The sequence below is a fragment of the Notolepis coatsorum genome, assembly GCF_963971535.1.
Source record: "Notolepis coatsorum genome assembly, chromosome: 15".
In the NCBI taxonomy this organism is placed as follows: Eukaryota; Metazoa; Chordata; class Actinopteri; order Aulopiformes; family Paralepididae; genus Notolepis; species Notolepis coatsorum.
In genome coordinates, this window is record NC_140179.1 from 11,386,074 (window position 1) to 11,458,162 (window position 72,089).

At 44.5% G+C, this 72,089-nt stretch overlaps 2 protein-coding genes across 2 annotated transcripts in view; both read left to right on the forward strand.

Annotated features, from left to right (window-relative positions):
* Positions 1-24,360: 24,360 nt before the first annotated feature.
* LOC311241531 (adhesion G-protein coupled receptor G5-like) lies at positions 24,361-49,709 on the forward strand. Its single transcript, XM_084330379.1, has 12 exons — positions 24,361-24,477; positions 26,397-26,451; positions 26,724-26,814; positions 32,192-32,326; positions 33,726-33,866; positions 37,653-37,704; positions 39,702-39,793; positions 40,966-41,084; positions 44,017-44,291; positions 44,656-44,767; positions 48,423-48,775; positions 49,382-49,709. Exons 1-12 carry the CDS (start codon positions 24,414-24,416, stop codon positions 49,510-49,512), a joined length of 1,620 nt encoding a protein of 539 aa, XP_084186505.1. The 5' UTR covers positions 24,361-24,413; the 3' UTR covers positions 49,513-49,709.
* A 15,822-nt stretch (positions 49,710-65,531) lies between these two features.
* Positions 65,532-72,089, forward strand: part of slc7a6os (solute carrier family 7 member 6 opposite strand) — a 19,823-nt gene continuing 13,265 nt past the window's right edge. The window contains exons 1-2 of the mRNA XM_084330470.1: positions 65,532-65,750; positions 72,009-72,089. The exon at positions 72,009-72,089 is cut by the window's right edge and continues 264 nt beyond it. Coding sequence (XP_084186596.1) covers positions 65,541-65,750; positions 72,009-72,089 — 291 coding nt within the window. The 5' untranslated portion in view covers positions 65,532-65,540. The remainder of the gene's footprint in view (positions 65,751-72,008) is intronic.

Genomic DNA, 72,089 nt, shown 5'->3' on the forward strand with positions numbered 1-72,089 from the left:
TGACTCCTTTTGTATCACAAACAGTACTGTATTTGCAAATCTGGTATGTCATAAATGTATAGATGTAGCAGTACTGACTATCTGTATGTCATGTATGTCATATGTCCTGATGAATTGAAAATGGGGGACCCTGATGTAAACAAGACGAAAGTCTTTCTCTGGTCTGCATCCCCTTAACAATTGTGTGTATTGAGCTGTACTGTATTGTACCCATTCTGCAATCTGTTAATAAAGTTTTCAATCAATCAATCAAAACCGGACGGTATCCCCGGCCGCGTCCTAAAAGTCTGTGCCGGCCAACTGGCCCCGGTATTCACTGACATATTTAACCTGTCCCTAGAACAGTTTGTCATCCCCACCTGTCTAAAAAAGTCCACCATTATCCCTGTACCCAAAAAATTCAAGCCTGCTTGCCTCAACGACTATCGCCCTGTAGCTCTCACCTCCATAGCCATGAAGTGCTTTGAGAAGCTTGTGAAGGGCTACATCTGTTCCTCCCTCTCCAACACCCTGGACCCCCTGCAATTTGCATATCGCCCCAACAGGTCCACGGAGGACGCCATATCCCATGTGCTGCACACAGCAGCATCACACCTGGACAAGAGGCAGGGGAACTATGTGAGAATGCTATTCATCGACTACAGCTCAGCATTCAATACCATAGTCCCCTCCAAACTCATAGCCAAGCTCAGGGACCTGGGCTTGAACTATGACCTCTGCCAGTGGGTCTTGGACTTCCTGACAAGAAGACCCCAGGTAGTGAGAGCAGGCAACTGCACCTCCTCATCCATCACTCTCAACATAGTCCCCTCCTCTACTCCCTGTACACACATGACTGTGTGGCACAGCGGAACAACATCACAATCATCAAATTTGCTGACGACACAGTAGTGGAGGGCCTGATCTCTGCAAACTGGTTACTCCCAAATGTGTGGTGTAGCAGATGACGTTGTGTGTGTATTTAATATATATATATGTAAATGAAGTCTTACCGTGTTGTTATATGTAGTGGAACAAGGTTGCCTCAGCAACGCCAGGAAATAATATCGGAATACCACCGAGGGAATAACACGCGAGGGACTTGGCGAGGTAGGGGGAGAAAAGAACCACGGGAGAGAAACGAGTGAACTGGAACTTGAACGCGACGTGCGCGGCGCGGCTACGAGGGGCGACGTCTTCCAAACAGAACTAGGCACAAGAGAGAAAGAACACGAGGTTAGTAAACCAGCCAACATCTACCCAAGCTAGAAGGGAGAGAAGTTTAGGATTAACAAGGCAGATAACACGTGCAACCAACAACGAAAGTCAAACACTAGAATATATAGAATGTAATCACAATGACTCGGAAAAGGGCAAAATAGTCAGAGGAAATATTAAGACGCAACCTACTGTTCCAACAGAAAGAACTCGCGCCATCCACATGTGGGCTGGATCACAAACTTATAGTCCGAGGGGAAGCGACAGCCGACGCTGATTGAAGCGTAGGATCAGCTGTGAGGAGCAAGTGTCTAGGACGGCCCATACGTCGGGGCTGAGGGGGCTGAGTAACAGCGCCACGCGTCCTCCTCAGGGGGGAGCCAACGGGCTGCGGTACCTGCTCAGGTGTAGTACAACATCTATCCCCAGGCCATCAGGATGCTCAATGACAATGACACTATGTAACAACCCATCATCTACACTCAAGGCACAAAACATCCACATGTACACACTCACTTTAAACAAACACTCACCGTAACACCCACTTTACTCACTTTAGACACTTTAACACTAAATTATATTTATCTATTATTAAAGAGATAAGATTAAGATACCCTAAGTTCTGTACTTTATTTCTGCATTTTACCTCACTGTTACCCATTTTACTCTGTATTGTATATGTATATATGTATATTGAACATTCCTTTACTTACTTTTTACCTACTTCTTAATTTTGTACTTACTTTAAAAATTGTTTACTGTATGAAGCACACTCTCAGGGGCTCATACAGAAACAAGCATTTCATCATAAAGTATTCTGTATTTTATTGTGAGAAATAATAAACAAACTTGAAACTAGGCTACAGTGGCACACCTACTTCCAGTGAATGACGCTAAGCTAGGCTAACGGTGGAGCTGTTCTCTAAGCCATGCACAGAGAAGAAAAGGGTATCTGCTTGTCTAACTCCGGGGGAGATGGTAAATAAGATAATTTCCTTAAAGGCCTTAAGGTGCATTAGTGGAAGCAAATATTAAATATAAAAAGTAATAAAAGAGAAAGATAAAATAGCAAGGCAGAGAGATGACATGAACTAAAATAATAATAAAATGTATATGCAATTTAGTAAGATGCTATATCCATACATAATACATTTGAGCAAATAATAGGCAAATCTTTAAGAATGAATAACATTTGTCTGCAGTTCTTTTTGGTGACACCAGGTGGGGCTCTGCCACTGGACACACCTGTAATCACTGAAGACCTCCTTGTTCTCTGTTGAGACAAGTACTTGATTCCCTCTCACTCCTGTCATGAAGAGTCACTCCAGCACATTTAATGTAGTTGAACCCTTGCACTGCCACACCACAGAAGGTTAACCCTTTACTATCACACAACCGACGGTCGCTGTTGCGTGGCAGTGAAAGGGTTAACCGTCTGTGAATTGTCGCAGTGAAAGGGTTAACCGTTTTGCTAGTGCGGCAGTGAAAGGGTTAAGTTCAATGAAGGTCAGTCGGTCACTAATTCACAGAGACACATGTGCTCTATAGACCTGTTCGCTGAGTTAACTTGAGTTAAAGTAAAAAAGTTTCTACTTTTAAATGTACTTAAGTACTAAAAAGTTTAAACCTTTTTTTTATTCCGGGGCAATGAAATGTTCCGTTTCGTCCTCTTCGTTTGTGGCCATCTTCTGTGGCTTGTCACTCTGACTGTATTCTTCTGATAGCAGGTGTTTAATCAAAGATCCCCGCTTTCTAGTCTTGCACAAGGACCAATCAGCATGGGTATGGGCGGGTTCATTTTCCATTGATGGGGATTTGATTGGCTGTTTTTAAATAAAGGGCGGCCGCAGGATTAATAACGTTAACGTTAGTTCGGCCAGAGAAACAAATATATTAATTAAAATTGTTGGACCTGCGAGATTTGTACTTTGTACTTTGTAAGTCTGCATTTGAAATGCAAGGAGTAAAAAGTATGTTTTTTTCTCTGAAATGTAATTGAGTAAAAGTACAAGTATACAAACCTAATAATACTCGAGTAAAGTACCAATCCCCAAAAATAGTACTTAAGTATTGTAACAAAGTACAATTACTCAAGTACTTTACACCCCTGGATTTGAACAAACACTGCAACAGGAAGTGAGCCTGGGTCCATTTAGAATGTTGGTTGGGTTGAAAGTACAGTATAGTAACAGTAGTAACAGTCTATAGTAACAGTAGTAACAGTCTATAGTAACAGTCTATAGTAACAGTAGTAACAGTCTATATAGTAACAGTCTATACACAGAAGAGGAAGGAACCCCTAGGTCACAGGCCTCAACAACAAGGTCCAGCTGAATTAATGACATACTAGCATCCTCTAGTGGTGAGGCCAGAGGCATGCGACCACGAACACAGTGGCACCAAATAGAATAGAATAGAATAGAATAGAATAGAATAGAATAGAATAGAATAGAATAGAATAGAATAGAATAAAATAGAATAGAAGTACTTTATTGATCCAGAGGGAAATTCAGCAACACAGATCGCTCACAATAAACATTTAGGTAGTCAAAAATCACAAATCACAAATAAAAATACAGTCAGGGATATACATTCTAAAATATGTATATACATTCTAAAATATACAGCCAAAAATATAGAGTAATATACAGTCAAATATACAGTAATATACAGTAAAATGTACAGTAATAAGTGTAAAAAGACATTTTTAATATCGACGTAAAGGTAAAAAGTCCAGGAAGATATGCCAGAGTTTGTACTGTTACTCTGTGCTCAGTGAGGCAGTGAGGCGTTACATAGTCTGCTGGCTGTTGGAATGAAGGACTTCCTGTGTCGTTCAGTGTTGCATCTTGGGAGTCTGAGTCTAGGAGACTACAGGTGGTCCAGAACAGGGCCGCACGGTTGGCTTTGGCATGCTGGTCTCTCCGGGCTGCGTCTATGCCAAATACAACGCAGTTCGGTTTCCGGTTCCTGTGATTGGCCACTAAGCCCACGTGACCGCGCCAGCACGCCCCCCTTATCGCCCGCTGCCGCGCTGTGAAGCGGAAGAGCCAGCGAGGCGACGCGAGGTGGTGGTTTCAGCAGCAGCGGCCGTCTTCTTCCGAGGCGGCTCGTTCTTATTAATCCCTAATGTCATGTATGTTGTGTATGTCATAAATGTCGATATGAATTGAAAATGGGGGACCCTGATGTAAACAAGACAAACGTCTTTCTCTGGTCTGCATCCCCTTAACAATTGTGTGTAATGCGCCGTACTGTATTGTACCCATTCTGCAATCTGTTAAATAAAGTTTTCATTCATTCATTCATTAATTTCTCCCCCACTACTCCCAAAAGTAACACTAAATAGATAAAGTACAACAACGCCAGACTCAAGAAACTGTGTTCCCTTTGGATGTGTTCTCATAAACAATGTTTGTTTACACTGCACATGACACTCGAGGCTGCATGGGTGTAATCTCTCCTCTAGCTATATCAAAGAGGTTGCGTTCAGGAATCGACGTTGTGATGTCCTTTCTTGCGGTGAATTCCTGCCTGAACATTCAAGACATGCTGTATTGCGTGGGGCTTTTAGAGAGGAAGATCCGTAGGACATCACAACGTCGATTCCTGAACGCAACCTCTTTGATATAGCTAGAGGAGAGATTACACCCATGCAGCCTCGAGTGTCGTGTGCAGTGTAAACAAACATTGTTTACATTGTTTACAGGCGCTGGCCACCGTAACAAACAAACAGTTGATTGGAAGCCCTGAGATCCCGCGTGCGACTAAGGTAAACCTTCAGTGCACGGACAGGACACGACAGGTGAAGGCTCGCCTCCAACCCACTAGCGTGAGGAGGAGGGCGAAACGCCTGAAGCACAATATCCCTGGAGCGACAAGAGCTCCGGATATTCTTTGGCACGAAGGCCGAATCAGGCCACAGAGTCGCCTGCTATCGGCCCGGATAGACAGGTACTCTGACCGCACCGAGAGAGCACACGGCTCACCCACGCATTTAGTGGAGGTGATGGCCCAAAAAAGGAACGTGGTCGTAAGACAGAGGATCCAATGGCGCCTGCTCAAGAGGCTCAAACAGGGCCCCCCAAAGCCTTTCCAGAACAGTTGGAGGTCCCGACTCGGAGACAGAGAACGTTCCACAGGCTTGAGACGCCGTGCGCCAAGCAAGAAACGTCCCACGAGAGAGTGGCTGAACAGTGTTCTGCCCTCAAAGCCCACATGACAAAAAGATATAGCTGCGGCATATACCTTCACTGTCGAGGCCGACCGCCCATCCAGGATAGACTGGAGAAGGACAGAACCGAGTCCAGCTGCGCTGACATAGTGTCAAGTCAAGTCAAGTCAAGAGTTTTAATTGTCACGGCATACAGGTATACAATGAAATGCGGCTGGTCTTGCCCGCGACGATGTGCAATACAGTGGTACAACATATAATAGAATCCAATAAAATACAGTGGTACAACATATTAATAGAATCCAATAAAACAGTGCAATAAACAGGTACATGGTGTGCCATCTCGGTATCTGTACATTAGTATTTACAGAGCATATAGGACATGCTAGGTAGCTTTAGTAGTGCAATACACTGTTCCTGATGCTATACTACTTTAAGTGGCCTTTCCTCTGGCCATAAGTGTGCGTGTGTGCGGCATGAGTGTTAAAGTGGCTGCTAGTGTGTGAGCGTGCTCAGCGTGCGTGTCGTGTATGTGCTTGTGTGTGGATAGTTCAGTTTCTGTGTCTCTCCATGTTCATTGTTCAAGGCTCTGATGGCCTGGGGGAAGAAGCTTAGCCTAAGCCTCTCCGTCCTAGTAGCTGGAGTTCGCAGGCGTCTGCCTGACCTCAGCAGCTGGAACAGGCTGTTATTGGGGTGGTGGGGGTCTTTCATTATCCTGCAGGCTCTGGATTTGCACCTCTTGTTGTATAGAGCCTGCAGGGGAGGTAGCGCAATACCCGTGGTACGCTCGGCTGAGCGCACCACACTCTGTAGGGCCTTCTTGTCCTGTGCCGTGCTGTTCCCATACCAGGCAGTGATGTTTCCGGTCAAGATGCTCTCTACAGCTCCTGAGTAGAAGGACTGGAGTATCTTCCCCGATACTCTGAACTTCCTTAACTGTCTCAGGTGGTAGAGGCGCTGCTTCGCTTTCTTTACTACTGTGTTTATGTGTGTTGACCATGTCAGGTCCTCTGAGATGTGGACCCCCAGGTACTTGAAGCTGCTCACCCTGTCCACGGTAGCCCCGTTAATCGTCAGTGGTGTGTGTGTCTCCTGCTGTCCTCTCCTATAATCCACGATCAGCTCCTTGGTTTTACCAATGTTCAGGAGCAGGCTGTTGTCCTGGCACCAACGTTCCAGTACCTCAACCTCCTCTCGGTAGGCCTTCTCGTCGTTGTCCGAGATCAGCCCCACCACCACCGTGTCGTCGGCGAACTTCACAATGGAGTTGGAGCTGAACTTGGCCGCACAGTCGTGTGTGTAGAGTGAGTACAGCAGGGGGCTTAGAACACAGCCCTGGGGGGACCCGATGCTCAGGGTGATGGTGTTGGAGGTCTGACCCCCCACCCTGACCGCCTGGGGTCTTTCACTCAGAAAGTCCAGTACCCAGGCGCTCAGGGCGGAGCTCAGGCCTAGCTCGATCAGCTTGTCCACCAGTCTGGTGGGGACTATGGTGTTGAACGCTGAGCTGTAGTCAATGAACAACAGTCTCACATAGCCCCCCTTCTGACGGTCAAGGTGGGAGAGAGTGCTGTGCAGTACCTGGGAGACCGCGTCATCAGTGGACCTGTTTGTCCTGTATGCAAATTGCATAGGGTCCATATCACTGGGGAGAGAGGCACAAATGTGGTCCTTGACCAGCCTCTCGAAACATTTCATGACCACAGAGGTGAGTGCCACCGGTCTGTAATCATTTGGACATGTTGGGGAGGGTTTCTTCGGTACAGGGATGATGGTAGACATCTTGAAGCAGGCAGGGACTACTGACTCCGCCAGGGATTGATTAAATATGGCGGTGAACACCGGGGCAAGCTGGTTTGCACAGGACTTAAGTATGCGTCCTGTTATACCATCTGGGCCTGCAGCCTTCCTGGTGTTCACCTGCATAAATGCTCTTCTCACACTGTGTTCCGACAACGAGAGAGCGCCCCCGCCCCCCCGCGGTTGCCCCCCCCCCTCCACAACAGCCGGTGCGCCAGTGACGTCACTAGCCAGAGGGCTAGCGGCGACACTGTCTACACCGAACCGAGCGTAGAAGGAGTTGAGTTAGTCCGCTAGAGAGGCGTCGTCGCTCCCCATTGAGGGGGCGCTGACTTTGTAGTCAGTTATTGTCTTCAGTCCCCTCCACAAGCCTCTTGTGTCGTTTTGTGCCATTTGTGTCTCCAGTTTCTCAGCATATGTCCTCTTAGCAAGTTTAACAGCCTTGCGCAGAGTGTAGACTGAAGCCTTGTACTCTTCCATATTTCCTGACTCTCTGCCCAGGTTATAAGCCGTGGTGCGTGAGTTTAGGGCTGTTCTTATAGTGCTGTCCACCCAAGGTTTCTGGTTTGGGAAAACCCGCGCCTTCTTTGTGAGGACAATGCCGTCTACCACTGTTGCTATGTAACAAACAACGGTATCAGCGTACTCGCTGACGTCACTGGCGCTTCCTTTAAACATGTCCCAGTCTGTATCCGCGAACGCGTCACAGAGATCGGTCTCTGATTCGTCAGACCACTTTTTTGTCTCACGTGACACGACGACGTCACGCGATCTTTGTTTGTATGCTGGAATTTAAAAAATGGAGTCGTGATCGCTCGCGCTTGTAGAGCCCATCAGTGGCGGAGCCGCTACAGCCTTGTAGGCAGCTCTGAACGGGGTGTAGCAGTGGTCGAGTGTGTTCCCCCCTCTTGTGGAGCAGGCGATGTGCTGAAAAAAGGTCGGCATCACTTTTCTCAGGTTTGCCTGATTGAAGTCACCAGTCACTATCGTCGCGGCTTCTGGGTGCTTGATCTGCTGTTTGTTGATGTAGTCGTGTAATTCCCCCAGTGTTATGAAGCAAGAGCCTGGACATGGACAATGTAATGCGTATTGTTATCCAAACAGTTGATTTTATTAGAGCCAAAGGACTTAACCATCTGCAATTTGACGCACTTTTATCAGAACGCAATATTAGTCATGGCCTGCCCTACCACACTGAGGTCACGGCCTGCCCTACCACACTGAGGTCACGGCCTGCCCTACCACACTGAGGTCACGGCCTGCCCTACCACACTGAGGTCACGGCCTGCCCTACCACACTGAGGTCACGGCCTGCCCTACCACACTGAGGTCACGGCCTGCCCTACCACACTGAGGTCACGGCCTGCCCTACCACACTGAGGTCACGGCCTGCCCTACCACACTGAGGTCACGGCCTGCCCTACCACACTGAGGTCACGGCCTGCCCTACCACACTGAGGTCACGGCCTGCCCTAACACACTGAGGTCACGGCCTGCCCTACCACACTGAGGTCACGGCCTGCCCTACCACACTGAGGTCACGGCCTGCCCTACCACACTGAGGTCACGGCCTGCCCTACCACACTGAGGTCACGGCCTGCCCTACCACACTGAGGTCACGGCCTGCCCTAACACACTGAGGTCACGGCCTGCCCTACCACACTGAGGTCACGGCCTGCCCTACCACACTGAGGTCACGGCCTGCCCTAACACACTGAGGTCACGGCCTGCCCTACCACACTGAGGTCACGGCCTGCCCTACCACACTGAGGTCACGGCCTGCCCTACCACACTGAGGTCACGGCCTGCCCTACCACACTGAGGTCACGGCCTGCCCTACCACACTGAGGTCACGGCCTGCCCTACCACACTGAGGTCACGGCCTGCCCTAACACACTGAGGTCACGGCCTGCCCTACCACACTGAGGTCACGGCCTGCCCTACCACACTGAGGTCACGGCCTGCCCTAACACACTGAGGTCACGGCCTGCCCTACCACACTGAGGTCACGGCCTGCCCTACCACACTGAGGACCCTAACCCTACCACACTGAGGACCCTAACCCTACCACACTGAGGACCCTAACCCTACCACACTGAGGACCCTAACCCTACCACACTGAGGACCCTAACCCTACCACACTGAGGACCCTAACCCTACCACACTGAGGACTCTAACCCTACCACACGGAGGACCCTAACCCTACCACACGGAGGACCCTAACCCTACCACACTGAGGACCCTAACCCTACCACACTGAGGACCCTAACCCTACCAGTACCACACGGAGGTCCCTGACCCTACCACACTGAGGACCCTAACCCTACCACACTGAGGACTCTAACCCTACCACACGGAGGACCCTAACCCTACCACACGGAGGACCCTAACCCTACCACACGGAGGTCCTGCCCTACCACACAGAGGACCCTAACCCTACCACACGGAGGTCCCTAACCCTACCACACGGAGGTCCTGCCCTACCACACAGAGGACCCTAACCCTACCACACGGAGGTCCTGCCCTACCACACGGAGGACCCTAACCCTACCACACGGAGGTCCTGCCCTACCACACGGAGGACCCTAACCCTACCACACGGAGGACCCTAACCCTACCACACGGAGGACCCTAACCCTACCATACGGAGGACCCTAACCCTACCACACAGAGGACCCTAACCCTACCACACAGAGGACCCTAACCCTACCACACTGAGGACTCTAACCCTACCACACTGAGGACTCTAACCCTACCACACTGAGGTCACGGCCTGCCCTACCACATGGAGGACCCTAACCCTACCACACGGAGGACCCTAACCCTACCACACGGAGGTCCTGCCCTACCACACGGAGGACCCTAACCCTACCACATGGAGGTCCTGCCCTACCACACAGAGGACCCTAACCCTACCACACGGAGGTCCTGCCCTACCACACGGAGGACCCTAACCCTACCACACGGAGGTCTCTAACCCTACCACACGGAGGTCTCTAACCCTACCACACGGAGGTCTCTAACCCTACCACACGGAGGACCCTAACCCTACCACACGGAGGACCCTAACCCTACCACACAGAGGTCCGCTGGTTGAGCCGAGGAGCAGTGCTCAAACACTTGATGACGCACGGAGATCTTCATGGAGCAGAAAGGAAAGCCAGTGACTGAGTTGGATGATCCAGACTGGCTTAGGGATCTTGCCTTTTTAGTGGACATTACAGAATACTTAAATGTGTTGAATGTTAGCATGCAGGGCCGCAACAAACTCGTCACAGAGATAGCGTTTGTGCTTTTCAAATGAAATTGGCTCTGTGGGAGACGCAGCTATCCCAGCGCAACGCAGTCCACTTCCCCTGTCTAAAATATCTACTTGTCAATCACGAGAGTATGGACACATACAAGAACATGCTGCTCAGGCGTATCTGCCAGTTTGACAATCGATTCACTGTCTTCACTCAACTGGAGAAGGACTTTGCACGTTTTCGCTGTCCGTCCACGAACAACGCATGTGACGTGCCAGAGGAACTCCAAACGGAGCTGATTGAACTGCAGTGTAGCGCCCCGCTGAACGATACATTTGCATCTGTTGTTTTTTTGGAATCCTTCTATCGATGCCAGACACCGAATTACACACAGATCACATCGTTTGCGTCAAAGATGCTTTGTATGTTTGGGACAGCATATCTATGCGGGCAGGCTTTCTCTGTGATGAACATTAACAAGTCCAAACTGCGCAATCGTCTGACACACGGACATCTAAAAACGACATAATGAAAATTGTCGACAGGCTGGTAAAAGCCAAAAAGTGTCAGGTGTCGACCAGCAAGTGACAATGGAAGTAGCCTCTTCCTTTTCCACACACAATTAGAATAGAATAGAAATACTTTAATCATCCCGAGGGAAATTTGGCACTACAAATCACTCACAGTAAACATTTAGGTAGACAGAACAAAGTCACGAATAAGAATAACAAAAAGATTGCTTAAGAATAAAGAATAAAATAAGCCTAAGAATAAGATAATAATAGTAAAGTACGGTCTGGGATTCACATTTCGTACACTTATGTATATACATTCTAGTATAAGATATACAGTCAAATATACAGAAGTCTACAGTAAGTGTACAACAAGTGACCTCAAAGCAGCCCTGTAGTGCCTCTTGGGCCTCCTCCTCTGCTGCTAGTGAGGCGCGGGAGGAAGGCGGGGGAGGGGTGGCAGGCGATATGGATCTAGTGGTATTGAAGAGGCAGGGTACATGTTCACACTCCTACACACAGCTCTACACCTGTACGTCACAGTGAAATCATCCAATCATCTGCCCCGGAGCAAGAGTATGTGGTTGGAGAGGCGGGCTCTTCAGTCTAATAGCATACTCTACTCTTCAGTCTAATAGCAGACTAACTCTACTCTTCAGTCTAATAGCATACTCTACTCTTCAGTCTAATAGCAGACTCTACTCTTCAGTCTAATAGCATACTCTACTCTTCAGTCTAATAGCAGACTCTACTCTTCAGTCTAATAGCAGACTCTACTCTTCAGTCTAATAGCATACTCTACTCTTCAGTCTAATAGCATACTCTACTCTTCAGTCTAATAGCATACTCTACTCTTCAGTCTAATAGCATACTCTACTCTTCAGTCTAATAGCAGACTCTACTCTTCAGTCTAATAGCATACTCTACTCTTCAGTCTAATAGCAGACTCTACTCTTCAGTCTAATAGCAGACTCTACTCTTCAGTCTAATAGCATACTCTACTCTTCAGTCTAATAGCAGACTCTACTCTTCAGTCTAATAGCAGACTCTACTCTTCAGTCTAATAGCATACTCTACTCTTCAGTCTAATAGCAGACTCTACTCTTCAGTCTAATAGCATACTCTACTCTTCAGTCTAATAGCATACTCTACTCTTCAGTCTAATAGCAGACTCTACTCTTGCATTTGACTGAGCGTTCATTTCCAAGGTGGAGAGGAATCCCAACCTGAGCATGACATAAGAGCAAAATGGCCACTGTGTGAATAATGGTCAATTGTGTAAGCCTGATGGTTTTAAACCGCCGCTACTGGAGGGCTTACTATAACAATAAAGAATAAGCACATAACACTATACTGGCCAACGTGGGGCTTTCTTTGTCTTTTTAAGAATTTATTTTATGGCCAGTTTACTTATTTACAAGGCGCTAAACGGTTTAACATCATTTGTTGTTGTGCTTCCAAAGACTTGTAACACCACTTCATACTCACCAAGCTCAGCCTGTAAACAGTTAAACAAGTGCAAATTTGCAATAGCTGTGAGCGTTTTGTGATAGGCCTCTCGTGTTGCCACGCCTCCTCATGTTGCCACGCCCCCTTTTAGTCAAGTAGCATGAACACATATAAGCACACTTGACCTCCATGCTAGAGGGGGGAGGTGTTTGTGGACCAACCGACGACAGAGTGCTGGTCGCAGCTATAAACAAATTTAAATTAAAAAAAACGAACCATAACCCTTTCATTGATCTTATTCTGCTCCTTATTTGAGCTGTTTTGGTTGTTTCTATTTCCTGTTTTCTATGTATTGTTGTACAGCACTTTGAGCTGTGTGTCCTATTTGAAAGGTGCTACTGTATATAAATTATGTTTATTATCAACGTAAACTTGTTTGCCACAAAGCACTGGAGGTTCATAGTGTTGTAGTGTAGTATATTTCTACAGAATCCTACAATAATCTAAGGTTATTGTACAGTACAATGGGATTGCTTATCTGGAAGGAGGAGAAAGGGATCATACATGATAGAATTGTTGATCTCCTCATCTGACTTAAGCAGATGAAGAATAAACGTGTATGCCAGACAACCAGAACTGTAGTTCAACTCAACTGATTTATTTGAGCCAGGGCCAAGAGTGAATAAAAGGTTGCCTTTCACATACAAAGGATTTATCAGAAAACATTAACATGGCTGCTGTGTACAGGAATCAACAAGGTTTGCATCTCAAACCCCAACATGTACATAAAACAGTCACTCGTTAACATAATTTGAACATACATTGACAATACTGTAAGCCCTTTTTGTATATAAGTAAGCCTGGTTTCTAAGCTATAGTTACATTCTATTCTAACCAAACATCGTGGTTCCATCCGGCTTACTTACATAAAAACAGCTCAGTCGTATCTCTGGTCGGGGAGGGGTTGGAGCCGCAGACCCCTTGGGTTGGTTTGGTCTGGGCTCCTGAATAACACTATGTTCGCCCTTATATACTATAATTTCTGGCCAATAATAGCACATTTTACTAATATAGTTGGTCCAATCCGGCGTCTTCTGTGGGAGGTTGGTTCTTGTCTCCGGGTGGGGTGGGGTCGTCTTCCCTCAGTGATCAGAAGGGGGGTCTTTATGGCCCCCCCTTCCTTGATGTGGTCTTTTACTGAGTACAGAGGGGTTTTGCTGATGGCCCCCCCTCCTTGGTGTGGCCAAATCTCCTCTAAATGAATCTCTATGTCTATAGATGTCTAATATCATCCAAGTACAGTCAGTGCTTTCTCAGACTGATACAAGACATCTTATGAACCACACAACCTTTATTCACCAGACTGACACTCTGTCTATCTGTCATAGATATACCAGGCTTCCATAACAAGAGTGTAATACCGCTTGTTCCTCTGCTATTTCAAGTGAGCCTGTTTGTTGGGGGGTGTGACTTCCCCTGTGGCCTTTTATGACCGGCAACTGTCGTTCTCTCCACTCCAGTCTAGAAGGGGGGTTTGTTTGGACTGCACCTTTGGCTAAGCCCTGTTTTTACATTATGGATTCATTTCTTTTATTCACCCATATTAGTTATGGAATTCAAGCTCAATATTTACCACAGTAGCACAGACCAAAAATGGCTAGAACAGAAAAACAACCACAAGTAGTCCAATTCATCAGATAGATAGGTACTTTATTGATCCCCTTGGGGAAATTCCAGTGACATACACATACAGCTCATCGTCTCATTAACAACATCATATCACAATCATTACATTTTTACAGTAACAACGGCACAACATAAATTCAAACAGGCATGCACATTTGTTGACACATGTCGACTACAGAATGCCTGAGACACCGAATGCGATTGTCGGCTGCAGCAACACCGGGGTGTCGTTGCGCCAGGCGGGAGGGAGATATAAACGGGTATCTGACTGGCATAGGACATGCATGTTGCATACAATAAGATAATAATAGTAAAGTACGGTCTGGGATTCACATTTCGTACACTTATGTATATACATTCTAGTATAAGATATACAGTAAAATATACAGAAGTCTACAGTAAGTGTACAACAAGTGACCTCAAAGCAGCCCTGTAGTGCCTCTTGGGCCTCCTCCTCTGCTGCTAGTGAGGCGCGGGAGGAAGGCGGGGGAGGGGTGGCAGGCGATATGGATCTAGTGGTATTGAAGAGGCAGGGTACATGTTCACACTCCTACACACAGCTCTACGCCTGTACGTCACAGTGAAATCATCCAATCATCTGCCCCGGAGCAAGAGTATGTGGTTGGAGAGGCGGGCTCTTCAGTCTAATAGCATACTCTACTCTTCAGTCTAATAGCAGACTAACTCTACTCTTCAGTCTAATAGCATACTCTACTCATCAGTCTAATAGCATACTCTACTCTTCAGTCTAATAGCATACTCTACTCTTCAGTCTAATAGCAGACTAACTCTACTCTTCAGTCTAATAGCATACTCTACTCATCAGTCTAATAGCATACTCTACTCTTCAGTCTAATAGCATACTCTACTCTTCAGTCTAATAGCATACTCTACTCTTCAGTCTAATAGCATACTCTACTCTTCAGTCTAATAGCATACTCTACTCTTCAGTCTAATAGCAGACTCTACTCTTCAGTCTAATAGCATACTCTACTCTTCAGTCTAATAGCATACTCTACTCTTCAGTCTAATAGCATACTCTACTCTTCAGTCTAATAGCAGACTCTACTCTTCAGTCTAATAGCATACTCTACTCTTCAGTCTAATAGCATACTCTACTCTTCAGTCTAATAGCATACTCTACTCTTCAGTCTAATAGCAGACTCTACTCTTCATTATACAACGGCATGCAAATTTCTCGATTCTGATTGGCCATTAACACGTCTTTATTGGCAACAATCCACGCTGCTGGCCCAGGACCCGCCCACAACCGACCCACATCACATCACTCCGCCGGATCACAAGAAGGTGGCCAATAATCTTTACAAATGGATATGTTAATGGCGACTAAACGACTAAATATCAAGCGATTCTGTCACAGCGAATGTCTTAGTCGTTTAAACAATGTTGGATGATGTAATTGATGGGTCTTGAATCATTCTGTAACAAAAGAAAAATCGCGGATTGATTGATGGATTAATTTGCGATTTTTTTTTCAATTTCTTTTTCCTTTCGACTGTCAGCGCTCGCTCTAGTCTCCACCCACCGCCACACACCCCCCCCCCCACACACATACACACACACACACACACACACGCACACACACACACGCACGCACACGCACGCACACACACACACACACTCTGCCTGCAACGCGGGGGATAGTCAGAGAGCTGGGTGCTGCGCTGTTCTAAGTGAGCATGGCCTATTGAGTTGATTGATTGATTGATTGCTAATTGTATTACTGTACGCTTGGTTTCCAACTGGTTAAGTTTAGGCCCTCTACAGTAGGTTTAAAAAAATAAATAAAAGAATAGGGCGAAGAAAACGTTTTTTTCCTATAGGGCAAAGAAGACTTTTTAATTGGTTTTACCTACTTTATATAGAAGCATCTAAGAATGAAGTTCTATGGAAAGTAGGTCTGCATTCCCTTAACAATTGTGTGTATTGAGCCGTACTGTATTGTACCCATTCTGCATCTGGTAATAAAATTTTCAATCAATCATTCCAATAATACACAGTTGGATGTGTTAGTTGGTTGGATGCACTTCAAGCTGCTTCCACATGAGGCAACTTCTCTCAATCATTCCAATAATACACAGTTGGATGTGTTAGTTTGGTTGGATGCACTTCAAGCTGCTTCCACATGGAGGCAACTTGTCTTTTTTGTAGTTGTGGGAACTACTTTTTCTGGCGGATGGTTTTTTCAATAAATCTTCGATTAATGTGTGTTTATTGTATAGAAATAAGGTTGGATGAATCTGGCAGTTGTATAAAAGCTTTACATCACTTGCAGTCGTGATTTGTGACCAATAAACCATGCCTAGGGGGGTCTAACGACCCTCGGCTGCGCCTCGGGCCTAACGACCACCCCTAAGCATGGTTTATTGGTCACAAACCACTCCTGCGCGTGATGTAATGCTTAAGTCTAATATCATACTCTACTCTTCAGTCTAATAGCAGACTCTACTCTTCAGTCTAATAGCATACTCTACTCTTCAGTCTAATAGCAGACTCTACTCTTCAGTCTAATAGCATACTCTACTCTTCAGTCTAATAGCATACTCTACTCTTCAGTCTAATAGCAGACTCTACTCTTGCATTTGACTGAGCGTTCATTTCCAAGGTGGAGAGGAATCCCAACCTGAGCATGACATAAGAGCAAAATGGCCACTGTGTGAATAATGGTCAATTGTGTAAGCCTGATGGTTTTAAACCGCCGCTACTGGAGGGCTTACTATAACAATAAAGAATAAGCACATAACACTATACTGGCCAACCTGGGGCTTTCTTTGTATTTTTAAGAATTTATTTTATGGCCAGTTTACTTATTTACAAGGCACTAAACGGTTTAACATCATTTGTTGTTGTGCTTCCAAAGACTTGTAACACCACTTCATACTCACCAAGCTCAGCCTGTAAACAGTTAAACAAGTGCAAATTTGCAATAGCTGTGAGCGTTTTGTGATGGGCCTCTCGTGTTGCCACGCCTCCTCATGTTGCCACGCCCCCTTTTAGTCAAGTAGCATGAACACACATATAAGCACACTTGACCTCAATGCTAGAGGGGGGAGGTGTTTGTGGACCAACCGATGACAGAGTGCTGGTCGCAGCTATAAACAAATTTAAATTAGAACCATAACCCTTTCATTGATCTTATTCTGCTCCTTATTTGAGCTGTTTTGGTTGTTTCTATTTCCTGTTTTCTATGTATTGTTGTACAGCACTTTGAGCTGTGTGTCCTATTTGAAAGGTGCTACTGTATATAAATTATGTTTATTATCAACGTAAACTTGTTTGCCACAAAGCACTGGAGGTTCATAGTGTTGTAGCACAGACCAAAAATGGCTAGAACAGAAAAACAACCACAAGTAGTCCAATTCATCACTTAGATAGATAGATAGATAGGTACTTTATTGATCCCCTTGGGGAAATTCCAGTGACATACACATACAGCTCATCGTCTCATTAACAACATCATATCACAATCATTAAATTTTTACAGTAACAACGGCACAACATAAATTCAAACAGGCATGTACATTTGTTGACACATGTCGACTACAGAATGCCTGAGACACCGTATGCGATTGTCGGCTGCAGCAACACCGGGGTGTCGTTGCGCCAGGCGGGAGGGAGATACTTAAACGGGTATCTGACTGGCATAGGACATGCATGTTGCATACACAGGACACACTAAATCCAAACCTTAACACTAGCACAGCCATGGAGAAAATGCCCCTAATTCCCGCCAGGAACGGGTCAGTCGGTGATCTATCTAGGTCGTCCTCGGACGGGCCCTCCATCGGTGCTTCCAGTCATCCCGATCCTCCATGCATCTGGCTAGCTCGTTGGTGCTTTCTGTTCCCGCATCTCTCCTGAGTACGTCCACGTCTCAGGGAACTGCTCCCTGAGAGAGAGAACTGTGCCCTGAGAGAGGGAACTGCACCCTGAGAGAGGGAACTGTGCCCTGAGAGAGAGAACTGTGCCCTGAGAGAGAGAACTGTGCCTTGAGAGAGAGAACTGCACCCTGAGAGAGGGAACTGCACCCTGAGAGAGAGAACTGCACCCTGAGAGAGAGAACTGCTCCCTGAGAGAGAGAACTGCTCCCTGAGAGGGAGGTTTGCCCTGACTGCCACTTTATCGCTCACCTTTAGCACCCCCCCATACAAGTTTGCATTAGTGACATGCTCATCCCTGTTGATGTTGAGCACCACACGCATCATTCCGGTGTAGCACCCATCCAAGGACTTCTGCAGGGTGGGCTTCAAGGTCCAGCATTCACTGCCATACAAAAGGACATACTCAACTGTTGCATGAAAGAAGTTGAGCTTGATTTGACAAGGGAGGTTGGATTTCCACACACTGGTCACGCAATCGGTGACATGGTTTTTAACTGCATGATAAACTACAAGTGATTCACTTCACACAAAACCCTCCCTTCACACCCAAAAGAAAACACACACAGGCTATTAATTCATCGCACAAACCAATTATTTTGTAGCACATGCAACATGTCGCACTGTACAGAGAGTAGAGTACATTACTTGTAGCGGAATTAGAATTTGTTTTCTGGGGGCGTTTGTTGTCTGGAGGGACAAGGGACTCACGACCCTTGGAGACTTGTACATAGACAAACTGTTTGCATCATTCGACCAACCGAAAACAAAATTTAACATCCCTAACTCCCACTTTTTTCGATATCTCCAAATCAGACACTATGTCAAAGAATAAATTCCACATTTTGAAACCATGCCAGAGAATTGCCCATTCCACGATCTCCTGAAGCTCCCTCCAGACTCCAGACACCTGATATCTCGCTTTATGTCCCTGTTTTCCACCTCTGTGTCCACTGACCATCTGAGAGATGCCTGGTCCACTGAGTTGAATCTAGAGGTGTCTGAGAACATATGGAATGAAGGTTTGACTAGAATCCAAACTTGCTCGATCAATGCTAGGTACAAATTGATTCAATTTAAAGTCATCCATAGACTCCACTATTCAAAGACCAAACTACACAGAATGTATCCATCTCTTTCTCCATTATGTGACAGGTGTAAAGTTGCAGAGGGCTCTTTAACACATCTCTTTTGGCTCTGTCCTCATTTACAAAAATTCTGGGGTGAAATATTCCAGTGGTTTTCCAGGGTCTATGGAAAGGACATTCCCCCTGATCCAGAGTTGGCACTCTTTGGGTGTTCAGAGACTGCCTTAAGGTACACGAGGGAGGAACAACAGACACTAATGCTCGGCATGGTAGCTGCAAAAAAAATTATTCTAACCGATTGGAAATCACCTACACCCCCGTGTTTCCAGAAATGGCTCAATGAAATGATCACAATCATACAGATGGAGAGGATCCGCTATTACAGATCCAAAGAGCACAACAGGTTTTCGGACATATGGAGCCCATTCATTGACTATCTGAAGGACAAATAACTGCACTCTGCAGAGACTCACCCCTGTATATCATGTTTGACCTGCACCTTGTAACACCTGGCTATACAACACACTTTAATGCTTTGAGTTAAGTCACACTGTTATTTTTTTTTCTTGTCTGGCAGTCTTTTTCGTTTTTTTTTTCGTTTTGTTATGTCTGTTTATTTTTGTTCTGTCTCCTTCTTTTTGTTTGTCTGTTCTTGTCTAGTAAACTGAGAAATAAAGTATTTAAAAAAAAGAATTTGTTTTCTGAATGAATACAGTAAACAGATTACAGGTGGACAGAAAGAAACGCAGTACTGCACCTGGGCCTAGCCTAGCATTTAGAAACTCAATCAACAACCTGGAGTAACCAAAGTGTTCATGATGGATCTGGCTGGCACCCCGACATTCACTACATGAAGTGGTTCAGCCAGCCAGCATTAGATGGCTGGAACTGCGCCCTGAGAGGGAGGTTTGCCCTGAGAGAGGGAACTGCACCCTGAGAGAGGGAACTGCACCCTGAGAGAGAGAACTGCCCCCTGAGAGAGGGAACTGCCCCCTGAAAGAGAGAACTGTGCCCTGAGAGAGGGAACTGTGCCCTGAGAGAGGGAACTGCCCCCTGAAAGAGAGAACTGTGCCCTGAGAGAGAGAACTGTGCCCTGAGAGAGGGAACTGCACCCTGAGAGAGGGAACTGCCCCCTGAAAGAGAGAACTGTGCCCTGAGAGAGGGAACTGTGCCCTGAGAGAGATAACTGTGCCCTGAGAGAGGGAACTGCCCCCTGAGAGAGGGAACTGTGCCCTGAGAGAGGGAACTGTGCCCTGAGAGAGGGAACTGCCCCCTGAGAGAGGGAACTGCCCCCTGAGAGAGGGAACTGCCCCCTGAGAGAGGGAACTGTGCCCTGAGAGAGAGAACTGCCCCCTGAGAGAGGGAACTGTGCCCTGAGAGAGGGAACTGTGCCCTGAGAGAGGGAACTGTGCCCTGAGAGAGAGAACTGTCCCCTGAGAGAGAGAACTGTGCCCTGAGAGAGAGAACTGCCCCCTGAGAGAGAGAACTGTGCCCTGAGAGAGAGAACTGCACCCTGAGAGAGGGAACTGCGCCCTGAGAGAGGGAACTGCCCCCTGAGAGAGAGAACTGTGCCCTGAGAGGGAACTGCACCCTGAGAGAGGGAACTGTGCCCTGAGAGAGGGAACTGTGCCCTGAGAGAGAGAACTGCCCCCTGAGAGAGAGAACTGTGCCCTGAGAGAGGGAACTGTGCCCTGAGAGAGAGAACTGTGCCCTGAGAGAGAGAACTGTGCCCTGAGAGAGGGAACTGTGCCCTGAGAGAGAGAACTGTGCCCTGAGAGGGAACTGTGCCCTGAGAGAAAGAACTGCCCCCTGAGAGAGAGAACTGCCCCCTGAGAGAGAGAACTGAGAGAGGGAACTGCACCCTGAGAGAGGGAACTGTGCCCTGAGAGAGAGAACTGCGCCCTGAGAGAGGGAACTGCACCCTGAGAGAGGGAACTGCCCCTTGAGAGAGGGAACTGCACCCTGAGAGAGGGAACTGCGCCCTGAGAGAGGGAACTGCACCCTGAGAGAAGGAACTGCCCCTTGAGAGAGAGAACTGTGCCCTGAGAGAGGGAACTGCACCCTGAGAGAGAGAACTGAGAGAGGGAACTGCACCCTGAGAGAGGGAACTGTGCCCTGAGAGAGAGAACTGCGCCCTGAGAGAGGGAACTGCGCCCTGAGAGAGGGAACTGCACCCTGAGAGAGGGAACTGCCCCTTGAGAGAGGGAACTGCACCCTGAGAGAGGGAACTGCGCCCTGAGAGAGGGAACTGCACCCTGAGAGAAGGAACTGCCCCTTGAGAGAGAGAACTGTGCCCTGAGAGAGGGAACTGCACCCTGAGAGAGAGAACTGAGAGAGGGAACTGCACCCTGAGAGAGGGAACTGTGCCCTGAGAGAGAGAACTGTGCCCTGAGAGAGGGAACTGTGCCCTGAGAGAGGGAACTGTGCCCTGAGAGAGGGAACTGCACCCTGAGAGAGGGAACTGCCCCTTGAGAGAGGGAACTGCACCCTGAGAGAGGGAACTGCACCCTGAGAGAGGGAACTGCGCCCTGAGAGAGGGAACTGCACCCTGAGAGAAGGAACTGCCCCTTGAGAGAGGGAACTGCGCCCTGAGAGAGGGAACTGCACCCTGAGAGAGGGAACTGCACCCTGAGAGAGAGAACTGCACCCTGAGAGAGAGGTTTGCCCTGAGAGAGGGAACTGTGCCCTGAGCAAGGGCGTCCTTTGTTTTCAATGGTGGGGGGGACACATTTGGGGGCGTGGTCAGTGGCGTCGTTTCAGTAAAAGCCAAGGTATGGCAAGGAGGGAGGGTGGCTGTTGCGGCCGGTGCCGTATAGTTCTAAGGTTGCGGGGTGGGGGGAGGGGGGGAAGGGTCGTCAGAGACCTGAGCTCAGAGATGGAACAAGCAGCCGTTTTCCGTGTGGTCCTAGTGCCGTGTTGCGTTACTGTTTATTATCGTGTAACATTGTTTCGGAAAGTAAAAAAGTGCGGGGGACAATAACTGCCTTCTGAAACCATGCAGGGGACATGTCCCCCGTGTCCCCCCATAATTACGCCCCTGGCCCTGAGACTGTCAGGGTTTAAACTGTGGATATCAAACTGGGAAGGTAAAGACAGTTTTAAACTGTTAAACTGTCATTCAGAACTATTTTATTGCACTGCACTATTGCATTATTTTACTCTGTCTATTCTATTTGACTCTTTTTATCATTGTCTATTTTACTGACATTGAATCAATCCTAATGTGAAAAACTATGTGATTTTAAATGTCTGCACTTTGTGCTCATTTTGTCTTTTTTACTGCTGTGAAGCACTTTGAGCTGCAATTCTTGTATGAAATGTGCTATACAAATAACGTTTATTATTATTATTAATAATTAAATTAGGCCCAAAACATCCCACATCTTTTCCCAAACCAGTGTGTTTTCTTGCCTATAACACACAATTATCGGTTGTTTTCTAGACCTAACTCAACCAAATCAAACCTAACCTAATCGTAATAACCGTTCCCTTGACCTCAAACCTACCTACAGAGCTACTATTCTCATGCTTGCTTGGACCTAATCATGTCTTTTAAATTGTGAGTGTGTAAAACAGTTTGGAAAGCATGACTGGATGCGTTCTCCTCTGTAGTTTCACTTCCTCAGCAGATGGGATATATCCAACCTGATTTCCCTGCTTCACACAGAGATTGTGACACTTCCACTTTTGTTTTGCATGCTGTCTAGTGTGGCAGGGTTAGGGTTAGTGACCTAATGTCACCGTAGAAATGTCACAGCTATGACTCTATCAGATGTGCAAAAAGTCCCTGTTTGGCATTATTCAAATCACTTAAAAGTGACATTATTCAAATCACTTAAAAGTGACATTATTCAAATTGCTTAAAAGTGACATTATTCAAATCGCTTAAAAGTGACATTATTCAAATAACTTAAAAGTGACATTATTCAAATCACTTAAAAGTGACATTATTCAGGGGCGGCTACGTGGTGTAGTGGGCAAGGCGCTCGCCACGAATGACAGAGACGCTGGGCTTGCCTGTTCGAGCCCAGCGCTCCACATTGCTTTCAGTTTAGCTGGTCGTTCATACTAATACACATTGGCCGTATTAGGGGGTGGGAAACTGATGGGTGGGGATCGGGCGTTGTGGACAGCGACTCCTACAGGTCGGTTGGTGCGCCTGCACAGTAGAATCAGGAAGTGTCGGGGGCAGCGTGAGCCTCCCACGCGTTACTCCTCGCCACTGAGAGATCGAGCTGCGCAGGTGAAAAGATGCGACTGCTGTTACCTCAAGTACCGGAGGGGACTTGTGCTATGTATGACTTAGTTCACATTGCAGCCGGCTTGTGGGAGGCAAGAAACAGCGTTCGTGACAGGGGAGGGTTGAATTGGATGATACAAAAAATTGGGATGGGAGAAAATATAGAAATGGGAGAAAAAGTGGATAAAAAATAATTACATTATTCAAATTGCTTAAAAGTGACATCATTCAAATTGCTTAAAAGGGACATTATTCAAATAACTTAAAAGTGACATCATTCAAATCACTTAAAAGTGACATTATTCAAATTGCTTAAAAGTCACATCATTCAAATTGCTTAAAAGGGACATTATTCAAACCACTTAAAAGTGACATTATGTGACAACAATGTGATGCTATCATTTGCTGTCTTTTAGTAAACAAAATCTTGATTCCCAGTCTAGGATAAATTGTGGTTCAATCGAAACTACAGACAAATGTCCCAGATCCAAATGTCCATGCCATATTTTGTTTCTCATGTGAATTAATATTTTATTCATTGTACTAGTTTCCATAAGAGCAAAATGGCCACCGTGTGAATATGGAAATATGTTTACCTTCTAGCTTTTAACAATGAAAATAATAATAAACGACTCTCAAAGAAATGTGGTTTGTCAAATTAACACTACGTAGAAAAGGGAGTAATTTGTAGAATGTCTTGTAATTTGCAGAATGTCTTGGTAGTTTGTAACTAGCTACCTAAACGACATGACCCAAAGCGGTTAACTACTGAAAAACCTACTGAGATGTGAATAATAAACCACCCAACTAATGCAAATAATGTAATTAAACTAGTAACTGAACTACGTGTGCTGCTCATGATCACTCTGAGTGACGAACAGGAGAGACGTACATATCCTGTGTCTCTCTCTCCGCCTCTAAACCACAAACATGTGATGGTTGTTGTAGACTAGAGAGTTCAAACTCAATGGAAGTTCCTCCTCAATGAGGAAACACAGCATTTAGCTTCGACAGAGTAACAGGGCGTGTGGAACCTTACTACCATACACCCATATATAGATGAGATTAACTTGACTACCATATACCAAAATATAGATTAGATAGTAAACTGAAATGGTCTCAGATGATGATGTGGATCACTGGTTTTCTCTTCACGTTGCTGTGCTTTCCTGGACTCCAGGCTACAGGTCAGTCCTTGGTTAACTGGATGTGTTTATGCTGTGTGTGCGTTCTGTATGTGTGTTTACAAGTGTTAGGCCATAAGGTGAAGCCTGAAACGTGGCATAGACAATACCACCATGGACATTTGGTTAAAAGTTCTCCGCAAGATATCCTGCAGAATTTTGTCAGGGGCCATAAATGTATATGTATGGAAATGACAAAAAAAAATGACAAATTTTAAATTAGTTGGGAAGACAAAATCTCTCTGAAATTGACATTTACACATGTACCTAAACATCTGAGTCAAATATTGGTGCATTAGTATACTTGAATGTGAAATTATACCATGATATGCAGCAGATTTGTATCAATAACGCTTTACCTTGTGATTCCCAACCTGCAATAGATGCTGGTACACTTTTCTAAAGATTGAGGTTGTACACATAAAACAGTTCAGTGGATAGTATAATGAGAAAGATAGTAGACCCACACACTTTCGATCAAGATGGTTAAATAGTAGACCCACACACTTTTGATCAAGATGGTTAATCAATCAAAACACTACACCATCCCCTTAATTAGGAATAATGGCAAAAAATTGTACTCATTAACACACAAATAGATCTTTCACCCAGAGTTTCGTAGTTCCCCAGGGTGGGGACGGGGTGAAGCGATAACGGGGTTCACCTCATGGCCGATGTATGTTAGGCTTGCCGTGCTGGTCTGTGACACCGGCGTCAATGGTGTTTTTATATATACACTTTTTATATAGAAATAAAACCCATTTAGTTCATTTTCGCATATCAGATCCACGTTCAAATAAAAAAATAACTAATTTGTCAAATACTGTGACGATCATGTATACATTTATTATGTATTATGTATTTTTTATGTTTAATTATCAACATTATCTGGCTCAATAATGTTATTATCTCAATAAATACTATCAAACTCCTCTGACCTCATGTTGTCTTTCCAAAGACCCAAGAGATGGAACAGTAATATGTATAGGCCTATTACACACACACACACACACACACACACACACACACACACACACACACACACACACACACACACACACACACACACACACACACACACACACACACACACACACACACACACACACACACACACACACACACACACACACACACACACACACACACACACACACACACTCCTGAATTTCCCCAAGGGGATCAATAAAGAAATATCTGATCTTATCTTACACACACACACACAGAAAGGGAGAATGGCTTATAGCAAACTTAATGATTTTAGAATATTTCAGCGAATGAAGTTGAAAGGTATGAATGAAAGGTCGTTTGTTTTTATAGTGTAACGTTTGGCTACTTAAAATCATTGAACGTAGAGAGAGATTTTGTAGCCCTGTCCAGCATTAGTGGTAATCAAACAAGTAAGTTATGTCTCACTAAAAAGAGAGATAGAGAGATAGAGAGAGAAGAGAGAGCCTCTCATAGGTTAACCGTCTGTAGTGTGGTAGTGAAAGGTTAACCGTCTGACAACAACAACAGACAGCAGATAAAAACAGTGAAACCAAATAAAATAATAGAATAAAAGAATTTAAATAAAATCATCAGTCACTAATAAAAAATTATAGGAACAGTGAGGACAAAAAGGGTGCGTATGTATGACCAAAGGCCTGTCTAAACATATGTGTTTTTAGCTGTTTTTTAAAAGAGTTTTCTGAGGGGGCAGTTTGCAATCAATCAACTAACCAAATGACTGACAAACCATACCAATCAATCAACTAACCAATTAACCAACAAATCATTTAATGAAACAATCAACCAACCAATCGAGCAACATACCAGGCAACATGTTGTGCACTGGGCTGGACCACAGCTGGACAAGCAATGTTTCAAAACGGTCCAAGTTATGACAACTAACCATGTTTTCTGTCTGATCTCTTCCACAGACCTCTGCAGGAATCTTGAATCAAGCTGTACTGAAGATAATGTCTTCCGGCCCGGGTAATACATAATACACACTTATTATTATATTATACATTACACTACTAATTTGATCTGGGACCCTCAACTATTTGGGCACTGCATACAGTTCCACAGACCGACAGTGATAAAGAGCCACAGACCTTTGGCCACAGAAGTCATATTCATTCCAATATAATCATGAATCAAGCTATGAAATAAAAGATCAAGTTATATGGTTGCAATGTGAAATCAGCTTGTATATTGTGTATTGTAAATTGTGCATTGTATATTGATGTGTTGCATATGGGCAGGTGTTATGAAGATAAAATTGCAACGTGTACAACACCGAAATCTAGGATGCCGCCAGACTTCATACGTATGAGAGTCAACTCTTCAGACAAGGTGAGGCTGTATGACGGGTGTCGGCTGGTTGTTTTCTGGGATATTGATACAATCTCACAGTAATAATACAATAATCACTGTACATTTTTGTCTGAGACATCCCTAAACATAACACTAAGCTCAGACAATGTTTTTTTTGTATCCAAGTTTGACTGAGAACAGGTTATTTTGCAGCCACACTTTTGCTTCACACCCAGCGACACACAGATCTGAGATCTGCCCAGTTTGTACTTCTGTGGTGCGTCTTCTACTGTTGGCCACAAAGCATCTTCACTGCAGCAGCAGGAAGAGGTTAAATGCCTTGCTCAAGTAGTTACTGAAGTAGGGGAGAGCATTTCTCATTCACTTACAGTACACTCCCCCAATTTTCTTAAACAGTTCATAGTTTTGAACCAGTAACCAGTAAGTAAGCCCACTTCTCTAGCTTTTAGGCCATTCATTCTCAAAGTGGAGTCCCCCAGGGCTCCTTCAAGGGGTTCCAGGGAGTGGAGTGGGGTCCCCCAGGGCTCCTTCAGGGGGTCAAGGAGTGGGGTCCCCCAGGGCTCCTTCAGGTGGTTCCAGGGAGTGGGGTGGGGTCCCCCAGGGCTCCTTCAGGGGGTTCCAGGGAGTGGAGTGGGGTCCCCCAGGGCTCCTTCAGGGGGTCAGGGAGTGGAGTGGGGTCCCCCATGGCTCCTTCAGGGGGTCAGGGAGTGGAGTGGGGTCCCCCAGGGCTCCTTCAGGGGGTCAGGGAGTGGAGTGGGGTCCCCCAGGGCTCCTTCAGGGGGTCAGGGAGTGGAGTGGAGTGCTCAGGCAAAAATGGAAATAGTTTAATTTCACTCATATTTTATTCACTAGAAGTGAGCGCAGTGAGAGAATGTATAAGAATGACTGTGCTGATCATACAGTGGGGTTTGCTCTCTCTCTCTTCTCCTATTTCCCCGCCTACAGTATAGACAGTTATGGATATCTGGGCTGAATAATATCTAACAACAAACATCTTCACAGATGAGGGTCCACCCCACAAAAAACTGTGGAAGTTGGCAATGCTGTTTGGGCGCCATTATGGGCCACGTAATACAGTTGTAGTGTATAATTCCATAGTGTAAGTATTTATAGGCATGTTAGACTTTATCTTGGCAATGGGAGGAGGTTTCTCCATTGAGCGCTTATTCTTATCATTAGGGCACAAGTATCTTGTGTTTTACTATTTTACTTTATTAGCTTCACACAGAAGAAATTACAATTACAGTCCTGGACATGTAAAATATTCTGTGGTTTTACATGTTAACCCCCCCCCCCCCCCTCCCCCGGTGGCCTCATTCACACACACACCAGGACAGGGAGGGGGGGGGGGAGAATAAATAAATAAGGATAGAAAAAAGTTAAACAAATTAAAAGTAAAACAATATATATATATATATATATATATATATATATATATATATATATATTGTGACGAGCCTGGTGGTGTTCAGACTCGTCACGGTTAAAAAATAAATAAATTCAAATGTCCACACAAGTGCAATATCAATCAATACGAATATTTATTGATTTCAGGCAGAATATAGTTCCATGGGCAATTAGAATGGTCGTAATACAGTCCGATGGTCAAAACACAAAACAGGCTCTCGTACAAAAAAAGGGATTGTTCAATACTCAGAGTAGTCGTCCGGTCCAGGGTCAGTACACAAGGGGGTTTCTCAGCCAGTCCAGGGTCCAGTACACAATGAACACCTTCTCGCCTTCACCTCACCTCTCACTACCTCTCACCTCACAAAACTCAGAATATAACAATCTCTCTCTCTATGCAACAACTCCAACCTCACCTCCACGCAACTCACCTCTCACTAACCTAGTGTATTTGTAGTGTGTGCGTGTGGGATGTGGGTGAACTGATGATGCACAGGTGTGTTCTATCAGTACTAATCAGCTACCTAATTGTTTCCACTCCTTACGTGGCAGTAATATCTCCCGTCCTTCACATATCCATGAGAGGGGGGGTGATATCTGCCACAATATATAAATAAATACAAAATATATAGTGTTTTATTATAAAAAATTAAATAGCCTGTTACTTAGTAATGTGGAGGTATTTCACATGAAAACCTTTGGGAACCACTGCTCCAGGCTATTGCAGCCCTATAGGCTGCGGGCTCAAAATGTACTATGTTACTATTGTGGTAAATTCCCACAGAACTTCTACAATAATTTGAGGTTATTGTAGTACAATACAATGAGATTGATTATCTGGAAGGAGGAGGAAGGGATCATACTTGATAGAATTGTTGATCTCCTCATCTGACTTAAGCAGATGAGGAATAAACGTGTACGCCAGACAAACCAGAACTGTAGTTCAACTCAACTGATTTATTTGAGCCAGGGCCAAGAGTGAATAGAAGGTTGCCTTTCACATACAAAAGATTTATCAGAGAACATTAACAGGGCTATTTGTGTACAGAAATTACAATCAGGTTTGCATCTTCAAACCCCAACATGTACATAAAACAGTCACTCGTTAACATAATTTGAACATACATAGTTTACTGTAGGCCCCTTTTTTATATGAGTAAGCCTGGTTTCTAAGATAAGTATCTTTACATTCTATTTTAACCAACCAAGGGTCCATGAGTTACTCACATAAAAAGCAGCACAGTCTCTCTCGTGGAAGGAGCGGTGGAGCCCCACAGACCCCTGGGGTTGTGTCTGGTCTGAGGGCTCCCGAACTACCAATTTGTCTCCTCCTATATACTCTAATTTCTAGCCAATAATAGCTTTACATAATACAGTTGGTCCGTGGGCGTCTTCTGTGGGGGCTGGCAGCCCCCCCCCCCCCTTGGGTTGTGGCGACGTGATGGGACAGAGACAGAGGGGTTCTGCTGGGGGCCCCTGTCCGTGTGGTCGCTGTGTTGGGTCTTGTCTCACGAGGGGGGGCGGGCATGATGTCCTCTGGTGGGGGGGTGTGAATACGCTTTGACCCTTTGGGCCTTATTACCATACAGTACTAATCTGGTCACATTAGGTGTGACCTTTTTCTATCCAACTGTCGCTGCGTCTCATTCCTCATTTAGCCCTGCACCCACTTCTGCTAACCAGTATACAAGGTTATTTATGAAATTCAACTCAATATTTACCACACTATGTTACTACGGTATGTACTATGTTACTACGGTATGTACTATGTACTATGTTACTATCTTATGTTACTATGTACCATGTTACTACGGTATGTACTATGTACTATGTTACTATGTACTATGTTACTACGGTATGTACTATGTACTATGTTACTATGTACTATGTACTATGCTACTATGTTATGTTACTATGTACTATGTTACTATGTACTATGTTACTATGTACTATGCTACTATGTACTATGTACTATGTTACTATCTTATGTTACTATGTACCATGTTACTACGGTATGTACTATGTACTATGTTACTATGTACTATGTTACTACGGTATGTACTATGTACTATGTTACTATGTACTATGTACTATGCTACTATGTTATGTTACTATGTACTATGTTACTATGTACTATGTTACTATGTACTATGTACTATGCTACTATGTACTATGTACTATGTTACTATGTACTATGTACTATGCTACTATGTTATGTTACTATGTACTATGTTGGTATGTACTATGTACTATGTTACTATGTTATGTTACTATGTACTATGTACTATGTACTATGTTACTATGTACTATGTACTATGCTACTATGTACTATGTTACTATGTACTATGTTACTATGTACTATGTACTATGTTACTATGTACTATGTACTATGTACTATGTTACTATGTACTATGTACTATGTACTATGTACTATGTTACTATGTACTATGTACTATGTACTATGTACTATGTTACTATGTACTATGTACTATGTTACTACGGTATGTACTATGTACTATGTTACTATGTACTATGTTACTACGGTATGTACTATGTACTATGTACTATGTTACTATGTACTATGTACTATGTTACTATGTACTATGTACTATGTTACTATGTTACTATGTACTATGTCTATAACATTTACCTCCAGAACATTTACAACAAGCGGTGCAGGGGGAAGGCTAAGACAATTATTAAGGACTCGAGCCACCCGAACAACTGCCTCTTTGAACTGCTGCGGTCAGGCAAGCGATACCGGAGTCTTAAGGCGAGCACAGAAAGACTCAGAAGAAGCTTCTATCCCCAGGCCATCAGGCTGCTAAACGAACAATAAACACTATGCAACAACCATCAAATGCACACAGCACACACACACACACGCACACACTCACTTAAACAAACAACACACTGCAGCACCCACTCTCCACACTTTAGATCACACAAACACACTTTATATTTATTGATAAAGGATTTGCACTACAACTCGTACACCTACTGTAAATTGTACCTAAATTGCACCTCATCCCATTTCTGCCTTGCACTATATAGTATTGTATATTAGTACACCGCATAGTATTGTATATTATATGGTAACTCAGTTACGTCTATTCTGCATCGAACATTGTACATATGCCTATACCGAACACTGTGACCTAATTTTTTTACTTCTAATTTACATGCTATACTATGTTATTCTATTTCATACTTATCTTGTTTAGCACAGTCTCTGGAGCGTAACAGTAAGAAGCATTTTGTATAAAAGTATTCTGTACTTCTGTATGACAACTATTAAAGAAACTTGAAACTTGAAACTAAAACTATACTACTATGCACTCAGAGTGTAGCACTGCAAGTTCGGCACTGCTAGACGAACAACCACAGACTCTTAGCCAGAGGTGTGTACCTTCCTGCTGACTTGTTGTTGTGCACCATCTTTAACCATTTCACTGCCACACGACAGCCGGTTAACCCTTTCACTGTGACAATACAGAAGGTTAGCCCTTTACTATCACACAACCGACGGCGATGCTCCATCATTAGCATCATTAGCTCCGCGCACCGCCATCGGTTGTGTGATAGTAAAGGGTTAACCTTCTGTGGTGTGGCAGTGAAAGGGTTAAGTCACATTGGATCATTTGTACACAAGTACTTTCCAAAAGAAACAACAGACATACCGCACTGAATTGTCGTCAGGACTTCTTTGTGTGTGTTTGTGGGGCGACAGTGGCTCGGGAGGTAGAGCAGTCGTCTGGTGATCCAGAGGTTCCCGCTCCTCCCGGGCAGCGTGTCGAGGTGTCCTTGAGCAAGACACTTAACCCCTAACTGCTCCCGATGAGCGGGTTGGCACCTTGCGTGGTCGCCTCCGCCGTCGGTGTGTGAACGTGTGAGTGAACGGGTAAAAATGTGAGGAACAATATTGTAAAGCGCTTCGGATAAAAGCTGTTATATGAATGCATCATTTGCCATTTCTTTGTGTATGAAGTTACCGACCCGCGTGGTGGTTCCAGCGGGAGTGAACGAGCACACGGTCCAGATCCCGGCCTCAGCGCTCTCTGCCAGCGGCTCGGAGGAGGACGTGCTGCTGGTGGTCAGTGTGCTGAACAGCACTCTCTTCATGGTGAGGATCTCTCTGATAACTGACTCAGCTCAGTGCTGCTTTTGTGAATATGAACAAGCCCAACACCAGAGAGACCAGACTAGTGATGATGTTATCTAGGCTGTTGTTTTATACATACAGTATGTTGTCTACTTGACCCTCAAAGTGCACCAGATTGATGCATTTAAAATTCTAAATGTTCAACATTTTCACCGGACCACACCCATTAAAACACAGTGCAACTAGGTATGAAATCACCAACGCACCACTGACCACGCCCCCAAATGTGTCCCCTCCACCATTGAAAACAAAATTACGCCCTCGCTCCGTGATCAATCTCGCTCTCAGTGAAGTTTCAACAGAGGTCATCTATTCTAACCACAATAAATTGAAGCTAGAAAGCATTTCGTTGTGACCAATCTTATTTGGAAACATGACACACAAAATAATAGTATTTCCCTTTTTAATTTAAACAATATTTAATCGCGTTTGGAGGTGGGTGTTCTGCTGCCGAGAGTGGAGAGGACTTGAATGTGCATGGGGGTGGAATTTGTGCGTTTTGTTCCACGCTCCAATTTGGGTCCCAAATTGCGGTACAAATCAAGGAGAATGTGTCTCGGGTAGCGGACTCTAGTTAATATTATTTTCTCTCGGCAAATAGACTGCCCTATCTCTGAAAACAGCTCCCCATGGAGCGCAGTCGCCGCACCCCGTAGTATTCCGATAACGCTATATAGATAAACCATGCTGCATTCATTCGGAAATAAAGACCTATTCCAAATGCTATTTATAGGGTTTGACAATAATTACACTTCTGTCGCTATTTTACAATTAAATAATGAATTACGGGTCATACAGAACACGTGTCAGTGTTGAAACTAATGCATGAAACTGATGAAAGCGTATTCCGTCCGTCTGCAGTCTTCATATTCTACCGCTTGGTGACATGTACGCACGGTCTGAGCTGTGCGTAGATATATGCACAATCTCAAGCACACGATCATTTTGATAAATCCCACACTTTGCTTATCTGCACATATCTGTGCAGCGCAGCATTGATAAAAATGAGGGCCCTGGTTTGTTATTTGAAGGCAAGACATTAGAAGACAATGTTAACACATTTGAGTATGTGCTGTTCTGTATCATGGTAGTTTGATCGTCATTTCAGCTTCACCATTGGAGGTCATTGTATACAGTATATACCAAATCGCTGAATTGCTAAATACTGGAGGTTAAATGCTAAATTTTTACTTAAATGGAAGAGATTTTGTGGACTAATTCAAAATCAAATAAATTGTATGATGAATGATGAATGACTAAGATGTTTTTGTGACCAAGACTAAAATAAAATCTAAAACACACACCTCTAGTGAATGTGGTTCCCACAGACTGATCTGCTCTGCCCCTTCCCTCTCTCCAGCGAAAGCCACCAAGGAACCAGTCGTCCGCCCACAGACAGGGAACTGTTTTGGGCCAGTCAGTCTTGCTAGTGAGGGTAGGGAACCAGCCGCTTAGTAACCTGGCCCAACCCATCGTAATGACCTTCAAACACAATAACCAGGTGAGTTCTCATCATAATGACCTTCAAACACAATAGTTCCATCATAATGACCTTCAAACACAATAACCAGGTGAGTTCTCATCATAATGACCTTCAAACATGAGGGACCCTGATGTAAACAAGACAAACGTCTTTCTCTGGTCTGCATCCCCTTAACAATTGTGTGTATTGAGCTGTACTATACTGTACCCATTCTGCAATCTGTTAAATAAAGTTTTCATTCATTCATTCATTCATTCATTCATTCATTCATTCATTCATTCATTCATTCATTCATTCATTCATTCATTCATTCATTCATTCATTCATTCATTCATTCATTCAAACACAATAACCAGGTGAGTTCTCAGTCTTATTTGCAGTAAGTTCTATGAACACAATACACAACAGACTTTAGAGTATATTTGAAATTGCTTGTGTTCCATGTATTTTGCACTTGAGTGGATTAAGGCGAGACAGTACCCCCAAAAATCGCCTTTTTTGCTTTTTTTCAACGATATTAAGATTTTGTTATATTTTGCTTCCTTAACTCATTGACCGCCGGAGGTCACTGTGGGCGTTTGTCCGTTTGTCCCAGCGCTGTAATGCAATGGGGGTACATGCCGGTGTGACAGAGTGGCTCCGTCACTGACTCCGAGCAGCACGCACACATACACACACAAAACATTCATCATTGGACTAAAATCAGATTGGAGACTGGATCAGATTGGACTGAGAACTGCAACCCCCCCCTCATCATTCATTTCATATTATCATATACACCTTCATATACATTATTATACATACATACATTCATCTTATCATACATACATACATTCATCTTATCATACATACATACATTCATCTTATCATACATACATCCATTCACTCATCATATATACATTCATATGTATAATCAAACATGTGTTCATGAGGGCTGTGTGGCACCTGTGGAGGGGGAGGAGTCCATGTGTTCATGAGGGCTGTGTGGCACCTGTGGAGGGGGAGGAGTCCAGGTGTTCATGAGGGCTGCGTGGCACCTGTGGAGGGGGAGGAGTCCAGGTGTTCATGAGGGCTGCGTGGCACCTGTGGAGGGGGAGGAGTCCATGTGTTCATGAGGGCTGTGTGGCACCTGTGGAGGGGGAGGAGTCCAGGTGTTCATGAGGGCTGCGTGGCACCTGTGGAGGGGGAGGAGTCCAGGTGTTCATGAGGGCTGCGTGGCACCTGTGGAGGGGGAGGAGTCCAGGTGTTCATGAGGGCTGCGTGGCACCTGTGGAGGGGGAGGAGTCCAGGTGTTCATGAGGGCTGCGTGGCACCTGTGGAGGGGGAGGAGTCCAGGTGTTCACGAGGGCTGCATGGCACCTGTGGAGGGGGAGGAGTCCATGTGTTCATGAGGGCTGCGTGGCACCTGTGGAGGGGGAGGAGTCCAGGTGTTCATGAGGGCTGCGTGGCACCTGTGGAGGGGGAGGAGTCCAGGTGTTCATGAGGGCTGCGTGGCACCTGTGGAGGGGGAGGAGTCCAGGTGTTCATGAGGGCTGCGTGGCACCTGTGGAGGGGGAGGAGTCCAGGTGTTCATGAGGGCTGCGTGGCACCTGTGGAGGGGGAGGAGTCCAGGTGTTCATGAGGGCTGTGTGGCACCTGTGGAGGGGGAGGAGTCCAGGTGTTCATGAGGGCTGCGTGGCCCAAGGAAGTGGGTTCTTGCCCTGCATCAGTTACACTGGAGGTGACTGAGGGAAGCGCTGTGAGTGTTTGTTAGTCTGTTTGTCTCTGTGTCGGGCTTCACCAGATAAAAGGTAACTGAGGGAAACACCTCACAGTAAGTGTTGGAATGTCATTGTGATGTTATTGTGGAACACACGTGATATTCGAGGTAGTATAGTATTTTTGTTATTTTGATTATGTCACTGTTTTTGAAATGTCACCACTGCACCGTGGATGGCCGGCAATAAAGCAACACCAACATGTTTTATTCCGACTACGCCATCATTTGTGTGAGTTTGGAGGGGAGAGAAAAAGGACCCCGTCACAGCCGGTGTTTGTAGTGCTGAAACTATATTAAATATTATAGCTATGGATCTAATGACATAGTCGATTGTCATTGAGTTTCTTCCGGACAAGTTGCAATACATTCCCGTTTTATACCGTGGTCAATATGAGTATAGTTTTAGGGTAGTTCTGTCTAATCCCGGGAAATGCTGCTAAACAGCGTTTTAGTGCAATTCACTAAACACGTTGCCATTCCTCGCTTGGATCAACAATCAATCTGAAATCAACGCTAGATTATCGGTATTATGTGCTTTTTCCGTGCTTTGATCGCTACCAACGGGATATGTTACACACACACCACACACACAAGCCCCGATCGTGGGGAAAGAATTATCGGATCAATGCAAGATTGATAACATATAGTCCTTACCTTGTATCTGGTGTACTGCAAAAAGAATAATCCAATTCCAAATACTGGTCGCGATCGTGTATCCAACGTTATCCAGCATTGAACATGAACCCGGGGGGGGCGGGGACCCTCGTCGATGCCATCCCTATAAGCGCTTGTCTTGCCGGAGTAGTTAGACCCCGCCCGCACGCCGCAGCTCGGCCCAGAAAACAAACCACATCATTTCAAATGGAGTGCAATAGCGGCCGCAAGGCGTTAGGTGGCGGTATCGGACCGTTGCGATCTCAGACAGAGTGCCACACATTTCCACATCATAGCAGGATGAATTCTGAATGGAAATAGCGAATAAAATAAATAACGATCCAATAACGAGTATACTCGTTGTTGGCAGAATTTGATTGGCGGGCTATGGCTAGCCCTATCACTGAAACTAGTGGCAATAAAATATCAAAAACAGACAATTAGTTGTTTATTTTACTTGATTTTGTCAGATTTTGTCCATAGATCACAATTACAATACAGAACTTTGAGGGTGTTTTCACAAAAACTAGTTTTTCTGCATTTTACTTACACACAAAGACATGGAACTCCATTTCCCTAGTACCTACACACACCAAACTTTCCACATTTCTTCCCATATCCTGCTTATAATTACATAAGGGTTTGTTGATATATCATTCATAGCCGGGTTTATAGTACATTTTATACCAAAACTAGGCGAGAATTGATTTATTTTATGACAGTAGACAGTATTTCCTGATGTATGTGCTGATAAGAGGACATAGCCACAATCCCTTCTGTAAAAAGTTTTGAATGTATCAACTAAATGAAACCAAGTTTTGCATATATAAACATAGAATTCAGAAAACTTGCAATATATTTTTTCTTAGTTTATATGTACATAACAAACTGGGAAAGTTTCATAGTTATATCTATTCAAATATTGTTTTGCCTATTGTATTGTCTCGCCTTAAATGTTGTTTACTGAAAGATATCATACAGCCTTCCTATGTAAAGTATAGGAGCTTTTGAACCAGGGGGTGCGGCCAAATTCTACTGTCTATATATATTTTATATCTAAATGGGTAAATTTATATAACAGCATTTATCCAAAGCGCTTGACAAATTTTCTTCCTCACATTCACCCGTTCACTCACACATTCACACACCGATGGTGGAGGCAACATGCAAGGTGCCAACCTGCACATCGGGAGCAATTAGGGGTTAAAGTGTCTTGCTCGACAAGAACACATCGACATGCTGCCCGGCCGGGAGGAGCGGGAATCGAACCGGGAACCTTCCGACTACCAGACGACCGCTGTACCTCCTGAGCCACTTTAGTCCCAGCTGCTTCCTAGTAACACGTAAAACATTCCAACATGGTCTATAAACTGTTCTGTTGTGTGTTTCAGACGGGGGATGGGATCTGCGTGTTCTGGCAGTACTCTCCGGGTGATGGAAGAGGTGGGTATAGTGTTCTGGCAGTACTCTCAGGGTGATGGAAGAGGTGGGTATAGTGTTCTGGCAGTACTCTCAGGGTGATGGAAGAGGTGGGTATAGTGTTCTGGCAGTACTCTCAGGGTGATGGAAGAGGTGGGTATAGTGTTCTGGCAGTACTCTCAGGGTGATGGAAGAGGTGGGTATAGTGTTCTGGCAGTACTCTCAGGGTGATGGAAGAGGTGGGTATAGTGTTCTGGCAGTACTCTCAGGGTGATGGAAGAGGTGGGTATAGTGTTCTGGCAGTACTCTCAGGGTGATGGAAGAGGTGGGTATAGTGTTCTGGCAGTACTCTCAGGGTGATGGAAGAGGTGGGTATAGTGTTCTGGCAGTACTCTCAGGGTGATGGAAGAGGTGGGTAGTGTTCTGGCAGTACTCTCAGGGTGATGGAAGAGGTGGGTAGTGTTCTGGCAGTACTCTCAGGGTGATGGAAGAGGTGGGTAGTGTTCTGGCAGTACTCTCAGGGTGATGGAAGAGGTGGGTAGTGTTCTGGCAGTACTCTCAGGGTGATGGAAGAGGTGGGTAGTGTTCTGGCAGTACTCTCAGGGTGATGGAAGAGGTGGGTAGTGTTCTGGCAGTACTCTCAGGGTGATGGAAGAGGTGGGTAGTGTTCTGGCAGTACTCTCAGGGTGATGGAAGAGGTGGGTAGTGTTCTGGCAGTACTCTCAGGGTGATGGAAGAGGTGGGTAGTGTTCTGGCAGTACTCTCAGGGTGATGGAAGAGGTGGGTAGTGTTCTGGCAGTACTCTCAGGGTGATGGAAGAGGTGGGTAGTGTTCTGGCAGTACTCTCAGGGTGATGGAAGAGGTGGGTAGTGTTCTGGCAGTACTCTCAGGGTGATGGAAGAGGTGGGTAGTATTCTGGCAGTACTCTCAGGGTGATGGAAGAGGTGGGTAGTGTTCTGGCAGTACTCTCAGGGTGATGGAAGAGGTGGGTAGTGTTCTGGCAGTACTCTCAGGGTGATGGAAGAGGTGGGTAGTGGATACATGTCTACATTACAGCCTATAGCAGGCTGTAGGGGCCATCGTGACCGTCTGGCTATCTACATCTGTTTTCAATTTATGTTACTATATAATGTTACTATATAATGCTACAGTATAATGCTACTGTATAATGTTACTATATAATGCTACTATATAATGCTACTATATAATGTTACTATATAATGCTACTATATAATGGGCAAAAACCTCTTATCTTCAGGTTTGGTGATTTTCATGTTGTCGTTTATCATAATATCCATAAAAGAAATATTATGTCTAATTAAAGAGAAATAATACATACCAGAACCAGACATTTTTTAGCAGCTTGATCATTTTATGCTGAGATTAGTCAAATTTGCAAAAGATCTGTAGATCGGTCAAAAAGATCTGTAACAAATTAACTAAGCCCAGTTTAGCACAAATGAATGGATGCGGAATACGGACCAGCTATCTTAGCTGTTTGCCAACACCTCTCCCAGTGTTTTAAGCTAGGCTAGTGGTCCGTATTTGATTCCATTCATTTGTGCTGAGCTAGGCTAACTTGCAGCCAGATAGCTATCTACTGAACGCACAGAGAGGAAATAGGTATCTATCTTATTGTCTGACTCTGGAGAAGACGGTAAGCACATTTCAAATCATGTTGGTGTGTTCCTTCAAGGTGTAGGAGTTACTGCCGTTTAGAATTTTAACCATAAATGTGCAAACGTATTTAACATAATTATGACTCTCATAAATAACTGAGCTGTGGTCTGTGTGCATGTGTCTGTGTGTGTGCGTGTATATGTGTGTGTATGTGTGTGTCTGTGTGTGTGTGTGTCTGTGTGTGTATATGTGTGTGTGTGTATATGTGTGTGTGTGTGTGTGTGTGTGTGTGTGTGCGTGTGCGTGTGCGTGTGCGTGTGTGTGTGTGTGTGTGTGTGTGTGTGTGTGTGTGTGTGTGTGTGTGTGTGTGTGTGTGTGTGTGTGTCTGTGTGTCTCTGCAGGTACCTGGGAGGATAAAGGCTGTAAAACCGTCTATAATGACAGAGATTTTATTTGCAGTTGCAACCATCTCAGCTTCTTCGCTGTGCTTGTGGTAAATATAGAACATGTCTTGACTCTTTTATATGACTTATTGCTATATTACTTTTATATGACTTATTGCTATATTACTTTTATATGACTTATTCCTATATTACTTTTATATGACTTATTGCTATATTACTTTTATATGACTTATTGCTATATTACTTTTATATGACTTATTGCTATATTACTTTTATATGACTTATTCCTATATTACTTTTATATGACTTATTGCTATATTACTTTTATATGACTTATTGCTATATTACTTTTATATGACTTATTGCTATATTACTTTTATATGACTTATTGCTATATTACTTTTATATGACTTATTGCTATATTACTTTTATATGACTTATTGCTATATTACTTTTAAATGACTTATTCCTATATTACTTTTATATGACTTATTGCTATATTACTTTTATATGACTTATTGCTATATTACTTTTATATGACTTATTGCTATATTACTTTTATATGACTTATTGCTATATTACTTTTATATGACTTATTGCTATATTACTTTTATATGACTTATTGCTATATTACTTTTAAATGACTTATTCCTATATTACTTTTAAATGACTTATTGCTATATTACTTTTATATGACTTATTGCTATATTACTTTTATATGACTTATTGCTATATTACTTTTATATGACTTATTCCTATATTACTTTTATATGACTTATTGCTATATTACTTTTATATGACTTATTGCTATATTAGGCTCCAACTCTGCCACTCTATTGTCTTAACCCTTTCACTGCCACACGACAGCCGGTTAACCCTTTCACTGCCACACGACAGTCGGTTAACCCTTTACTATCACACAACCGACGGCGATGCTCCATTAACCGGCTGTCGTGTGGCAGTGAAAGGGTTAAGAGGACAAATAGGTGTGTATGTTTGTGTGACATCAGCCGGTCATGCGACAGAAAACTCTCCCAACAATGGAAAACACGCTAGTAGCTGATGTGTAAATCTTTGTTGCCTTGTTTTCTAGATTAATGACTACCAGGCTATTACTCATGTGTGTGTGTGTGTGCGTGTGTGTGTGTGTGTGTGTGTGTGTGTGTGTGTGTGTGTGTGTGTGTGTGTGTGTGTGTGTGTGTGTGTGTGTGTGTGTGTGTGTGTGTGTGTGTGTGTGTGTGTGTGTGTGTGTGTGTTTCAGAACACAAAGCCTTCTGTGTCCAGAGCTGATGCAGTCCTCCTCGGCTACATCAGTGTCGTTGGATCATCTCTCTCTGTCTTCCTCACAGTCATCAGCCTGGTCATCTACACATGGTTACAGTAATAATAATAATAATAATAATAATAATAATAATAATAATAATAATAATAATAATAATAATAATAATAATAATAATAATAATAATAATAATAATAATAATAATAATAATAATAATAATAATAATAATAATAATAATAATAATAATAATAATAATAATAATAGATCAAATTTATATAGCGCCTTTCATAGAACCCAAGGTCGCTTTACAATCAGGACAAAAATAGGGCAAGGAAAATAGGGGGGGGGGGGGGAGAGGGGATGAGGGAAGGTAGGGGATAATGGACCTAATTTAATCTAAACTAACTGATGGGGAAAGCCTCAGTAAGTAAGCATCAGTAAGCATCAGCCTGGTCGTCATGGTTACAGGAAGCATCAGCCTGGTCGTCATGGTTACAGTAAGCATCAGCCTGGTCGTCATGGTTACAGTAAGCATCAGCCTGGTCGTCATGGTTACAGTAAGCATCAGCCTGGTCGTCATGGTTACAGTAAGCATCAGCCTGGTCGTCATGGTTACAGTAAGCATCAGCCTGGTCGTCATGGTTACAGTAAGCATCAGCCTGATCGTCTACACATGAATGAATGAAAACTTTATTTAACAGATTGCAGAATGGGTACAATACTGTACGGCTCAATACACACAATTGTTAAGGGGATGCAGACCAGAGAAATACGTTTGTCTTGTTTACATCAGGGTCCCCCATTTTCAATTCATAGTGAGATTTATGACATACACAACATACATGACATTTATGGCATAGGGACATACAGGTATTTAGTACTGTTACATTTGTGACATATACGATATGCAAATAATACAGTACTGTTACCCATAGATCCTGACAGAGTATGTACATATGATGGGGAGGGGACTGTACATTAGGAGGGGGTTGGTGGGTGGGAGAGAAATATACATATGGTGGGGAGAGAATATATACATACGGTGGGGAGGAGACTGTACATTAGGAGGGGGTGGGTGGGTGGGAGAGAAATATACATATGGTGGGGAGAGAATATATACATACGGTGGGGAGGAGACTGTACATTAGGAGGGGGTGGGTGGGTGGGAGAGAAATATACATACGGTGGGGAGGAGACTGTCTATTAGGAGGGGGTGGGGGTGGGGGGGTTTGGACATTTACGGTGGCCAGTTTCGAATTGCAGCCTCCCGTAGGTGCTCTTTAAGAGCGGTTTTGAATGTGGGTAGGGATTCACATTCCTTTACAGCTTTGGGTAGGGCGTTCCACATTGATGTGGCATAATTGCGAAACGTGTTTAGTCCCTTGTTTGAGCCGAATCTGGGTTTAACATGATTTGTTGAGCTTCCTCTGGTGTTGTGGTCATGGTATTCACTGACCTTTGGGAAGTATTTTGACATGTACATGGGTACCTTAGTCGTATAGTGTATCTTGTAGACCAGGCCCATTGCAAGTTGCTGTACTCTGTCGTCTACTCTCTCTGGGTTCTAGGGGTAAGGTCAAGTAGACGTCTGACCAGTTTGTTTTGTTTTTAGTGCCTTTGAGGTGCTTTGGTACCATGAGGTGCAAGCATAGTCGTAGTACCCTTGAATGAGTGCTCCTGCCAACATGGTTACAGTAAGCATCAGCCTGGTCGTCATGGTTACAGTAAGCATCAGCCTGGTCGTCATGATTACAGTAAGCTTCAGCCTGATCGTCACTGGAAGTAGCAGAGGAACTGACACATCATGAGGTTAGAACTTCTTCAGATCAGAGGAAGTGATTAGAAGCGTCATGTTAGAACTTATTTCCACTTTTCACATCATGGGTGTGAAGTGTGAAGATTCCACCTCAGATGGGGAGAGAGAGAGAGAGAGAGAGAGAGAGAGAGAGAGAGAGAGAGAGAGAGAGAGAGAGAGAGAGAGAGAGAGAGAGAGAGAGAGAGAGAGAGAGAGAGAGAGAGAGAGAGAGAGAGAGAGAGACGCTGGGGTGACATATTACTGCCTACTATAATAATATGTCTCTACTACTATGCACTATGAACGTGTAAGTCACTTTGGATAGCGTCTAAACTTTGGAAGCGTCAGCTAAATGACTAAATGTAAATGTGAAGATAGTAAAAAGTATTATCAGTAAAGAGCAACATCATCAGCATATCTATGCAACCTCATGTAGCAACACACATGTGTCTCACTAAATACACTAAATACACTAAATAGAGTGCATACACTAAATACACTAAATACACTAAATAGAGTGCATACACTAAATACACTAAATACTCTAAATGCAATAAATACAGTAAATACAGTAAATACACTAAATACACTAAATATTCTAAATACAGTAAATACACTAAATACACTAAATACAGTAAATACAGTACATACAGTAAATACAGTACATGTATAACAGGTGTGTGGTGTCTCTCCAGACAGTACATGTATAACAGGTGTGTGGTCTCTCTCCAGACAGTACATGCATAACAGGTGTGTGGTGTCTCTCCAGACAGTACATGTATAACAGGTGTGTGGTGTCTCTCTCTCCAGACAGTACATGTATAACAGGTGTGTGGTGTCTCTCTCTCCAGACAGTACATGTATAACAGGTGTGTGGTGTCTCTCCAGACAGTACATGTATAACAGGTGTGTGGTGTCTCTCCAGACAGTACATGTATAACAGGTGTGTGGTGTCTCTTTAGACAGTACATGTATAACAGGTGTGTGGTGTCTCTCTCTCCAGACAGTACATGTATAACAGGTGTGTGGTGTCTCTCTCTCCAGACAGTACATGTATAACAGGTGTGTGGTGTCTCTCCAGACAGTACATGTATAACAGGTGTGTGGTGTCTCTTTAGACAGTACATGTATAACAGGTGTGTGGTGTCTCTCTCTCCAGACAGTACATGTATAACAGGTGTGTGGTGTCTCTCTCTCCAGACAGTACATGTATAACAGGTGTGTGGTGTCTCTCCCAGGCGGGCGCGTGCAGACAACACCCTCGGTGTGCACATGCAGCTGACAGCGGCTCTGTTCTGCCTGCACCTGAGCTTCCTGCTGAGCAGACTGTGGGCGTGGCTACAGCCGGAGGGTGAGGGGGGCTGCAGGGCGCTGGGGCTCCTCCTACACTGGTCCCTATTGGCCACCTTCAGCTGGATGGCTCTGGAGGGCTTCCACCTGTACCTGCTGCTGGTCAGAGTCTTCAACATCTATGTCAGGAGATACCTGCTCAAACTGGGCCTGCTGGGCTGGGGTGAGTGGTACCTGCTGGTTCTGCTGGTTCTGGTGGGCTGGGTGAGTGGTACCTACTGGTTCTGGGTGAGTGGTACCTGCTGGTTCTGGGTGAGTGGTACCTGCTCAGACTGGGCCTGGGGTGAGTGATTAGTGTTAGTATCTCAGAATAGTGGGGCGGGGGAGTGTTCAGATGAACAATGTATTCAAACCTAATGACCTAAAGATGGTAAGATGGAGTGTTTTGTACATTCATCAGTAAAGATTGTAGAGTACATATATTTATTGTTGAAAATAAAACAATTCATTCATTAATTCATTCATTTATCCTAGGTTGAGTACTTGTTAGTGGTGTATCACATTGACACATCCCTCTCCTGTTGCAGGGGTCCCGACTGTGGTCGTTCTGACATGTGGGATCTTACACTCCTATGGCAAATGCAGTATCACTGTGAACGACAACAACAGCAACAACAACAACACATCAGCCTTTGAACTGTAAGACATGGGAGTTCATCATCATATTTTCCAGTAGCTATGTGCAAATACCTTGGATGTTTCATATTGATGAAACAATGCATCGATTTTATTGATCAATCCACTAGGAGGATTTTGACATCTATATAACGCTGTAAATTCAATGCCCTTGATCACTGATGAGAATGGAAGGTAATTGATGAGGCCGTGACAACTTCATTAATATCCTCTATTTCGTATTGATATTGTGTGTGATATTGTTGTGCCGGGTCAGAATCACAGGAGGAGTTCTGCTGAATGCATTACAGCTCAAAGGAAGCCTTTCCACACAAAACCTGATTCATCAACAAAAACAATGTAACCAAGTAGGATCCACAGGCGGCCGCATGAACCAGCTGAGCTAAAGGGTCAGACCTGTTAGCAGGTGCTGGTTGACTGTAGTTTACACGGGAGCATATCTATGTTCCCCGGGTCCTATGTTCCCCAGGTCCTATGTTCCCCGGTAGCGATAGATAGTCAGACCACCAGCCCTGATTCCAAACTCTAACCTTAACCAACTTCGAAAGAGGGCCTAAGCTTAACCAGTTCGAAACAAGGCGGACATTAATAATGAATAAAATAATAAGAATTTATAAAATTTTCAATCAATCAATCAATCGGGGAACATAGGACCCGGGGAACATAGGGATGACCCCGTTTACACTAACCAGCTGAGCTAAAGGGTCAGAGGTTAGCAGGTGCTGGTTGACTGTATAGTTTACACTAGCCAGCTGAGCTAAAGGGTCAGACCTGTTAGCAGGTACTGGTTGACTGTAGTTTACACTAACCAGCTGAGCTAAAGGGTCAGAGCCGTTAGCAGGTGCTGGTTGACTGTAGTTTACACTAACCAGCTGAGCTAAAGGGTCAGAGGTTAGCAGGTGCTGGTTGACTGTAATTTACACTAACCAGCTGAGCTAAAGGGTCAGTTAGCAGGTGCTGGTTGACTGTAATTTACACTAACCAGCTGAGCTAAAGGGTCAGAGGTTAGCAGGTGCTGGTTGACTGTAGTTTACACTAACCAGCTGAGCTAAAGGGTCAGACCCGTTAGCATGTGCTGGTTGACTGTAGTTTACACTAACCAGCTGAGCTAAATGGTCAGACCTGTTAGCAGGTGCTGGTTGACTGTAGTTTACACTAACCAGCTGAGCTAAAGTTTCAGACCCGTTAGCAGGTGCTGGTTGACTGTAGTTTACACTAACCAGCTGAGCTAAAGGGTCAGACCCGTTAGCAGGTGCTGGGTGACTGTAGTTTACACTAACCAGCTGAGCTAAAGGGTCAGACCCGTTAGCAGGTGCTGGTTGACTGTAGTTTACACTAACCAGCTCAGCTAAAGGTCCTGTTAGCAGGTGCTGGTTGACTGTAGTTTACACTAACCAGCTGAGCTAAGGGGTCAGACCTGTTAACAGGTGCTGGTTGACTGTAGTTTACACTAACCAGCTGAGCTAAAGGGTCAGAGCCATTAGCAGGTGCTGGTTGACTGTAGTTTACACTAACCAGCTGAGCTAAAGGGTCAGAGGTTAGCAGGTGCTGGTTGACTGTAGTTTACACTAACCAGCTGAGCTAAAGGGTCAGAGCCATTAGCAGGTGCTGGTTGACTGTAGTTTACACTAACCAGCTGAGCTGAAGGATCAGACCTGTTAGCAGGTGCTGGTTGACTGTAGTTCACACTAACCAGCTGAGCTAAGGGGTCAGACCTGTTAACAGGTGCTGGTTGACTGTAGTTTACACTAACCAGCTCAGCTAAAGGGTCAGAGCCGTTAGCAGGTGCTGGTTGACTGTAGTTTACACTAACCAGCTGAGCTAAAGGGTCAGAGCCATTAGCAGGTGCTGGTTGACTGTAGTTTACACTAACCAGCTGAGCTAAAGGGTCAGAGGTTAGCAGGTGCTGGTTGACTGTAGTTTACACTAACCAGCTGAGCTAAAGTTTCAGACCCGTTAGCAGGTGCTGGTTGACTGTAGTTTACACTAACCAGCTGAGCTAAAGGGTCAGACCCGTTAGCAGGTGCTGGGTGACTGTAGTTTACACTAACCAGCTGAGCTAAAGGGTCAGACCCGTTAGCAGGTGCTGGTTGACTGTAGTTTACACTAACCAGCTCAGCTAAAGGTCCTGTTAGCAGGTGCTGGTTGACTGTAGTTTACACTAACCAGCTGAGCTAAGGGGTCAGACCTGTTAACAGGTGCTGGTTGACTGTAGTTTACACTAACCAGCTGAGCTAAAGGGTCAGAGCCATTAGCAGGTGCTGGTTGACTGTAGTTTACACTAACCAGCTGAGCTAAAGGGTCAGAGGTTAGCAGGTGCTGGTTGACTGTAGTTTACACTAACCAGCTGAGCTAAAGGGTCAGAGCCATTAGCAGGTGCTGGTTGACTGTAGTTTACACTAACCAGCTGAGCTGAAGGATCAGACCTGTTAGCAGGTGCTGGTTGACTGTAGTTCACACTAACCAGCTGAGCTAAGGGGTCAGACCTGTTAACAGGTGCTGGTTGACTGTAGTTTACACTAACCAGCTCAGCTAAAGGGTCAGAGCCGTTAGCAGGTGCTGGTTGACTGTAGTTTACACTAACCAGCTGAGCTAAAGGGTCAGACCCGTTAGCAGGTGCTGGTTGACTGTAGTGTACACTAACCAGCTGAGCTAAATGGTCAGACCTGTTAGCAGGTGCTGGTTGACTGTAGTTTACACTAACCAGCTGACCTAATGTTTCAGACCCGTTAGCAGGTGCTGGTTGACTGTAGTTTACACTAACCAGCTGAGCTAAAGTGTCAGACACATTAGCAGGTGCTGGTTGACTGTAGTTTACACTAACCAGCTGAGCTAAAGGGTCAGACCCGTTAGCAGGTGCTGGTTGACTGTAGTTTACACTAACCAGCTGAGCTAAAGGGTCAGACCCGTTAGCAGGTGCTGGTTGACTGTAGTTTACACTAACCAGCTGAGGTAAAGGGTCAGACCCGTTAGCAGGTGCTGGTTGACTGTAGTTTACACTAACCAGCTGAGCTAAAGGGTCAGACCCGTTAGCAGGTGCTGGTTGACTGTAGTTTACACTAACCAGCTGAGCTAAAGGTCCTTAAAAGTTTCTACTTTTAAATGTACTTAAGTACTAAAAAGTAAAAGTAAAAACTTTTTTTTATTCTGGGGCAATGAAATGTTCCGTTTCGTCCTCTTCATCGCTCGTACTATCGTTTGTGGCCATCTTCTGTAGTGTGTGTCACTCTGACTGTCTATTGCTTTCTAGTCTTGCACAAGGACCAATCAGCATGGGTATGGGCGGGTTCATTTTCCATTGATGGGGATTTGATTGGCTGTTTTTAAATAAAGTGTGGCCTCAGGATTAATAACGTTAACGTTAGTTTGGCCAGAGAAACAAATATTTTATATTTTAAATGTAAGGAGTCAAAAGTATGTTTTTTTTCTCTGAAATGTAATTGAGTAAAAGTACAAGTATACAAACCTAATAATACTCGAGTAAAGTACAAATCCCCAAAACCGTACTTAAGTATTGTAACAAAGTACAATTACTCAAGTACTTTACACCCCTGGATTTGACTATCCTTGTAGTAGCTTTAATATCTATTTGTATAAGAGAAAGAACAAGTACAGACACTTTACAAGAAGCCCTGACACAACCTCCTGCTCTCCCCAGGTGCTGGATCAGCAGCGATGCCAGCATCCCCGGGTCAGCAGAGAGGCAGACACTGGTCCTCTACATCACCGTGGTGGCCTACCTGGGCCTGGTACTCCTGTTCAACACGGCCATGTTGGGGGTGGTGGTGGTCAAGCTCTGGCAGCTCAGGGGCAAGGGGTGGGGGGCCGGTGGGGGCCAAGAGAGCGGCTGGAAGAGGCTGCAGAAAGAGAGACGGGCCCAGCTGTGGAAGGACTGCGCCACGGTCCTGGGCCTGGGCGTTGTGCTGGGTTTACCCTGGGGCCTGGCCTGCACCACCTACTCCTCCACACCAGGGGGACTCTACCTGTTCACCACACTCAACGCCCTGCAGGGTCAGTGCAGCACAGTGGGAGGGGCTCAGTGTGAGGGGGGGGGCTCAGTGGGGGGGGGGGGCTCAGTGTGGGGGAGGGGCTCAGTGTGGGGTTGAAATTCTTAAGTAATTTGCTTTTGGTTTTCAAATAAATGGTTTGTACTGTATAGCTATTTTTGATCATTTGAATCATTCTTATTTTCCTTTTTGTTTTGGAAGCTTAATTTTATAAGAATATAGGACAGGCAGGTATAAGCAATGAAGCATCATGCCGGTGACTGGAATGATTGTGCATATTGTATTGTGTGTGATGAATAGAACTACTACTACTACTACTACTACTACTACTACTACTACTACTACTACTACTACTACTACTACTACTACTACTACTACTACTACTACTACATAAAAGTTACTAGTAGTAATATATAATTGTGAGTGTTTCATTTAAACATAATTGTTTCCTGGTAATTAAGTATTTAATTTGGTAAGCAGAGGTGACATATATAGTATAGATCAGAATAGAATAGTGATGTGAATGGCCCGGCTCATTTGATACTTTATATTGAATAGAATTTACCATTTCCAACTCACTTCTCATGTTCCTCTCCTTGTGGCCCCGCAGGTGTGTTTGTGTTCCTGTGGTGTGCGGCCCTGACCTGCAAGTCTCACGCAGACACCTCCACCACCAGCTCCTCTGTCAAAGACCCCTCCGCTCAGAAGATGGTGGAGACTAGTTTCAATAACTCACATTAGCAGCAGAGACCTGGACATTTCACATAGCCTACATTAGGCCAACAATGATGATATTATTGTCTTGTCCTGATGGTAACCTTTTCTAACAATAACTTTATTTAAAATGAAACGTGCACTGTGTTGGATGGGGGGGGGCACCTCTGTTCTACATTGTAAGGTACTTTGAGTGTGAGAGAAAAGTGGCATGACCACCCGCATTTCACTGTATGCCCTGGTATGTATGTGACGAATAAAAATAAACCTCTTGATTCTTGAAGTGTGATTCATTCACTGTGTAGTTTTGGTAGAGGAAAAACTTGGTAGAGGAATGTGCAACTCAAAGAAGATAAATAATTATTTGGTGTATATATATATATGTACTTAACTGACTATGTAAACTGATCTCAGTAGAAACGTTGGTCTGTTTGAAAAACAGCTTGAAGCTATAGTTTAAAAGCTACCTGGAAATTAATGTAGAAGGGTGGATTATCCCTACTTAGTGAGGGTGAACTTCTACTGGCACCGGATAGTAGGAACCCGGCAGAGCTAGGTCCGGCTGGGCCCCCGACTGTAGTGTTGGAGTACTAAGTTTAAGGTTGACAAGGGCGGCATATAGGGCCTTAGGGTTTACTAACCTAGGACTTGCATACTGGTCTTTCCCGCCTCTTAAGGGCAATATTCAGTAATCCCTAAACCCGCACCCTCCACCCAGTGAATCCAATTATCAGCTCTCCTTTTACTGTAGAGGTGTCATTACAATAGGGGACATTAAGATACCCTTTACTCTACTGCTGGTAACCTTCGCTCTAAGGCGGCAATACAGTAGCAATTTAATGATAACCTTCGCTCTCAAAGCGGCAATACATGTAGCAATGCAATAATACCCTTCGCTCTTAAGCGGCAATACTATGGCAATGAAATGGTAAACACCATTGGGATATGCTACACGGTTCAACCCCGCAAGTAACTTGGAGCATAATATCTAAAACCTGCATGGGCCCACACATTTGAAATTAACTTTGCTTATGCTAAGCCGGCACCTTAAAATAACCACAAAAAGAATTGGTAGAAAAACCCCGTTGCAGCGCTGAGTCGTAGCTTGGGGACGTAGTGGCCGCAAACACAATGGCCCTTTCACTCCCTTGAGAGCCTGAACAAATGAAAGGGCTGTATTCCAGAGGCAAGGGAAAAGCACGGGTTGTACCTTTAACGAGCATGCGCGCATATCAAAGTTCGCCGCCACGGCGCATACAACAATGTCAAGTTCACGTTAAACAGTCTAGCCGTGGCTGGCTTTAGCATGCATGTTCCATAAAGTCTGTGCTTCTCCGGCGATAAAGTGGTCTCTGTAGACCGTCACCTGATACACCCCGGCCGGGATAGTGCGGGTAGTCAGCTGGTGGTCTGGCTGGTGCCCGAGATGTCCAGTATAATCCTTGGGTGAAACGTCCTTCTTCCACTGATAGCTTGGTGGGCACGACGAGCTAAGCTACTTGGCTAACTCACAAATGATAGAATTACCTAGTAGCCGGGCGGCTAAGTGGCGCAGTGGGCAAGGCGCTCGCCACTAGTGCAGGAGATGCTGGGTTCGAGCCCAGCTCTCGGCATTGCTACCAGCTTGGCTGGTCGTTCATACTAACACAATTGGCAGTGTTAGGGGTGGGAAAGCGGGTGGGTGGGTCCTGGTCATTGTAAACAGTGACTCCTACAGTTCGGTCGGGGCGCCTGCTCAGCGAGGAAAGGGTCTAAGGGGGGTAGTGTGATCCTTCCACACGTTACACCCTCTCAGTGAGAGTCCGCGCTGCCAGGTGAAAAGAAGCAGTTGATTGGCTACACATGTGTCGGAGGAAGCATGTGATAGCCTCCACTCTCCCAGACCGACCGTAGGGGGTAGGTGCGCAGCAACCAGGAAGGGGATTGGGATTTGGCATAACGACTAACATTGGGATGGGAGAAAAACGGAGGAAAAAGGAGGGGGAAAAAGATAAAAAAAATAATTAAAAAAATAATTACCTAGTAGCCAGTGTGGCTAACTTAGCTCTCGACCTAGACTGCTAACACGCAAAGTCTCCGTCGTCTTCTCACGTTGGTCGTCCCTCTCCCGCACGTCTGCTCTCGTCTTCGGTCTGCGCAGGGAAGGGGCGTGTTCCTTGCTTCTTTGTGTCTTCCGCAGTACACCGGGCGCCGTTCTTCTGACCACCAGTCTGACTGTCCCGCAGCACCCCCTAGTGTTCGTCCTCCCAAGGGAACATATCTGTCCTATGGAACCTATGGAACCTATTCCAATGTCTTTATTGAATACCGAAGTCTTTTAACAGACACATTCAGTGGCGGACTGGACATCGGGACGTTCGGGACGAATCCCGATGGGCCGGAACCAAAGTGGGCTGGTCCAAAAAAAAAATTGATATATATATATTTTTTTACTTTTTTTTTTTTGCCAGTGTGTGGACCACTAATGTGGGCCGGTGTGTGGGCCAGTGTGTGGGCCAGTGTGTGAGTCGGTGTGTGGGCCACTAATGTGGGCCAGTGTGTGGGCCGGTGTGTGGGCCAGTGTGTGGGCCAGTATGTGGGCCGGTGTGTGGGCCGGTGTGTGGGCCAGTATGTGGGCCAGTGTGTGGGCCAGTGTGTGGGCCACTAATGTGGGCTGGTGTGTGGGCCGGTGTGTGGGCTGGTGTGTGGGCTGGTGTAGTGTGTGGGCCAGTGTGTGGGCCGTATGTGGGCCGGTGTGTGGGCCATTATGTGGGCCGGTGTAATGGTAATGCCAGTGTCTGCTTTCTGTTGGATGAACTCATTCAATGGGGGAGGGGCAAGTCCATGCAGAACCTTGTACATGAAGCAAGTATATTTGAAAACATGGAAATTCTCGAAACTTAGCATGTTATGTTTTTCTAAAACATTACAGTGATGAAATTAAATTGGTTTCCTATCAAATACTTTTATGGCTTTTTTGTAGAGTAATTCTATTGGTGTAAGAGTAGTGACATATGAAAGAGACCAGTTGATAAAACAGTACTCGATGTGTGATAAAATCATTGAATGCAGAAACATCCTTGCAGCATTAACTGGCAGGCAGGGCCTGATCTGCCTGAAGTTTTCAATGTTAAACTTGACTGTGTTTGTCACTTTCTTCACATGACTTAACACATTAGAGTGAGTGACCTCTACTGGTGACTTTGTGAACATCATACACACTGTTTTCTTGGTGTTAAGTGAAAGACATGCTTTTGTTAGCCAGTCTTGAATGAGACATGAGACATCAGTGAATGAGATTCACGTTTTCCTCCCAACCGCGAGTAGGCCTAGAAGCGCAGAAATGGAGAACGCAAAAAAAAGAAAGAGTGGAGCTGAAAAAGCTAGAATTAAAAAACTAAAATTGCTAGTAAAAGACGCAGAACAATGTTCTAAAATTACAGACATGTTTAGTAGAGGAAGGGCTGGCGTTAGAGTAGCTGCTGCTGCTAATGATGATGAAGTTCAAGTGGAAGGAACCAACAGTAACATGACAGGTGCGTGCAGTAGCCTAGTGCATATTCTACTGTTGGTGTCTGCCGGTTCATGAGGGCTAGCTAGCCTATACTAGCTCTTGCAGTGATTTCAGTCATTCTATTACAAGACAATGTGCTTTTCGTATTCCTGATTCCTTACAGCACGTGGACGTAAATAGTCGTGACTCGTGAAGTTTTTTCTCTGACTAAAAGTTTAGTTAGCAATGTTAGGACTAGTGCCCACCACAGCATCAGAAGCTAAAGTGCTAACCTAGAGAGCCAATCAGAACCTAGGACGGGCTGAAAATTTATCGGCTACTAATATTATAATAGTAAATAGTCAAATAAAATACTATTATGTTCCCTTCCAAATTTTCATGTTGATATAATATTGGTAATCTAATTGATTGAATTGATTAGTTGCCATTTTACATGCTTAAATAAGATGTACCTTAAAATTCCCAACTGTTAGCCATGTTCTCGATCTGTATATGATTAGTCTCATCTACATGTTTGTAAATAACCACAGCTAACTAGTGTTGTATATTATCAACTGAGCGACTCGTTCATAAGAGCCGATTCATTGCCGTGAGCGTGAGTCGAATCGCTCACGTCTTGCCATGAGTCGGTTGCGTGGTACTGTACATGTTTGCAAAATGTTTTGGTATAGCGCCCCTAGTGGAGAGAGAACCAGCAGCCGCTACTGGCTCCGGTCGAGTATTCTTAACCTAGGAAATATTCATTCCCCCTGACTTTGATACTCTGACATTCTACTATTAAAAGAGCAACGTGATAATTCAGTTGTATATTGATATGACGATTAAAATACTGTAAACTTGATATCCTTGTCCCCGTGCCGTCAATTGAGTGTCTGCCATATTTATCTAACTGTACTGTCTGGCAAGTAATAATATTTAGTAGTTGTTTAATCTAAACAATCTTTAATACAGTCCGGGTTGTGTAGCCCCTCAGCTACAGCTACCTTAACGTTATAATTAATGATTAATTATAACTAGGGCTGTCAGTTTATCGCGTTAATTAGATTAATTAATTACACAGCAAATTATCGCGTTATGAAAATTAACTCAAAATGTATTACAAAAAGAAATAAAAATTATATATATATATTTTTTTTTATAATATCTTTTTTGTATCTCATTCATTCCATAAGAATGTAGAATACACATTTACAGACTTTTTTTTAATATGGCCCATTTGCATGTTCTTGGTATCTGATTCTAGGGACATCTATGAATCTCAGGTAATGTATTCCCATTGTCAGAAATACTGTGGGCTAGATCCACAAAGAATGGATTGCACAGTGCAAGGTGCACCCTTACTTACAATTCATTATGAATTGAAAATGGGGGACCCTGATGTAAACAAGACGAAAGTCTTTCTCTGGTCTGCATCCCCTTAACAATTGTGTGTATTGAGCCGTACTGTATTGTACCCATTCTGCAATCTGTTAATAACATTTTCATTCAATCAATCAATCTGTGCGGTGATTGATTGAATGAAAATTTTATTTTGAGTCAATTGTAATGAACCAAATGAGAATATCAATACATTTTTTTTTATCTTTGATCGAATAACACCATGCTCAAATTGACCAGACCTGAAAAATCTAAGCAAATTAATAGATGGAAGATGATTAAACAGAAGGTTTTGTAGATACAGTACTGAATTCTGCCATCTGGACACATGCCATTTGAAATATGATTATAGAATATAGAATATCAGGCATAAAATGGTTATGCGATTAAAATGCGATTAATTAGATTAATTAATTACAAATCCTGTAATTAGATTAATTTTTTTAATTGCCTGACAGCACTAATTATAACCCTTCAACTCTAAATACTCAGTATGTTAACTACCAGTCCCTATGATGGTTTTATTGATTGATTGAAAAGTTTATTAACAGATTGCAGAATGGGTACAGTACAGTACAGCTCAATACATACAATTGTTAAGAGGATGCAGACCTGAGAAAGACTTTCGTCTTGTTTCCATCAGGGTCCCCCATTTTCAATTCATCATATGACACACATGACATACAGATAGACAGTACTGCTACATCTATACATTTATGACATACCAGATTTTCAAATACAGTACTGTTTGTGATACTAAAAAAATTCAGAAGAAGAGTATATACATTTGACATAGAAACTGTGCATTGGGGGAGGTTGGGTAGGTGGGGTGGGGCTGTACATTGGAGGTGGGGGGGGGGGTTGGGTAGTGGGGGGGGACACTGTACATTGATTTTTATCCGTAAGGTACTTTTCGACCTGTTCGTATACTATTTTTTCCATGACTTTCGAGATGGATGTAAGGATAGAAACAGGGCGGTAGTTGCCTGGGTCTAATTTGCTGCCCTTTTTGTGCAGGGGTGTTACTCTCGCTATTTTGAAGTCCTTGGGGACGTGTCCCTGTTTTATGGAGAGGTTTATTATGTGTGTGATGACTGGGGTGATGGCGGCTGCTGATTCTCTGAGGAATTTGGAGGGGATGTTGTCATGGCCAGTGGCCTTGTTCGGTTGGAGGGCGCTCAGTTTATTGAGTACCTCATCTGTAGTTACCATTTCCAGTTTGAAATCGTCTTTGTGGACGCCTAGGTTCTTGTAGTATGCTACTATGTGTTCTACCCCATACTGCCCTGAGTGGGAGGGTAGTTTGTTTACCAGTGTTGTGGCTATGTTTGTGAAGAAAGTGTTTAAGTAATTGGCTACATCCAGTTTGTCTGTGATGAGCGTGTTGTCCGTCTTTATGTTTATGTTTGAGAACCTGGTTTTAAGTTTTTTACTGCAGCCTATAGTTGATTATTGAGTAATTTCCAAAGTTCACGTGGTTTATTTTTGTTTTCCTCAGTTTTGTCATTGATGAAATTTTTTTTTGCAGTTTTTATCATGGAGTTTACGTCATTTCTTAGTCTGTTTCTTTCTAGTTTGAGTTCAGTCACGTGGGCTTGGAGTTCACTGCTCGTGCTTTTGGTAAGCTTTGACTGACTTTTATGAAATTCAGAGAATTTTTTGTCTCTGGCTTTCATAGCGGTCAGTATTTCAGTGTGCTTCTCAAGTAGTTCAAAACTTTTAATCCCTATCTAATTGGATCCGATTTGGATTTGGGGTAGTTCAAAACCCAAAAAACACGATTAGGATCACTTTGATATCCGATCAGATCAGCGAATCAAATCCAAGCTTTAATCTGGATCAAATCTTCAAAATGGGTAGTTCAAACCGACAACACAGGATTGGGATCAGTTTGATCCCAAAAAACTGGATTATCTTGATCCCACCAGAGGCGTAGATTGGATTACCAGAGCAAAATCGACTATTTGATTTGATTTGATTTGAAGTCTTTATTTCGAACATGCAATGAATACAACAAACAATAACAAAAAGCAAAACAACTCAATCTACATGTTCGAAAAGGAGTAGGAAGAAGTATACACTTATTTAATCCTACCCCTTTTCCACTACTCAAATGAGTGTACTATTTTAAACATAAAAAAGAAAAGAAAAGAAAAAAAAATATATATATATGCAAAACAAAAAACTAAAACTATATATGTATAAAATAAAATAAAATAGAAAACAAAATAAAACTACAATTTATTAAAAGATATGTTTCAATATAAATAAGATGGGAACGTTTGTTGACTGAAATAATACAAAATGTTTAGCCTTCATGGCATATCATAAATGTTTATGCTCATAAAAGTATCACAACAAAGATTGTCAATCACAAATGTAATTTAGATTACAGAAAAAATCTCTTCAACAAAAAGAAGTCCATCATCGGTCGTCACCTTCAGCTAACTGAAAACTAACTTAGAATTCAATTCAGCTCCTCAAAGCACGCCTGGATGATCCAGCTGCCTTTGAATGATTTGTTTTGTCTCTTGTCTTCCTTGTATTATTTTTCATATACACTAGATGGAGAATTGTAGGATTAAAGCACTGATATTCAGGATCTAGTAATCATGAAAAGTCTGGATCTGGATCAGGGTGATCCTATCCTGAATTGCTTTGAAATACCGGGACACAGGGGAGCTCCCGTAGCTCACCGCGTATCTCGGCGCTATTTCGGCGTCGGGGACAACCGTGCTCGTCACGGATCTGGTGGACACGAGTTCGATTCCCGGACCCGCCGTATTTTCTCAGAGTGTCTTCCCCTACTCTACATCCCATTCAACCTGTTTCTGTCGGTCATGCTTGACCAGAAAAAGCGATAAACGCTAAAAAATAAAGTTAAAAAAAAAAAAATACCGGGACACAATCTGGCAGAGTTGTCTGATCCTGGATCACAAAATATGGGATTTCAAAAGTTCATCGGATCTGAATGTTCAGTAAAACTAGATAATATTTTTGAACGTGTGGCAGCTCCTCTTCAACCTCTGATATCAATGCAGGTGGCGTTCCCCTTTAAAGAGTGTGAGGTGTTTCACCTTGAAGCCATCGGTCTTGCTCCAAGACCCACCCCCTCGCAGATTATAGGCTCTTTCCACCTTCACATACCTGTCCATTCAGGCCGAGTAGCTGGGCCAAGACACTCAGCAACAGGGGGGGAAGAAATACAGCCAGCTTCATCCTCACTAGACTGTGTCTGTCCATGAGAGAGAGAGAAAGAGGGGGGGGGGGGGGGAGAGAGAGAGAGAGAGAGAGAGAGAGAGAGAGAGAGAGAGAGAGAGAGAGAGAGAGAGAGAGAGAGAGAGAGAGAGAGAGAAGGGGGGGAGAGAGAGGGGGGGTGAAAGAGAGAGAGGGAGAGCGATAGAGGGGGGGAGAGGGGGGGGGCAGAGAGAGAGAGAGAGAGAGAGAGAGAGAGAGAGAGAGAGAGAGAGAGAGAGAGAGAGAGAGAGAGAGAGAGAGAGAGAGAGAGAGAGAGAGAGAGAGAGAGAATTGTATAATATATTTAAATACATGTTTCTTTTCTTTAAACTGATTCTACAAAATAGGAATATGTTCCTGAACTGTGCCAAGATTTATTTTCTCTCAGTTTTAGCTTTTAGTTATGCGAACTCTGAAACCTATGGCATCATCAAACTGCACTGACTGAGATGGTTGAACTAATATTTTATGACCAGCCATGTTCCCATGTCTCCACATTTGCTATTTTATAAATTGTGTTCGCGTCCGAGTCCAAGTCCGAGTCACCGAAGAAGAGCCCAAGTCGAGTCTGAGTCGACTCCCCATTACCCTAGTCCGAGTCCGAGTGATCAAGGTTAAGTCCAGGGGTGCGTTGCTCATGGGACGGGGTTGCACGTTGTGCAACCTACTCTGTGAGCAGAAGCACGCACACGCACATGCACAGATGTGCACGCGCATGCACACAGGAATGCGCTGCACTCGACTGATGCGCCAACTCGCTAATTACCCACCTGCAGGCCCGGACTGGCCATCGGGACGTTCGGGACGAATCCCGATGGGCCGGAAGTAAAGTGGGCTCGTCCAAAAAAAATATAAAATCTTTTGTAATTATTATTTTTTTGGATGGGGGGGTTCGACTGGCCCATTTAGTCCACTCCGATCGGCCCACTTTGGTAGGGTAGGGCTGAAAAAGTTAGATGTAAAAATGAAAATGGGCACAGAAAGATGCTTAAAAATAGCCTACTAGCTCTTGCAGTGATTTCAGTCATCTCCCAGGCTACATGGTCTGTACGGCGGGCCGGTGTGGGCCAGTTTGAGTCGGTGTGTGGGCCACTAATGTGGGCCGGTATGTGGGCCGGTGTGTGGAGCGGTGTGTGGGCCAGTGTGAGTCGGTGTGTGGGCCGGTATGTGGGCCGGTGTGTGGGCCAGTGTGTGAGTCGGTGTGTGGGCCAGTGTGTGAGTCGGTGTGTGGGCCACTAATGTGGGCCGGTGTGTGGGCCAGTGTGTGAGTCGGTGTGTGGGCCAGTGTGTGAGTCGGTGTGTGGGCCACTAATGTGGGCCGGTGTGCGGGCCGGTGTGTGGGCCGGTGTGTGAGTCTGTGTGTGGGCCATTAATGTGGGCCGGTGTGCGGGCCGGTGTGTGGGCCGGTGTGTGGGCCGGTGTGTGGGCCAGTGTGTGGGCCGGTGTGTGAGTCGGTGTGTGGGCCATTAATGTGGGCCGGTGTGCGGGCCGGTGTGTGGGCCGGTGTGTGGGCCAGTGTGTGAGTCGGTGTGTGGGCCACTAATGTGGGCCGGTGTGTGGAGCGGTGTGTGGGCCAGTGTGAGTCGGTGTGTGGGCCGGTGTGTGGGCCAGTGTGTGAGTCGGTGTGTGGGCCAGTGTGTGAGTCGGTGTGTGGGCCAGTGTGTGAGTCGGTGTGTGGGCCACTAATGTGGGCCGGTGTGCGGGCCGATGTGTGGGCCGGTGTGTGGGCCAGTGTGTGAGTCGGTGTGTGGGCCAGTGTGTGAGTCGGTGTGTGGGCCATTAATGTGGGCCGGTGTGCGGGCCGGTGTGTGGGCCGGTGTGTGGGCCGGTGTGTGAGTGTGTGTGTGGGCCACTAATGTGGGCCGGTGTGTGGGCCGGTGTGTGGGCCAGTGTGTGGGCCGGTGTGTGAGTGTGTGTGTGGGCCACTAATGTGGGCCGGTGTGTGGGCCGGTGTGTGGGCCAGTGTGTGGGCCAGTGTGTGAGTCGGTGTGTGGGCCACTAATGTGGGCCGGTGTGTGGGCCGGTATGTGGGCCGGTGTGTGGGCTGGTGTGTGGGCCAGTGTGTGAGTCGGTGTGTGGGCCACTAATGTGGGCCGGTATGTGGCCCAGTATGTGGGCTGGTGTGTGGGCCGGTGTGTGGGCCGGTGTGTGGGCCGGTGTGTGGGCCACTAATGTGGGCCGGTGTGTGGGCCAGTGTGTGAGTCGGTGTGTGGGCCACTAATGTGGGCCGGCAGTGGCGCCGGCAGGATTAAATTCCATAGTATGCATGCTTCCTCGCACAGAAACAGTCCGTACACAGCTCTCTACTACAGATACACTACCCAGAGCGCAACGACACACAGGTGACAATAGTGTGTGTGCGTGTGCAGGGCCGCCTGGGAGAAATGCGAGACCCTGTGTGAGATTTAAACGCGAGGCCCCACCCCCCTAAAAGGTAAAAAATAAAATATATATATATATATTATTATTATTATTATTATTTTTTTATGCAGTCAACATATTCTTAAATAATAGCGCTGCCCGAGGCTGGGCATGATACAGTCAACATATAGCAAGAGAGAGAGCTCCCGTTCTACAGTCAATATACAGTGTTATCGCTGCACAGACCCAGTAATGCCCCTGACCCTCCACCAGAGCAAGGCCAGAGAGAGAGAGAGAGAGAGAGACACATTGGAAAGAAACAACCCAAAACCAGAGCAAATTGAAATGCTATTTGGCCCTAAACAGAGAGTACACAGTGGCAGAATACCTGAGGCTCTGAGCACTGTGACTGACCCAATACTAAGAAGATCCTTGACTAGGTACAGACTCAGCGGGCACAGCCTAGCCATCGAGAAAGGCCGCCATAGGCAGACCTGGCTCCCAAGCGAAGACAGACCCACTGCACACAAGATGAGGTGGAAACCGAGCTCCACTTCTTAACAAGCTGCCCACTATACCAAGACATATACTTCCCACAAATTGCAAACACCCAAAGAGACTTTGAAAACATGGACAATAACTCAAAACTCCCATACCTACTGGGAGAAATACAAGAATGTGAAATAAAGCCCATTTGAATTGAAGAGAGAGAGATAGATAGAGCATGTCTGTGTGTGTTAGAAAGAGAGAGATAGAGAGAGAGCATGTCTGTTTGTGTGTGTGTGTTAGAGAGAGAGCATGTATATGTGTGTTAGAAAGAGAGAGAAATATATAGAGAGAGAGCATGTCATTTTGTGTGTTAGAGAGAGATATAGAGCATGTCTGTGTGTCTGACGTCCTTGCACCAACCTGGATGAGCTGAGGTACACACTAGCATCTACCACAGTTTCATCAGCTGCAAATCTACCCCCAACAGAAGATGCCTTCCAGCAACATGTGTTGAGAGCCTTGTACCAAACATCAGTGTGGCGTCACAGCCATCTGGCCAAGCCTCTTCTCTGGAACCCAGTTGGTAGAGGGTGGAGGCTCAGAGAAGATGGGACCATTGAACCTGTGATGTTCCAGAAAGCACCTAAGCCCTAAGGAAGTTCGAGACATCACCCACCTGTACTGTAAAGATGGAAACTGCAATGATGCCAGCAAATGCCAATGTCTTTCAGTGGGCTTGACTTGCACTGCGTTTTGATCTTGCTCCTTCCCTGACTGCCCAAATATGATCCATTTAGTCACTGATGATAATGTGGATGAGAGAGAGAGATAGAGAGAGACACATTGGAAAGAAACAACCCAAAACCAGAGCAAATTGAAATGCTATTTGGCCCTAAACAGAGAGTACACAGTGGCAGAATACCTGAGGCTCTGAGCACTGTGACTGACCCAATACTAAGAAGATCCTTGACTAGGTACAGACTCAGCGGGCACAGCCTAGCCATCGAGAAAGGCCGCCATAGGCAGACCTGGCTCCCAAGCGAAGACAGACCCACTGCACACAAGATGAGGTGGAAACCGAGCTCCACTTCTTAACAAGCTGCCCACTATACCAAGACATATACTTCCCACAAATTGCAAACACCCAAAGAGACTTTGAAAACATGGACAATAACTCAAAACTCCCATACCTACTGGGAGAAATACAAGAATGTGAAATAAAGCCCATTTGAATTGAAGAGAGAGAGATAGATAGAGCATGTCTGTGTGTGTTAGAAAGAGAGAGATAGAGAGAGAGCATGTCTGTTTGTGTGTGTGTGTTAGAGAGAGAGCATGTATATGTGTGTTAGAAAGAGAGAGAAATATATAGAGAGAGAGCATGTCATTTTGTGTGTTAGAGAGAGATATAGAGCATGTCTGTGTGTCTGACGTCCTTGCACCAACCTGGATGAGCTGAGGTACACACTAGCATCTACCACAGTTTCATCAGCTGCAAATCTACCCCCAACAGAAGATGCCTTCCAGCAACATGTGTTGAGAGCCTTGTACCAAACATCAGTGTGGCGTCACAGCCATCTGGCCAAGCCTCTTCTCTGGAACCCAGTTGGTAGAGGGTGGAGGCTCAGAGAAGATGGGACCATTGAACCTGTGATGTTCCAGAAAGCACCTAAGCCCTAAGGAAGTTCGAGACATCACCCACCTGTACTGTAAAGATGGAAACTGCAATGATGCCAGCAAATGCCAATGTCTTTCAGTGGGCTTGACTTGCACTGCGTTTTGATCTTGCTCCTTCCCTGACTGCCCAAATATGATCCATTTAGTCACTGATGATAATGTGGATGAGTGACGGTGATGTGTTGCTAGAATCAAGAATCAAGAGGTTTATTTGTCACATACATACCAGGGCATACAGTGAAATGCGGGTGGTCATGCCCGCATCGATTGTGCAATAATACAATAATAAAATAGACATAGAAAAAAAACAGGTAAGACATAAGATGTGCATGATAAAAATAGACATGCTAAATTCCTGAGAAGGCACTGGTTCCTATGTACACTACTATACATTATACAATTTTAACTTTGTCATTATGTATTACTTACTATATCTAAACTATACAAAAACCACATCTGTTCTTTCCTTAAAGTTACCTTTATATTCTTCATTCCTTTAAAGTGACTTTTCCGGGGCGCTCCAGTAGCACACCACATAGCGCGTGCCGGATGTCTTCCTCTCTTCTCCTCCCGTTTCACCCTCTCTCCTCTATCGGTCCTGCGTGGCCACTGTCGGTCCTGCATGGCCAAAAGGTCCTGCGTTGACCAAAAAAGCTGAAAATGCTATAAATAAAAAAAATAAAAAAAAGTTACTTTTCCATTTAGTTTAAAGTGATTGTTTAAAGCGGTTGCAGCATGTGTGTGTGTGTGTGTGTGTGTGTGTGTGTGTGTGTGTGTGTGTGTGTGTTTCAAGTTTCAAGTTTCTTTGTGTGTGTGTGTGTGTGTGTGTGTGTGTGTGTGTGTGTGTGTGTGTGTGTGTGTGTGTGTGTGTGTGTGTGTGTGTGTGTGTGTGTGTGTGTGTGTGTGTGTGTGCGTGCGTGTGTGTGTGTGTGTGTGTGTGTGTGTGTGTGTGCGTGTGTGCGTGTGTGTGTGTGTGCTCATGTGTACTTGGAGTGATTGGAGAGTTCAGTGTTCAGATGGCCTGGGGGAAGAAGCTGAGCCGGAGTCTCTCTGTGCTAGTAGCGTGTGTACGTAGGCGCTTGCCTGACCGCAGCAGCTTGAACAGGCTGTTGTTGGGGTGGTGGGGGTCTTTCATTATTCTGCAGGCTCTGGATTTGCACCTGAACTTCCTTAACTGTCTCAGGTGATAGAGGCGCTGTTTCGCCTTTTTCACCACAGAATCTATGTGTGTTGACCATGTCATGTCCTCTGTGATGTGGACTCCCAGGTACTTGAAACTGCTCACCCTGTCCATGATAGACCCATTTATCCGCAGTGGCGTGTGTGTCCCCTGCTGTATTCTTTTACCAATGTTCAGGAGTAGGCTGTTGTCCCGGCACCAGTGTGCCAGTTCATCAACCTCCTCCCGATAGGCCTTCTCGTCATTGTTAGAGATCAGCCCCACCACCACTGTGTCGTCCGCAAACTTCACTATGGAGTTGGAGCTGAACCTGGCCACACAGTCATGTGTGTACAGTGAATACAGCAGGGGGCTCAGAACGCAGTAGATTGAAATAAAGGTGTTCTATTTCTATTTCAACCTGATTCAATTGGATCTTTGTTTCCATATGAAGTATCATAAAATGTATGATAAAATTTATTAAATGTATCATAAATATATTAACATTATAGACCAGAACATTATTTCAAGTGACTTTACTTTGCAGTAACATTGAATTTGTCAACATGCTTCTCACCACTGATAATGGGCTTTGGACTGAAGACTTCATTATGTCAATGTTTAATTTTCTTTCATTTAGGACATCTCATACATTTACTGATGTAACTCCCTGACCATGCATGCTATATTTACACATGTGGTATTGCTGGATTCAGCACAACCACACCTTTCCGGAAAAGCCCTCATCTGTGTTTCTATGACAAGTCATGGCAGAGCTACTACAAAGTAAATGAGAACATTCTGCATAGATATTATTTTTTTTTTATTTCCGCTTATTTTAAGTATGTGTACATAGGTATATATTTCCTACATGCATAAAGATATTCCCATCCAGGTTTTTCTATTATGTTAAGCAACTGTCTGACTGGTAGCATGTCAAATTTGAAAGCTCTTGGAGCTTGTATTATTAATCTACATGAGTTTATATGTATCAACTCCCATACGGCCAGGCTATATTTTGGTTATTTTTTCCTTTGGGGGTGTATAACAATATCTATCAATTTAACAAGTTTTGCAGTCAAATATTTGTATACAAGAATCCAGAGACCTTAGAGATGAGGAAAAACATGCTTGTGTTTTGTTCTACCTCCGGTAGGGGTATCTCAACATTTTGGGGGCATTGTCACTATAGGCTACTTGGAATGGGTGTCTGGGAGGAAGTGGGGGGTCTTTCGATGTTGATTAAACGGCAAGCAACTAATGTCATGAGTGCAAAATTAAAGGACAATAAATCTAATCTAACTGGAATTGTGTAGCACAGACCTTTCTATGGATCAAAACCTCAATATTATTATGGTGTAGGTAATACTTCATGTATCCTTAATCCCTAGGCTAATGAGACACTAGGATGTTAGTAAAAAATATATATAATGTATGCCAATGACAGGAAGTAATGGTATATGTGTGTGTGTGTGTGTGTGCATGTGTGTGTGTGTGTGTGTGTGTGTGTGTGTGTGTGTGTGTGTGTGTGTGCGTGCGTGCGTGCACTGTGCACGAGTGCACATCTAGGGGCGGGGTGTAGATTTTGGTCTCCCTGATGTTGACTCCTTAGCCACAGCCTTGGGTTGTTTAATACTGGACGAGTGTTTCATAACAGCCGTTGCGTGGTATTGAGCTGTACTGTACCCATTCTGCAATCTGTTAATAAACGTTTCAATTAATCAATCAATCAATCAATCAATCAATCAATCAATCAAACAATCAATTCAATCAATCAAGCGTTATTTTTTTTCGTAACCGCATTTTGCGGAGACGCTCTCTGATTGGCCACTGACTGACGCTCTCTGATTGGCCACTGACATGTGCGCCCAATCGCGTGACGAGCTGTGTCTTTGCCCATTTCCGGGTCTAACAGCCTGCAAACTACCTAACGCCTAGTTTATCACTGGTTAAGCTTAGGCAACTCTTTCGAAGTTGGTTAAGGTTAGAGTATGGAATCAGGGCTGGTGTTCTATCGTCCTGCTCTAAGACAAACTCCAACCTTAACCAACTTCGAAAGAGTGCCTAAACTTAACCAGTGAAAGAAACAGGCGTCACACGATTGGGCGCACATGTCACATGTCACATGAAGTGGCCAATCAGAAAGCGTCTCCGCAAAATGCGGCTACGAAAAAGAATAACGCATCTTAGATGGTCACCGCCCACTGGCGTAATTTGCGACCTCTTTACGGCAGAGAGAGAGAGAGCGCACAGACACAGAGCAACATGGACGCCAACACGACGATCCTGCGCGTCAAGAGGAAGCGGGGCACCGACCCCGCCGACGCGCTGCTGCTGGCGTGCAAGCGGATCCGCCCGGAGAGCAGCGCGCAGAGCCCCGGGGAGGCGGCACCGGGGGAGACGGAGCCTGCTGAGCCCAATGGAGGCGAGGTGGAGAACTCCGTCTTCAAACTCGTGGCGACCGTAGCGACACAGGTGAGCGGCCCGTTAGCAGTTAGCTCCGGGTTAGCGTTAGCCGCAGCTCGCAGTTAGCTCTGTTAGCTGCTGTTAGCCGTTAGCTCTGTTAGCTGTTGTTAGCCGTTAGCTCTGTTAGCTGCAGCTCTGTTTGCTGATTGATTGAAAACTTTATTAACAGATTGCAGAATGGGTACAATACAGTACAGCTCAATACACACAATTGTTAAGGGATACAGACCAGAGAAAGACTTTCGTCTTGTTTACATCAGGGTCCCCCATTTTCAATTCATCATAAGCATAATTCACCCAGATTCGGCTCAAATAAGGGACTAAACACGTTTCGCAATTATGCCACATCAATGTGGAACGCCCTACCCAAAGCTGTAAAGGAATGTGGATCACTACCCACTTTCAAAACCTCTCTCAAGAGACACCTACGGGAGACTGCAATGCAACACTGGCCCCTGTAAATATCCTAACCCAACCCCCTCCAATGTACAGTCATTTACCTAGTATGGTCTTGTCAATAGTCCAATGTACAATTTTGTTTGTTTGTACAGAGTCCCCCCCCCCCCCCCCCTCAATGTACAGTTTTGCTTGTTTATACAATGTGCCCCCCCCCCCCCCCCACCCACCTCCAATGTAAATTACCCAGTATGGTTGTCAATATCCCAGTGTACCCAACCCCCCCCACCCAACCTCCTCCAATGTACAGTTTCTACGTCAAATGTATATACTCCCTTTTCTTGACTCCTTCTGTATCACAAACAGTACTGTATTTGCAAATCTGGTATGTCATAAATGTCCTGATGAATTGAAAATGGGGGACCCTGGTGTAAACAAGACGAAAGTCTTTCTCTGGTCTGCATCCCCTTAACAATTGTGTGTATTGAGCTGTACTGTATTGTACCCATTCTGCAATCTGTTAATAAAGTTTTCAATCAATCAATCAATCAATAACACAGAGGCTCATCTGTGCCCTGTAGAACCAAAGGAGCACCGGGAGCCTGCGGGAGGATCAGCACACTGTGAAAAGCCTGTTAAGACGAGTGTGAAAAGGAACTGGAGGGCAGTTTGCAATTGTAGCTGTACAATGAGAGAGTCGAGTCGCGCTGGTTCTTAATGCCGTGTATTGGAAAGCAACAAGTAAACAAACCACCACTTCCCCAGGAAGTGAGACACGTAATATATCATACAGGCACCGGCCCAGCACGCCCACCAGGCGGAGCTGTAGCCCAGCCTGTAACAACTGGGTGGACATTGTGTGGAAAGAGAGCCCCCGGCCCACTCTCGGGGCACTGCTCTCTCTCTCGCGCTCTCTCTCTCGCTCTCTCTCTGTGCTTCCTAAGTTCCTAATGGGCCACGCTCTAAATAAGGTAAGGAGAGTCATGCCCACTGTCTTGAGGAGGAGGAGAAGAAGTTTGTCTGGTTTACAGATGCTGGGACTTCACTCATCGTTCAGCTCGCTGAGCAGAGGGCATCAGAGTGTCTTTGTGACTCCTCAGATTAGAATAATACGTCAATCACATTGATGAGCCTACGTCAACAGAGGCTCTTTTCTCCTGTTAGAGTCTGATTGCTAGAGAGAGAGAGAGTTGTGAGTTGTTCATTGTGTGAGGAAAAGCCATTGAGTACAAGTCTAACCTACAGATTGAGACGCGAGAGGTGAGGTGGAGGTTGGAACATGGCTCCTTTCTCTGTGATTCACAGTCAAACAGAGATGCCATTCATATTGACAGTCCGACCACGGTTCAGTAGAATGGAAGCTTGTGTGATTATAGTACAGTTGCACCTAATTAAATGTGCACAGTTGAAGGTGTCACGTCTTCTTCTGTCTGACCGTCAGTGTGATGGTGTGTTATCTGGTGGTATTTGGTGTTTATTGCTCTTTTTCTACAGTATGTTTTGGTAACGACTAACGAGATTGGTCATGGTTAGGCTTTCATACATTTTCAAATGATTTCCATTGCAAAAATGCAATACTGCAGCAATTTGTGCACCGTAATTCTGCGGCGAAGAGAATACAAATATAATAAAATTCCATCGATGGCAGTGTTATACAAACGGATACCTGTTCGGATCCACACCCGGCTTAAAATATAGCGTACCCCTCTGCCTTCCCTGTGTATCTATACATTACTGTCGGACGGTCCTCACAGGCCCCTGATGGAACAGACTGTCAGTCAGTCACGTCCCCCACATGCAAATTTCTCTACCAATCCATAACCTCCACAGGCCCTTCACACAGAACCCAGGCAGTCATGTTGACATTGATTTAAGAGAGCGAGAGTGTGTGTGTGTGTGTCAGCGTTTCCGTTAGCCGGTAATTACCGGTATTTGACCGGCAAAATATGTTGAAGTCCGAATATTTAAATCTCTCCGGTCATAATGTCCGGTGAAAATAATTCCTCTAAGCACAATTTTATTACTTGAATTGTATTAAAATAGGCTAAAATTAAATAGCCTATGCGATGAACGAAACAATCATTACATTTGTTTCATTGTTGCTTCACTCTGATAAAGCGCGGATGGCGCCGCTCAGATGTGAATCTTTTTTTCTTTCTTTTTTTGAGCCTGTCTGGCCACCATAACGACAAACGGGTATACGAGCGAGAGAGAGAGAGATGGCCAAACAAGCGCTGCTTAACATATTTCATGAAACCAAGCACAAGCAGGTCTAATAATAATGACAACGAAGATGAGTCTTCTGAAGTCACAGAGACCGTTGATGCCGTGGTGGCTCCCGCGGAAAAGAAACAGAAATGTCGAGCGTTCAGGCCCGAGTGGAAAGTTTAATTCTCTCTAAAAAATCTGGATGGCTGGTAGTTTTTAAAATCTACCAGCCAAATGGCTGGTAAGTCAAAAAGTTAAGTTTGTTCCCTGCTTACTATCATCCTAATTATTCCATTCTGTTCTTCTTCCTTGTCCCCTCTTATTTCTTTATTATGACTGGCCAACCTTAGTTGAATATAATTTTTTTTTATCATTCTTTCCAAAAGAAAAGAGGCCTAGAAGCATGGCTAACGCTAATGGCACGCATACCAGAGGCTAACTGCCTAAGAAAACAGGCACAGAGGCACTGAAAGAGGATTTCACCCATCTAATTAACACACTAGACTAGACAAATATCAAGATGTATCCATCAGTGGACCAATTGCCTGCTTTTGCAGAGGACAAGAAGCCTTCAGTCGACTCCTTCAGACATTAAGCACCCCCCACAGCCCAAATGGAATGGAATTTCTTTTTTAAATATTTCTTTTTATATTATACTAATTAAATTTTTTTTAACAATAGTCGACTAATGGCAAATTTTGGCCAATCATAGTCGACCATCCAAATCCTTAGTCGGGGACAGCCCTTTGCGCATATCCAAATTGTACCAACAAAACTTCGAGCCACACTTCACATACTTTTCATTAGGGATGGGAATCGAAAACCGGTTCCCGTTGGAACTGTTGCCTGGAACCGTGTGGCTCCTGTGACTTTCGATTCTCTTATCGCTGCCTACAGTTGCGCAATAACGTTACGTTAGCATGTAGCCATGGCAGACTCTATTTGATTCCTTAAGGGCTCGAAATTGCCTGGGTTTTGGTAATATGCTCCCGAAATGCTCCCGCTGTTTGGCTACTTCTATGTGCAGTGAAAACTACTTGAATGCTTTAGAACCTAGTCATTGATTTAGATCAGGGTGAGCTAAAATTAGCCGCAGAGCTAACGTGAGCTAACGCTATTTAATCAAGCTCACAAAGAGAGATAAACAGCTGACAGCGGATAGTACAGGTACAAATACAATAAAACAGCAGGTGGGGGCTGTTGTGTAAACCTTGTACTCTTTAGTTCACATATAATGAGACGTGAGTGCTTGTTTACAAGTCTGTAAGCCAGGAAGAGTGGTGCAACATACAAATGTGTCCGTGTAGCAACACAAGCCAATACTTTAAAGGACAGGGGCCCGGGGAGGGAGCTCTCTCTCTGTGTGTGTGTGTGTGTGTGTGTGTGAGAGAGTGTGAGTGAGAGACAGAAGTCAGAGGAATAACAACCTGTTATTCAATAGATTAAATTCGTTTAAGAATAAAAAAAATAAATACATTTTAAGAGAATCTCAAATACATTATTTTATTTAAGTGAAGGCTATAGTTAATGTTTAATTTTTTACAGTTTTTGTATTTTTCTGACATGGGGGCTCAACAATAAATGACAATCAGAAATGTCAAGTTGCATGTTGTTATTCTAACCAGCTTAGACCCCGACGCTCTGCATCTTCTGGCCGCCTCAGACCTACTCCTATCCGAGCTCCGGGAGGGTCATCAAAGAGAAGTCGCCTATTCTCAGTCCTTGCCCCACAATGGTGGAATGAACTACCCACCCCAGTTAGGACAGCCGAATCACGTCCAATCTTTCGCCGTCGACTAAAGACGCACTTCTTCAACCATTATCTGAATAAAAAAATATATATCTAACCCTAACTAACCGTACTGTCATGCACTTGTCCTAATAAACTAACCTACACTGTAGCACTCAACACTTTGATGAACATTGTTGCTCAGCTGATAAGAGTTGTGCCCTTCCTGATGGCTTGTCGTACAGAACTTGTAAGTCGCTTTGGATAAAAGCGTCAGCTAAATGACTAAATTTAGTTCTGTTGCATTTCCAATTTATTTATTTAAATTATAAATTGATCAGGTATCGATAAGGGAATCGATAAAGAATCGAATCGATAAGCAGAATCGATAATGGAATCGTATCGATAAAATCCTATCAATTCCCATCCCTACTTTTCATAGACTGTTTGTTGGATAAGGACAGGCTGAGAGCAGACGGATGGAGACACTCGTTTATACACTGCTCCTTGCGGATCATTGGGTCTGTAGCGATCATTTTGACCCTGATGACTACTGCCAGTCCAAGAGAAGACATACCCTTTCCTAAAGAAAGCTGCTGTTCCACGAGTGGAGAGACTAGAGCCATATGGAATCCGCGATCACGGAATTGCGGACGGAATCGCGGAATTGAGCAATAAAAATGGAATCAACCATAATAAAATAAAAAATCTTTTTTACTTTTTTTGTTGTTGTGGGACTTGTACAGCACTTTGTTCAACTTTGTCAGTGCTGTAAAATTTAAACCTTTTTAAATCTTAGACAAACAAAACACTTTGCTTTCATGAAATATTGTAAGCCGTCATTTGAGGCTTTATAAAAGCAGCACAATGAACACACATCTGTCAGTGCCGAGTCCGACCTCATCTTAAATAACAAACAGCATTGCTTGTTGTAGTTAACAAAGAGACGCAGAGTTGATTTTGCAAAAATATATATAATTTTTTTTTTTATCAATTTCTTTTTCCATATTCGAATCCCATGCCCATCGAACGAAGCTTCGAAGTATTTAAGACAGCCCTATTAAATGGACTGTTATATCTTATTAAATTGTGGAAATGTATTCATTCCCACTTATTACACTGAGCACGCACAGAGGCCATGGCGGTGGAGTGCATTGCCTATGGTCCTTTCTGTCACAGTTGTACCTGCTGCCTCCAAGTCTTTCTGGAGCGCTTTCCTAGTGGTCCATGGCTCTCTGGCTACTCTTCTACGTATCCTTCTGACTCCCTGATCAGAAATGTTGCGAGGAGCACCTGTGCATGGCCGGTTGATGATGGAGTGATAGTGATGTTGCTTCCACTTATGGATAATGCCCCCAATGGTGCTTACTGGAAGATTCTGAAGTTGTTTTGCAACATGATTTGCAACAATCTGTTTGTGAAGGTCTTGAGAGCTCTTTGCTTTTACCCATCATTTGATGTTTCTTGTGTGGCACCTTGGTAACAAACAAAAAAACATTTGATAGCCCATCAATATATTCTAACCCAGTTGACATTATTAGCACAGATAGGAGGTAGAGTTGCCTCCTAATTAGTTTTGGTTTTCAGCTAGTTCCTTGCCTTTCCTTGCTGTGGTGTACTGCTTTTTCTTAGTGTGTCCAATACTTTTTTCCTGTTTCATTCCACTTACAAAAAATTACTTTATTTTATGGACTTTAATGTTTAGATTTCTTGTCTGGATTTCTTGAGTTAATACAAACGTCTCGTGCCAATTTCGCTTGAATATGCTCATTGGAAAATACATTTACTGAACAAAATGTTGATGTGTTCAATACTTATTTCCCCCATTGTATATATATATATTTTTTTTTAATTTTTTTTCTATGCCCGATCCAGCTATTTGAGTCCTATCGGATCAGTGCATCCCTGTTTAACCTGCGGACTTCCCCCACCAGGATACTCCTGTTCAGACGCAGGTGCGCGAGGCTCTGGCTCGACCCCGCGTGGCCCACGCCCTGCGCCCCTCTGCCGCCACC

Excerpts from the sequence above, each read along its gene's own strand:
- LOC311241531 (XM_084330379.1), top strand. The coding sequence starts at position 24,414 with ATGATGATGTGGATCACTGGTTTTCTCTTCACGTTGCTGTGCTTTCCT. Across the intron at positions 32,327-33,725 it reads TGAACAGCACTCTCTTCATG|CGAAAGCCACCAAGGAACCA; the intron begins GTGAGGATCTCT and ends CCCTCTCTCCAG. Across the intron at positions 33,867-37,652 it reads CCTTCAAACACAATAACCAG|ACGGGGGATGGGATCTGCGT; the intron begins GTGAGTTCTCAT and ends TGTGTGTTTCAG.